The 71,643-nt window shown below is 39.7% G+C and overlaps 5 protein-coding genes and 1 pseudogene across 6 annotated transcripts in view; 5 read left to right on the forward strand and 1 right to left on the reverse strand.

Annotated features, from left to right (window-relative positions):
- The first annotated feature begins 9,731 nt into the window (after nt 1–9,731).
- On the forward strand, nt 9,732–17,895 carry LOC115733332 (epoxide hydrolase A-like). 2 transcript variants are annotated; one of them, XM_048281997.1, is made up of 4 exons: nt 15,455–15,647; nt 15,681–15,973; nt 16,135–16,388; nt 17,572–17,895. In XM_048281997.1, the coding sequence occupies exons 1-4, from the start codon at nt 15,455–15,457 to the stop codon at nt 17,825–17,827; spliced, it is 996 nt and encodes a 331-aa protein (XP_048137954.1). In that variant the 3' UTR covers nt 17,828–17,895. The 2 variants fall into 2 exon arrangements, with proteins under 2 accessions (XP_048137953.1, XP_048137954.1); XM_048281996.1 differs by lacking the exons at nt 15,455–15,647; nt 15,681–15,973 and adding an exon at nt 9,732–10,284.
- Nucleotides 13,847–14,207, reverse strand: LOC115742575 (proteinase inhibitor PSI-1.2-like). Its single transcript, XM_048281774.1, has 2 exons — nt 14,162–14,207; nt 13,847–14,055 (listed from the first exon to the last, which is right to left on the reverse strand). Exons 1-2 carry the CDS (start codon nt 14,205–14,207, stop codon nt 13,859–13,861), a joined length of 243 nt encoding a protein of 80 aa, XP_048137731.1. The 3' UTR covers nt 13,847–13,858.
- A 5,445-nt stretch (nt 17,896–23,340) lies between the features above and the next one.
- On the forward strand, nt 23,341–25,035 carry LOC115731018 (annotated as a pseudogene).
- Nucleotides 25,036–50,010: 24,975 nt separating this feature from the next.
- LOC115731016 (epoxide hydrolase A-like) lies at nt 50,011–70,146 on the forward strand. Its single transcript, XM_048281998.1, has 5 exons — nt 50,011–50,563; nt 51,386–51,639; nt 52,285–52,544; nt 65,585–65,589; nt 70,099–70,146. The coding sequence occupies exons 1-3, from the start codon at nt 50,096–50,098 to the stop codon at nt 52,538–52,540; spliced, it is 978 nt and encodes a 325-aa protein (XP_048137955.1). The 5' UTR covers nt 50,011–50,095; the 3' UTR covers nt 52,541–52,544; nt 65,585–65,589; nt 70,099–70,146.
- On the forward strand, nt 52,487–59,085 carry LOC115731017 (epoxide hydrolase A-like). The gene is made up of 4 exons (XM_048281999.1): nt 52,487–52,492; nt 56,637–57,124; nt 57,286–57,539; nt 58,705–59,085. The coding sequence occupies exons 2-4, from the start codon at nt 56,639–56,641 to the stop codon at nt 58,958–58,960; spliced, it is 996 nt and encodes a 331-aa protein (XP_048137956.1). The 5' UTR covers nt 52,487–52,492; nt 56,637–56,638; the 3' UTR covers nt 58,961–59,085.
- The window catches only part of LOC115742462, a 12,115-nt gene continuing 8,198 nt past the window's right edge, over nt 67,727–71,643 (forward strand). The window contains exons 1-3 of the mRNA XM_048282654.1: nt 67,727–68,251; nt 68,413–68,666; nt 69,834–70,032. Of these exons, the coding sequence (XP_048138611.1) occupies nt 67,766–68,251; nt 68,413–68,666; nt 69,834–70,032 (939 nt within the window). The 5' untranslated portion in view covers nt 67,727–67,765. The remainder of the gene's footprint in view (nt 68,252–68,412; nt 68,667–69,833; nt 70,033–71,643) is intronic.

Genomic DNA, 71,643 nt, shown 5'->3' on the forward strand with positions numbered 1-71,643 from the left:
GGTTTAGGTTTACATTCAGATATTTTTTTTAACCAAAAAATATATTATTTGGTCCGGTTTGGTTTTCTCTAGAATCGGGAACCGGACCAAAACCTTGGAAACCGGACCCAGCCGGTCTGTTTGGTCTCGTTCGGGCGATTTTCGGGTCAATGGATTTATTTTGCTAAGCCCTAACTCATGAGTTATCTTGAATGAATTGGGCAATTGTACCCAATTAAAAAAGTTTGATTTTCGGTAAGCTGAGTTTGTGGGAAAAATGATAAAATATAGTCACATCAAATTTTTGGAATTTCAAATCGGTGATGCACTTCTTTTCTTTTGTTTTTGTCAGAAAAGTGGTGATGTATATTTTTTTTTTTTTGCCGAAAATCGATGATGTACTTAAATGACCCTTTTTTTATTATTTCTATTTATCAAATTCTGCTCTAATCGATCTGTCAGAGGACACATAAGTGACGGGGATCAATTTCTTCCTTTTGGAGTACAGCAAGGGTCGTTACATGGGGCTTTGGGACGAGGGAGAAAAAGGTCACGGGGGTCAATTTTTTTTTTCTTTTTTTATTTTGGATCAAAGATGAGTTCAAGTATTTTTTTTTTTTTGTTCGACAAGATGAGGTCAAGTTGATGCAACATCTTCTTATCCAGACATCCATAGTCATAGATATGTAGTCTCGAGCGAATCGATACGTCCCATGTTGACACCTTCGGCTAGTTTAAATCGATGATGTACTTATCTAGACATTCAAATCGGTGATGTATGTTCATTTCTTACCCATGTAACGTATAAAGTCCTTTATATTTGAACTGTCTTTTCGAATATTGAAGTCTCGTATGGTCTTGATTTATTGTATCGCCGAGAATATCATAAGTATTCTAGATCCGATTTGAGGACCAGGTGGCGGGATCAATCAAAGAATCACAGATTCTGCATCAAAACACTTCGGGCCCATCAAGCTGGAAGGGAGAGATAGTGGATGATGAGAATGTTGGGAGACAAACTTAGAGAGCATATGGGACCAAGAAACTGTCTACCAAAAGGAGTGCTAGGACTAGTGCTGAATGCGTGTACATCCAAACCCAAAGGGGGCTCCCATATTCTCTCCAATTCAAAACATACATATTTTTTAGTATTTTATCTTTCTGTTTTGTTTTGTTTTGTTTTGGATCGGATTATTTTATCTTAATAAAATGGATAAAGGAAAGGGGAAAAAAAAAAAAAACAAAGGAGAGTGGCGCTACATATTTGTCCATGCTCCCCGAGGCCCACAGGACATGATGCTTCACAAAGCTTTCAATATTCTACATGATTTTCTTCATTCTTTTCCCTTTCTTCAGCTCGGGACAAACGACCATTTCTGGGGGGCTTGTGAAAGGGACATGAGGATCGAACGATGTCACTTCAGAAAGGGCCACAAGAAGAACCACAATTAGTACCTTGTTTTATGGTCCGAAGAAGTACCATCACCCCGTAAATTTTTTAAACAAGTATACTGAAAATCTTAAAATTTATCACTAAAATATGATCGAGTCCAAAAATTTTCATAGAGTACAATCATGTCCTAAAATTTTTTAAAAGTGCAATCGACAGAAGAGTTTGAACTTTGATTTCACAAATTTGATAAATTTTAGGATTTGAGACAGTTTTAAAACTTAATTACACTTTCTGACAAGTTTTAGGACTTAATTGAACTCTTTGAAAATTTTAGAACTCAATTGCACTTTCGTGATAAATTTTAAAACTTCCAACGCAGTTATCCCTAATTTTTTCAGTGGTACATTAGAATGGAATATGCAATAGCGGTTCAAAACAATTTTATTTTTCAATTGTGGTGAAAAATTAAGGAAGGATGGTGTTCGTCGGGGACCCTAGACTCGCCCCATATATGTGTTTGGCTCGGTTTTGAAAATGGGCTTTGAGCAAATCTTTAGCCTAAGTGGATTTAGAAAAATGCAAATGGTGTTTGATAAATGATACTTTGAAATGCAATTTTGGGCTAAGTAGTATTTGACAAAAAATAAAAATTCAAGGGGCCTATGCATATTTCTTTTTTCTATTATTTATTTATTGTTTTGAAAAATAAAAAATAGAACCCTTACCGATGAAGGCTCCGGTCGCCGACGAGCCAAATCTGGTGCGGACAGCTGTCGGCCGAGGTTACCTGGGTTGTGCGACCCAGGCTGCCCTCGCCGGGGGTCGCCATCCCTTTGCCGCCTCTAGTAATCCCCTTGTCGGCCCTTCGCCGACAACCCTAGCTCAATAAGATAGATGAACAGTGATCTACGGTTTCAATTTTTAAGAGAGTTAAAATTGAATTTTCAGTAAGGTTTTGAGATTAAAATAAGCAATCGAGTATTTTTAATTAATGGGGTCTTCAGCATTTCGAAAATGCTAAAGCACAATGCTAATAGGGCTTTTAGCCTTTTCAAAGTTGGCATTGGGCCTAATGCCCATTGAAAAAGCTTGCCAAACATTTCAATATTTTTTTAAAGAGCTTTGGAAGCCCAAAGTCCCTTGAAAAAGTTGAACCAAACACACCCTCTTTTCAGCATGATCAAAAGCAGGGGTTATAAATCATGGGGAAAGAATTTAAAAAAAACCATGGGTACCCCAGAATTCTTTGAATTATTTTATCTTGTTTTGGACCGAAACTATGGGCGAAGCAGTTTGAAATTAGGCGGTATATTCTCGATTAATAATTGTAGTTTGGCGGGCACTACGATCTTGGTGCACTACAGGACTTAACAACTTCCACCACGACATTCATGATTGCTCCTATATAATGTGTCCTAGGCTGGACATCACCCGAGCGCCGCCTTCATCCAAAGATAAAATCGGGAGCTTTACTTAATTCCATTTGGATGGACTCCAGGGGTCCGATTAGAAGTTTCCTAACTGAAACTAGCTCACGTCTGGGGCGATTCTTTTTCCCAAATCCATGAAAAATATTTCCAGTTTCTTATGTTTAATATAGATTCATCACGACGTCCGTCAAGACCCTCGATCGGACAATATATCTCATCCATCTTATGTGTGGTCATGCATCGAATAACAATTAGGACATAAGAAACAGAATAAGACGATTATCTTATCGGATCATATCTTACTTGATGAAAGGGCCCAAATGACCAAATCCTGAGTAAGCCGAGTACCATTGAAACTAAAATCTCACGCTTTGTGTACATACAATAAGTCTAGATAATATACTATATATTAAACCTACATTTTGGAGTTGTCTATTGTTGCTCATCTTATTTTATAAGGTAGATCTTTCTTTCTTTCTTTCTTTCTTTTTTTTTTGGTAAAGGAGAGCATGAGGCGTATGCAACTTGAACTCGATAAGTACATACATGTAGACCATCGAACAATAACTTGATAATCAAAAGTGGTCATGATAAAACAATTTATGTGCATATGTGTGGCTTCGTGCGCTGTTCAATTTGAATATCTCGCCGTTTCTCGACACTTGATTAGCTTGATAATTGACGTAAGTCCACCAAATTGTCGCATGAATTAGTAGGAAATGCTGATTAGGTTCCCTTTCTTAATATGAACTCTAGGAAATCAATCAAAATATTTAATATTAAAGTATGGAATGTCGAGATGTTGAGATAAATCATAAGGAAACTAGAAGAAACAAAGATTTGATGTGGAAAACATTTTATCATCTATTCCGCATTTAGTGTTGTTTAAAAGTATATAACCATTCAGAAATGGTTGCTCTTCTTTTCTTGGTCTTCAAAACCTAGAGGTTGCTCGACAAAAGCTTTTTCTCGAATATAACCATTCGTAAATGGATTTTTCACGTCCATTTGATATACTTTGAAATCATAATAATAAGCATAGGTTAGTAATAAATGTACAAGTTCTAACCTTGTTGCCGGTGCATATGTTTCATCATAATTTATACATTCTTCTTGTAAATAACCTTTTGGAACAGGTCGAGCCTTGTTCCTTACATCATGTCCTTTTGCATTGCTTCGATCCAATTTTCATTGGTAATGGCTTCTTCAGTTTATTTAGGTTGCACTTCAGAGATTAGAGCCAATGAGTTGGTGAGTTCTTTGAAGGACGATGTGGTCTTGATACCTTCACTGGCATCACCGATGATGGGTCCTCTAGTTGACTCGCCTTGTAATTCCAATATTTATGCATTTGAGCTTGATTCTAATTTGGCAATTCGAATTGATACTGCTGAGCGGTGTCAACTATTTGCATGGATGATGATGGCTTGTCATCCTCATGCGGACACCCGTCAAACTATCATCAAACATGATATCGATGGATTCTTCCATTTCCCGTGACACCTTGTTAAGAACACGACATGCTTTCCTAGTAGTAGAGTATCCAAGAAATTTATTTCGCTTGCTCTCGGCTCCAATTTAATAACGTTGTCATTTGCATTTTTAAGATATAGCATTTGTAGCCGAAGATGTGCTTGGGTTTCTACCTTTGAATAGCTCATAGGGAGTTTTCTCCAATAATGGACATAGAAGTACTCTGTTGATGATATAGCATGCGGTTTCGACTGCTTCAGCCCATAAATTGGCAGGTAGGCCATTTTCAATCATCATTGTTTTTGCCATTTCTTGAAGTGATCTGCTCCTCCTTTCAACAATGCCATTCTGTTGTGGAGTGCAAGGAGCTCCCTTTCCAAACTAGTTTATCTTATGTTGGATTCAAACTGAATAGAATAGTAAGGATTTCCTTGACTATAGGCTTTTCAAAAAGGTCATCCAGCTTTCGTTTAGTCCACTCTCTTGCTTCCTGATTAATCAGATCCGCCACTGTAAGGGAGTCACCTTCATTTTGTTGAGCCACCAATCAAACCCGCAGATAACCATATATCTTCCACAATATTGATTGTCTTTCCATCTCCCACAAGCTATTTACTTTAGGGTAAGTCGCATCTCTTCCCAATAACAAACTTTGCCATCCCCTAATGCCTTTCAGGACTTGACTCCATAGCGCTGAAGGGGACTAGCATGGCTTTGGTGAAGGTGATGAGGTTCCTAAAGCCAACCCCACCACAATTTTTTCTAGTTTTGGGAATTTCCCATTTGTTAAAGTGAACACCAGATTTAGACTCAGTTTGTCTCCAGCAAAATGAAGTAATCCTCTGCTCAATAGAAAAACCGAGATAGGGATATTGAATATTGACATAGCATACTGGAGCAAGGCTTGCACTACTGTCTTAATCAGAATTTCCTTGCCGGCCTTCGATATCAGTTTCTCCTTCCATTCCTCTAGTTTCATGTTAACTATTGCTGGTATCCACGCGAACAACTGCTTTTCGACTAACCCCATTTTGAGGATGTTAAATATGTCTTGAATGTTATGTACCCGGTCCGGTTTATCACCCGATCCGATATATTTTTGTGCGGCCCAAAAAGTGGAGGAAAAATTGAGATTTAGTTCGTGACGCAGAGAGTTGGGCTAGGGTTTCTTTTCGTTTGGTATTGAGGATTTTCCTTATGTGAGAGACGAGTGAGCCGTGTGCTTTTGTTCAGTCGAAAACCGACTTCTGTAATCTGCACTCTCTTTGATCATAGTGGAATTTCGTTTTGCTTCGCCCGTGGACGTAAATCACCTTGATCAAACCACGTAAATCCTTATGTTTTGTATTCGCTTTCGCATTTGTTTTCAACAGAGGATATGCCTAAATACTTCCATGCCTTCTCAATAATCGGTACTCTCAACTCTTGTGCATTGTTCCTTTTCAAATTTAGTGGGCAGCCACCACTGAAATAGATTCCCCTATTTATTCAAATTAACGACATGACCTGTTGCGAGGCAATATTGGTCCAGAATATTAGGCAAGTTCTAACATTAAAAGATAATATCGTCACCAAACAATAAGCGAGAAAGTGTAGGGAAGAACCTGTTCGGTTTAATTCCTTTAATGCTCCCATCCTCAATTGCTTTTTCTTGTGCGAAGAAAGAACATTTGTGTATAAGTGCGCTCAGAAAAATGCTGCTAAGCAGGTGGAAAAGTTGGGATCTAACTAGCTAGAGCTAAAATCATCTTTCAGCCAATCTGTACTCCTAACCATCAGGCAATACTCACAGCAAATGCCAAGATTTTAGCTTTCTTTTGGCCGTAGCAAAAGCCTAATTGACAGCGAGATGAGTGTGGTAATGAAGGTAAACACGAGTCAGCATGCAAAACTTAGCCTTGGTCGAAGTCTAATTCTCAACCTTCATTTTAAGGATCTCGATGCTACAATGTAACCAAATATCTCATTGCTTCTTCTCACAGAAAGTAAATAACAAGTGAGAAAGTATAGGGCAGAACATGTTCAATGTAATTCCTTTAATGCTTACATTCTTAGTTGCTTTGTTCATGAGCGCAGAAATAACATTGGGCATAGTAATGGATCTCCCTGCCTAATTCTGCGTGAGGGACGGAAGTACTGTACAGGTTCTCCATTAACTTTCAGACAAAAAGAAACATTGAAAATACATTGCATAACTAGAGAAAACCATCTATCACAAAATCCCATCTTTTTCATGCATGCTCTCGGGAAATCCCGTTACGCTCTATCATGAGCATTCTGCAATGTCCAGCTTTAGCACCACCTGAAACTTCTTTTTGCTCTTTCTTATCCGAAGTTGTGCAGTATGTCTTGAACAATCAAATGACAAAGGCTTTGGGCTCTGCGGCAATTAAATGCGAAAGCCTAAGTTTCAGACGATTGGCCATCCCCTTTGAGATAATTTTGTAACTGAAGTTGCTAAGGCCAATAAGTCTAAACTGATTCATGCTTACTGGATTTGGTACTTTAGGAATGGATTCTCTATCCTACCGTTTCATAGAGCGATTGGTAGAAGTCTACTATGTGCTTCTTCAGTAAATTAGACTCGCGGTACTAATTATGTGCGCCATTTCTCAACGTGGACCTATTCCGCTGTCTTCTTTGTACAGTGGTAGCTTGAAAATACTTCGTGTTCCTATCTCCCCACCCCAATTTTGGCCAACTAATAAGTGATATCGTACCCCAGTACATCTCTTCCTGCCTTAAAAGTTTTTTAATCCGCCCCACGATTTCCTGAGAAGTTTCTTTGCTGAAAGCTCCTCATGTACTATTAGTGATTTCAGTGAGCTTCTTCTTTAACACTTCAATCTGTCGAAAGGCATTTGACAAATGTTTTTTGCTCCAAGCTGCTAGTTCATCAGAAGCCTTTTTAGCTTTGCCTAAGAAATCTTCTTGAGACATTTGCGGCTTGCAATTAGCTTCAAATCTTAATTCTTTTTTTCCTTTTCTCAAGCATAAGACACAAGGAAAGAAGTAAAGGGCTATGATCAGACCCAATCGCAGGCAATGCAAAAACTTTCGCGTTAGGGAACAAAACTCTCCAATAAATGTTGCACATCCAGTCTCCTTTTCTCACTAGGTTTTGCTATTGCGATTGCGAAGAAAAGGATTGCAATATTGGACTCAGCGGAATTCTTTAATTGTCGCAATAACCAAATTCATACATCCCTCTTTTTTCCCTTAATTAGGGATAAATATTTTTTTAACTATAAGAGCATAGCGAAATATTAATTCATTGTTTGCATTCTAGAAAAGTAGCCGTCTAATGATTAACAAGTATTTTAAATATTCAAACAGATGAAGTTATAAGTTCTATTATTAATCTACCATGACGTTGAACTGAGAATGAAAAATAATCATTGTGCATGTGCCAGGTTGATTCTTTCGATCATGAACTTATACCGTGAATCACTCGAATCGTTAGGCTTTTGAAAGGTTTAGAACTGAATTTTTACCAATTTAGTCCTTCCGGCAAATTGCTCAAATAATATATTTAGGACTAAAATGGCAAACCTTCAAAAGATTTAGGATTAAATTGGCAAAAATTTAAAAGGTTTAGAACTAAATTGACATAATTGAAAGGTTTATGATTGAATTGACAAGTTGTCAAAAGATTTAGGACTGAATTAGCACAATCGAAAAGTTTAGAACTAAATTGGCACAAATACAATAGGTTTAGAATTTTTTTGGTAATTTTCCCCCCTTCACCGTATGCATTCTATAAAAGACTCGTATGCTTGATTAAAAAGATAAGTTTAATATTTTGTTTCTCCATATGATTAAAGTTGTTAATTTCATTGTTAAATTACTCTAACATTAGACGAAGAAAGAAAAATAATCAAGTGCACACACCAATTTAGCGTGCGTTTGTTTCGTGAAAAATAAATAATTTTGAAAATATTTTTCTAAAAATAATTGCTTATATCGCTTTAAATAATTAGCCAATAAAATTATTTTCATTTGCTATAACAATTTATGTCTAAAAAATTTCATGGATGATGAAGTTATTTTTTTGTTCATGCATTTTTGTAAGAGATACAAGCGATTATTTTTATGAAAATATTTTCCAAATCATACTTTTCTCGCGAAACAAACGGAGCCCTATTTTCATTACTTGATATCAGAAATCTTTTCATGCCACTAAAGTTCCATGTTTTCTTTTTTAAAATTGAGCGTCATATGTGTTGAACATTAATATCGGTTGTCATTTGTGCAATGAGTTTGACCTTATTCATATAATCATCAAGTTTTTTAAGAGATAAACTAGCATTTCGAAAATGCATGATGTAAAGTAACCAAAATTTGAAGACAAAGTTTGGATCACATGATTTTGTCTTCATGCCCTTTGGAATCAAAACTAATCACAGTTCGCATCCAACGTTGAACCAACCCCAATTAAATAATGAATAGTGCGTGGACTTCGGCCAAAAAGAAAAATAATGTACTTCCGATGAAACGAAAAAGGGTTTGTACTGCAGCATCTCTCGCATATTTTCCCCGGACCCACAAAATTATGATTTTGATCCGTTTACTCGACTTTTTGCGATGAAAAATTAGGGCAAAGATTCGTGGCCTCTCAGGTTAGTCTAACTAGGATAATGTGATGCCCCGATAGATTGAACACTTAAAAATAGAATGACTTGTTCGAGAAAATCAGGATATTTACTTGATTGTCTAACTATGATAACAAAATAAGAAATAAAGGGAAGAGAGAATTGTGTAACTTCTATATAATGTTATGCATCTAGTAGTGAAGAGTACACGAGTTGATTGCGATAGATCATCTATCTAACTATCATCGCTATTATTTTGATTTTACTTAACTTCCGTGGGTACAATGGATATTAACCTTAAAAGGGTACAATGAGCATTAACCTAACATGGACGCCATCCACTTTTACACGATGATCATCCAATTTTCCCTACCTAAATTATGTTTTATGCCATGCTAGAGAAGCTAGTATTTTTTGTTCGTATTAAATGGGTCATATTTTTCTTCATTTTTCGTTAAAAGAAATTTTATTCAATCATTTTCTTAATGTTGAGTTCCAAACATGGACATCATCCACTTTTACATGATGCTTGGGAGCAAAAATAGACGGTGGAGAAAATTTAGGTAAAGAAAATTGAAGTGAAGAAAAAGAGGTCAATAAAGTGATTTTCCTTTGGAAGAGTGGAAAATGCATGTGAAAAGAAAATGGAAGAATGATAGAATTATAAGTTTTGAAGATAAGTTCAAAAACATTATGCGAATCTGTCGTTTTGGACAAGTATCAAAATGAATTCTTTTATGTTTTTTTTTTTAAAATTTACTCTTCTGTTCTTTTGGCAGGGAAATATCCTTTTGTCTTCTTCCTCTCCAGATGCTTTGTTGTGGTTCCACGGAAAGGTCCGAACTCTCGATATACTAAATACTCTCATTTCATCTCTTCATCTTCTTCGCTGCACTCGCAAAGTTCGTTCAGCAGAGAACGGGAGAAAAACAGGAAAATATCGGTCAAAATGGAGAAGATCGAGCACGCGACGGTCCGCACCAACGGCATAAACATGCACGTGGCGTCCGTGGGCGACGGCCCTGACACGGTCCTCTTCCTCCACGGCTTCCCGGACCTGTGGTACTCGTGGCGCCACCAGATGGTGTCCCTCGCGGCCCTCGGCTACCGGACTGTCGCACCGGACCTCCGGGGCTTCGGCGGCACTGACGCACCGCCGTCCGCGGCGTCGTACACAGCGTTCCAAGTGGTGGGGGACCTGGTGGGGATGCTGGACGCGCTGGGGATCGGGCGCGTGTTCGTGGTGGGGCACGACTGGGGGGCGATGATGGCGTGGTACCTGTGCCTGCTCAGGCCCGACCGGGTGAAGGCGTTGGTGAACACGAGCGTCGAGTGGTTCCCGAGGGATCCGGAGAGGAAGCCCGTCGAGTCGATGAGGGCGAAGTTTGGAGATGATTACTACGTTTGCAGGTTTCAGGTGAGGACCGATGTTCAATAGTCGAGACCTGACTTGGCCTGGGCTCCAACTTTAAAAAATTTGCAACTTTGAGTCGTGGCTACAAACAAAACGTAGATGACACAGACCATGCCAGCTTGAGTTAAAGCTCAAAGTTGAATTTTACGAGCCCAATAGAAAAGTTGAAAATAATATCGTATAAATATATCTATAGATGCAGTTTAGAGGTAAAAAAATTCAATATTTATACTCGTAATGAGTAATGAGTAGGGATGATCGGTTCTCTATCCGGTTCGATTCCACCCTATAATCGAAAATCGGATCAGATGGTCCCGAGACCGGACCGCTCAATTGACGTGCTAAACAGAATTATCAACTTCACTTCTTACAAATTTTATTGACCAGAGCATGGCACATGCCTTCTTCCAAAACACAACCCATCCTGAACATAGTGTCAGTCATCTAAGTTATATCACCTTGGAAGAGGTACTGAATAAGCACATCGAAAGTTGTCTTACGACGTTGGATAATTCTGTTTAGCACGTCAATTGAGCGGTCCATCGCCTCGGTGACGAATCCCCTTTTGCACAATTCATTCACAATTTGTCAATGGTGTATCAATTTTTGGTCTTTCGCAGTTTTAACCCTTTAAAAAAAAAAATCTCTTTCCTAACCTTAAAATACAACTTTAATAAAAAGAAGGCTCGAATGGAGCAAATACTTTCACCGCCATTCGATCATTGCTGACTTGAGGGTGAAAGAGAGTTGCTGAAATCTAATCCAAAGCCACAGTCCAAGTTAACAAGTTCAACTTTGCTTTGCTTCTCGTTTCTTTTGGACCCACAGCCCGCACGTTCAAATGGTATAACAGTCGGATTATAGATAGAGCTTTTGGTTGGATTGACTGGAATTAATTATTTTGAGCTGCTTTTTGTTTGTATTTAATAATAAGAGCAAATGGTCAAAAAATCAACCTTACATTATGTGTCATGGAATACACATTTACTATCTTTTATTGCTTTTTCCTATGCTGGCATTATCAATATTTTACCTTTAAAGAGTTGATTTTGGCTATGTTTTCGGAAGACTTGTCAAACGGATAGGTCGGATCGAGTTTGAGTAGAATCATAAATTATCTGACATAAATAGACTCATTTAAAAATTTATGACTCATTTATTGCAATACAAATCTAACTACTCAAACTCGTTTTTATCCATACTCCATCCGACCCATATTGCTTAGAAAAATTTATTTCTTATAAATTCCTAAAATAATTATAGTTTGCGAGATTCCCTTATTGTCGTAACAATCAATTTCATCATTCTTTCCTTTTTCCCTAAATTTTTTGCATAAATATATGTTTTCAATTATGGATAGAATAGAGCAATATATTCGTTCACTATCTGCATTGCAGAAAAGAATCCCGGTAGTGATTGACAAATAATATTAACTATCTTAATTCTCCGTACAGTTGAAGTTAACTTATTAGACGATCTCCGAAATTCTAGAGTTCCACGTCTTCTACTTCAAAATCAAACGCTATGTGTATTGAACATTTATTATGGAGACACTAATACATGCATATCATATTGGTCTTGGTGAAAAGTACAAAAAAATTCCTAAACTTATTTTATTTGTATCAATTCAATCATAAACCCTTCAATCGTGCCAATTTAGTCCTAAATCTTTGCCCTTATGTCAATTGAGTCTATCGGGTCAATTTTTGGCAAAAATAGCTAACGGCCGTCCTATGTGATGTGACCAACGCTCACATGAATATTTTTAAGAATTTTTCTAAAAATTTAAAATTTTAGTTATTTTTTCTTTCATTTTAGCCGGTGAGGGCCGTGGCCCTCGCCAATCTGGACTAGGACCTTCCAGGAGTCGCACTCTGCCGGTGAGGCCGCAACGGACTCACTCCTAAGCTTTGGAAATGTTAGCGATTTTCGATCAAAATTGGCCAAATGAACTCAATTAGCACAAATGTAAAAATTTTAGGACTAAATTGGCACAATTGAAATATTTATAAATGAATTGGTACCAATACAATGTGTAAAACTTTTTGGTACTTTCCTCATTTTTTTCTTGAGCTTGACCGTATTTATATATCCTACCTCGATAGAATCGTCAACATTTTGATAACATATGATATGAAGTCCATAAAAAATTCGAAGACAAAGTTTGGATTTTCACGTCCCTTGGCATCAAGAATAATCACAGGTCGCATCCAAGGTCCTACTAACCCCTATTAAATAATGTATTGTTCCGAGGATATTAAAGAAGGATTGTATTGGACTATTTCTTTCTTATTTACCCCTGACCCCAAATAATGCGAGTTCAATTAGGTCTCACCGATTTCTTATAATGGAAGATAAGCACGGAGATTCGTGAAATGCGGTTTCATGGACTGGTTGAACACTTAAAAATAACATAACGGTTATTAGAGGAAATTGAAGATATTTTCCTTAATTGTCTAGTTTTGATATGTGGAAGAGGGAAGAGTGCATATAGGCTTTATTAGATGGCTTAACAAAAAAGAATTAATTAGGATCAATTGAGGATATTCATTCACCTAGTTGGAAAGTAGAAATCGATTTTCTTTCTTCACGGAGAGATCGTGACCAAAATAAAATATTTCGAAAGGGGGTGCGGTCAATAGGCATGTGGTTCTATTGGTAAAATGATTGGTGGTGGAAAGTGCAATGGTAAGACTGGACTACCTTCAGTCAATAGCGTGCTTTGACCGAACATCACTAAATCAGACTACGACCGTTCACTTGGATTTGGCCACTCATCTCCTGTTCAAACACTGATGCACCAGCTGTCACCTCGTTGAAGCTCGAAAAGTCTAAAATTCGACGCTTGAGTACGCAGACTTCGAGCATGTTACGGCCGATAATTATGCGACGGAGACATTAATGGATCGCCATCCGATGCAGAACCATGACTTTAGCAGAACCTCGGCTCAAACCAACAAATTGCCGGAGGTGTAGCAGAACCGATGAAATCGTATGGAGTAGCAACTAGCAAGCGCGATTCGTGAGTGTAAGAGAATTGAAGCTTTACTGAATATTAGCAGAAGAACCACGGCAGCAGATCTGCTACGACCCATGCTGGTTCTTTACACCAATTCACAACAACTGAGAGTTTTGGATTGTCCACGTACTTTTTACAAGCATTTGCTGCATATCATCAAGCCATTGAAGCCTTTATTTATATGTCGAAAAGTTTTCATGAGGAACTGAAACATGAAATCGTGAGCTAGTATTGAAAGTCCTTCGGGTGATAGTAGCAACTTCAGATTCATATGAGGTCTGGGGCTCTAAATCTGAGATGGACAAAGCCAAGATATGATCAGGGACATCGCCCCAGCCCTTGTACGATCGCCTCACAGGATCGGATGTAAGCATGCAATGAGTAGCATAACGAAGCACCGCAACAAAAATATCATCAGAACAGAACCCAGGCAAGCGAAGGACGACATTAAAAGACAACGCAGTATTCACTTATTTTTTTGGCTATCTTCGTTCGATCAAGTTAACAGAGATCGTTCAGAAAAGTTTCGTGTAAAGTTGCGAGAGACTTTCGATTCCTTCAACTGCAAGAAATTGATCCGCCTCCGGTCAGGTGAAGAGTGCAGCCTTTCGGGGCGAGGCAGCAGTTGCACCTGGGACTCAGGTGCTCATTGCCGGTGGACGGGCAAGTCATGTAGTCCACTTGCAAGCAGTACTGAGGACAAGCTACAGCGCTGATCGCCATCATCCCGGGATTCATGTCAAGCAGAAGTGCACCTATCAATAAACAAAGAGTGCGATCACCGATTCGAAGGCACGATAGTAGCGGAGCCAAGGGCGCGAGGAGGTCAGTGGCGGGCATATTAAGATTATTAAGACTCACCGCATACGAGGAGAAGCACCATACAACACGCGTTGCACCGAGCCATGAAGTTCCTGATGAGTTTTCCGATGGCACGTCACCGAGGTCGTGCTTTTTTGGGGAAAAATGAAAATCTAAAGTCACGATTCTGCAGCGGATGGCGATGCATTAATGTCTCCGTCGCATAATTGTCGGCCGTAACATGCTCGAAGTCTGCGTACTCAAGCGTCGAACTTTAGACTTTTCGAGCTTCAACGAGGTGACAGCTGGTGCATTAGTGTTTGAACAGGAGATGAGTGGCCAAATCCAAGTGAACGGTCGTAGTCTGATTTAATGACGTTCGGTCAAAGCACGCTGTTGACTGAAGGTAGTCCAGTCTTACCACTGCAATTATTTCTTACACCACCAATAGAGAGAGGAGAGTTAGACACGAAGAATAAAAAAAAATTTATTTACGCGCATGATCATTAATTAAATTTAGCCGATCAAGGGGACTTTTTTGTCCCGCCAAAGTTCCCCGTTTCCTTCTTAAATCACACGTGACGAACATTTATTATGGAGATGTAATGAGTTTTGACGTTATTCAGATTCTATCGTCCTACCACGATAGAATCATCAAGTTTTTAATAGACCGACAAGTATTTTCATATAATACGATATGAAGTAACTAAAAAATGAGATAAGGGCACCAGAAATTTCAAAACTTATCACAAAAATATAATTGAGTTCTTAAACTTGTAAAAAGCGCAATAAAATTTTAACATTTATTATGTTGGTGAAATTAACCATCCAATTTAGCTAATAAAAAATTCTGACTTGACTTTTTTTGTTCGTCTCTCTCTTATAAGTAACTTAATTAGGAGCTCCAAAAATGCAAAATAATGCAATTTTGAAACATTTTTTTTATCTGGTTCTATCCCATCATATTGTATTATACAAATCACATTATGTGCGCTATGTTACGTGTGCGGATTGCAAAACCCTACTCTCTCTTTACGCGTTCCTATTCCACTTCTCCCGAAAGAGGGGATTCAAACCCCATTTATCTTTAGAACATTTACTAATCCTAAGGGGTGTCATTTTTTCCCGGTCCCAAAAACTCAATTATTGGGTTCGTTTCTTAATGAATATGATGATTTCGATAAAAAAAAATGAATATGGTAATTAATTATCCTTCTTTTTATAACGGGGAAATATCATTTTGTCCTCTTACTCTCCAGCTGTATGCTCACATTTCATCTCGTCATCTCCGTCGCTACACTCATAAAACTCGTTCAACAGAGAACGGAAACAATACAAGAAAACGTCGAAGAAATGGAGAACATCCAGCACCGCACGGTTCGCACCAACGGCATAAACATGCACGTGGCGTGGGTGGGCGACGGCCCCGACACGGTCCTCTTCATCCACGGCTTCCCGGAGCTCTGGTATTCGTGGCGCCACCAGTTGGTGTCCCTCGCAGCCCTTGACTACCGCGCCGTCGCGCCCGACCTCCGGGGCTACGGAGGCACCGTCGTGCCCGACCTCCGGGGCTACGGAGGCACCGTCGCACCGCCGTCCGCGGCGTCGTACACGGCGTTCCACGTGGTGGGGGACCTGGTGGGGATGCTGGACGCGCTGGGGATCGGGCGGGCGTTCGTGGTGGGACACGACTGGGGGGCGGTGATAGCGTGGTACCTGTGCCTGCTGAGGCCTGACCGAGTGAAGGCGTTGGTCAACACGAGCGTCCCGTGGTACCCTGGCGGCACCTGGTTCCCGTGTGATCCGGAGAAGAAGCCCGTCGAGTCAATAAGGGCGATGCACGGAGATGATTACTACGTTTGCAGGTTTCAGGTGAGAGAACTAGTGTTGTATAGTTGATATCTGATTTGGATAGGACTTGATCTTTTCAAAGAATCGGAACTTTTGAGCCATCGCCACTAGCAAAACGTAGATTACAGACTAGGGCAGCTTAGGATCTTTTGACGATCCTGACAAACCTTTAAACTTGGTAGGAACCTGGAGAGATGGAAGAGGACTTTGCGAAAGCTGATACTGCGAAACTCATTCAGCTATTCCTCACAAGCCGCGATCCAGGCCCACCTATCGTGCCTAAAGATTTAGGATTCTCAGGAATGACTAAGCTATTCGAACAGCACCAGATCGAGTTGCCCTCTTGGCTGACCGAGGATGACGTCAGCTTCTACGCCACCGAATTCAGCCGCACCGGCTTCACCGGGGCTTTGAACTATTACCGTTGCTTGGACTTGTAAGTCTCTCTCTCTCTCTCTCTCTCTCTCTCTCTCTCTCTCTCTCTCTCTAAGCTTATGCTCTCTAACAGGTCAAATGTCACATTAGGATTGTACTAATGAATATTTTAACGGTTATTGCGGTTGTGTGGTCTAACTTGAGCTCTGGAGAAAGTTGATAATAGACCTATCAAACGGATGGGCCGGATCGAAAATGATCCGATCTAATTTGATACATTTAACCTGTTATATCCCTTTTTGTATAATATAAATCTAACGACGCATACCGGATCCAATTCATACTCGTGACTCGTATTATTGAAACACTTTCATATTTAACCAATCTAGGAAAACCAAACTAAGCCGAGAGAGCAAGATCGAGTGAGGGTGAGAGAAAGTAAAGAAAAAGTCATAGAAGTGCGTTGGGTCTAAATAAGTTGTAAACCCATTTAACACCTATATTATTTTGAGTTTTACCATCCTAAATTTAGTTGTGACTCATTTATTGAATATAACTAATTCATATAATAACTCAATCTCTCAATAGGGGTTAGGTAAGAAATTGGTCCATGACTCATTTTAACATGCCTAGTTGATAGGGTAGAGATCCTAGAGATATACGAAAATGGTTGTCACATATGGATGAATTTCACCAGTTCATGACATGCCAATTCATTCGTACTGAGTTGGTGCCATCCTAAAACGTTTTTCAAGGGGATTGCAAAAGGCATTTATTACTAGTGAAAACATTTCGAGTAATGTTGGTTTCAAGTTAATTGCACGAGTGTGATGGATTTTGATTTCTCTCGATAAATTCCCATCATGTTCGGGTCATGTTCCTCTGTCATGTCTGAAATTGCCCCCTCTAGATACGTTGACATTCTCCCATTGCTCAAGGAGAAGGAATTATGAGGTGGAAAACGCTAGAAGATTAGCCTAAAAATATAATGAGAAAGTCGCTATTTTATATAATCTCAATATCTATGATTGTTTAAGAAATGTGAGTTAAATTTAGTCAACTTAATTAAAAACGATTATTTTGTGTTCCAAATAGGATTATAAGATTTCTAATGAAAAGTAAAAGTTCTAAAGTAACCTCTTAGAATTATTACTTCCCTTTCAAAGTTTTTTTTTTGTTGGCATTGCAATGAAAATGATATCTTAAGTCAATTTCGATCAATAATAACTTCTTTATGAGCACAGAAACTGGGAGCTATTGGCGCCGTGGGCCGGAGCGCGAGTCGAAGTGCCGGTGAAGTTCATAGTGGGGGATCAGGACCTCGCCTATCACATACCTGGTGTGAAGGAGTACATCCACGGCGGTGGATTCAAGCAGGCTGTGCCCAACTTGGAAGAAGTGGTGGTGATGGAAGGAGCGGCTCATTTCATCCAGCAAGAGAAGGCTCAGGAAATCACTTCTCACATTCACGACTTCATCAAGAAATTCTCATCCCCATGATCCATCTAGTACTCCCTCCAAAAAATTAAGGATGAAGCTGTTGTTTTTCCCCCATTAATAAAGGACGAAACCGTTGGCCTATGACTGTTTTTTTTTTCCCCTTAGGTTTCTATCGTTGGGTATCACAATGGAAGCTATATGTGAAGTGATCCAACATAATAAAACTGAGGATTTGGATGACTAATTATATTCGTTTGGGTATTCTATTTCATTGTCTTAGCATTTCTCTCTAGGATATATCGTTGTCATTTCTCAAGGAGCAACAAAAAAAAAGTAATTTTTTTCTGTCGTAACGAGAATTACGTTTAAGACTTCTAAACTTGTTATCATATGCTTATTTTTTTCGCTCCATGCTTTTAAACCCTAAGACTTGTCACAATCATTCATGATTCCTTACAATATGAATATGAATGTGTCATTTTTTTAAAATAAAATTCCCTATACTTTCGCGCAAGTGACATTGCTATGGTTGCCATATGGGCATCACAGCAAAATAGATTGAATAATAAAAAAAAGGCCTTAATGAAAAATAGAGTAAAAGATGGAGATCTGATAGGTGAGAGAGATGATTAAATATGGTGCTGGTGCCCCTTTTGTAGTAGACTAGGGATCTGTTTGACAACGATTTCGATTCAAAAAATTAATTATGTTATAATTGATTTTTTTATTCTGTTCCTTGTAAGAGCTTTAGAAAATCAAAACGCGTTTGATAACTGTACAAAATTTCTGTTCTCGGAACAAAAATACATTTAGTAACTGCAACAAAATTTATGTTCTCGAAACAATTTCTCTTCCCAATTTTTTCATTGAGTCAAATAATTATGTCTTGTTAGTAAAAAATCAACATATATAGTATCACTAGTAAAATGAATACACATCATGGATAATCTACAATTAATCTATTTACTTCGTGGAGCATGAAGATATATGCAAAATCCTCAAAAAAGAACTCAATGATGATGCTCAACGAAGTCTGCACTTAAATTGTTTGCTACAACAAACATAAATGTTTCAAAGTATTTAAAAAAACAAGATTACAAAAGTCGAGAACAAAAAGTTATGGAGTTTAACGACGAGTAGAGGTGTCAAACAGGTGGATTGAGTCGGGTTTGGGTCGAATCAAATATGGTCCTAACCATATTGAAATTATTTTTTGAAAAAAATATTATTTTTTATTTTTTTAAAATTATTTTTTATTTTCTAATTTTTTTATTTTTTGAAGACATATTTTTTATTTTATTTTCCTTTTTCTCCGGAGGTGGTGACGGACGACAGCACATGACGGCTCAAGTCAAGACCGGCCGCCCAAAATTGGTCGGATGGACTGAATTTGCACAAATACAAAAAGTTCAGTATTAAATTAGCAAAAAAAAAAAAAAAACTTTCGGACTGAATTAACACAATTGCAATAAATCTACAACTTTTTTGGTAATTTTTTCAATTTTTCGCACTAGAGTAATTTTCATTAGTCTTCAAGGTCCTCTCCAGCTAAGAAGCATGGACACGCCGGAGGGGTCGCCGCATCGGTGTCGGACACTGACCCACATCCGACACGCGAGTCAGTGAGGTCTTGATAGCTGCTACGATGGAACGTGCAATATCTCGCCGAGGAAAGCGTGGATGAGGGGGAAGAGGGCGTCCGCGTCTCAAGGAGAGATGAGGGAGAGAGACCAAGAGATGTGGCAGGAAAGGAAGATGGGGAAGGGGAAAACAGAACCTAGACTTGAAGAATTGACAGATCCAGAATAAAAAAAGTTTCAATCGGGATTTATAAAAATGAAGAGTCCTCAATCAAATATTATCGGGAAAAAACGATATAATGAGCAGTCCTAACAAGAAGAAATAATAAACGAAGAGCCCTCCTTTTCTTCTTCATAAAGTACTATTTTACACAGTTCCGCAGCTCAAAATTCAAAGAAAAATAATTTCCCGATTGATAATCAGTAGCAATTTAACTCATTGTCACTCGGATTCTCCTCAATATACTATAGATATATAAATAGAAGGGTACAATCAATCGTCCATACGAGAAAAGGATGATTTAAAAATAGTAGAAAATTGCACCCTCATTTCATTTAGAAGCTTTTGATCTTTGCACGAGAAAGGTTCCACCCGTGGAGGTAAAAAATAAATAAATAAATACATTAGAGTCGTCAGTGTTGGTTGAAAACCCATACTTGACCCACTTTATTGAAAATAGGTCAAAGATGGGTTAGTTAAATTCTACAAACGGATTATTTTTGGGTTAGCCTAATTATATGTGGGTTATAAATTTGTTTGTCTTTGAACCCATTACAATCCATTTAGCTACACAAACAATAACCTAGGATGCACAGACACTATTCGACACGCGATCAATACATGATCAATAGTTGTCAAACATCCGACACGTGGTTACCACTCCGAACACACCAGCGACAAAAGAGTCAATTTTAAATATTTTCAATAAATTAGGGATCAAAATGTAAATCTATCAAAAATATATATACTCAAGTCATATACCTAGTCACCCAAAAATTAATATACCCAACCAGCCCCAAAAAAACTAATCGTGAATCCCTAACCGAAAAAGAAGAAGAAAAAGAAGAAACTCACCTCTGATATTTTCATATATACATGATAATTTATACGTTTAATATACAATGTATCCTAACGTATCAAATTTCTCTATTTTTTTTTTATAAATGACGTGTTGACGTGTCATGTCATGTGTTGGTATCGGTGCTACTTAGATTAATATTCACCGCCGTAGAGTTAATGGACAAATCCAAAATCGCACCTGGAGAATGGTATGAAAAAGTAATAATCAACAATTGGTAATAAAACTCCAAAGAAACTTAAATTATTACAAAAAAAATCGATTTACATGACTAAGAAATGCAAGAACCCTAAAAACATGGATATATATGACAAATACTATCGTGGCCTTTTTTTTTTTTTTTCTCTTTTCAACCTTAAAAGACCATTTAATAAAAATAAGGCTCGCGTGGAACATATACTTTCACCGCCACTTGATCATTGCCGACTTGGGTGTAAAAGACTAAAAGCCAGCTGCCGAAATCTCATCCAAAGCCAAATTCCAAGTTAACGGGTTCAACTTTGCTTTGCTACTTCTTTCTGTTTTAGCAACAGCTCCCACGTTCAAAAGGTACAAGAGTAAGATTATAGATTGGGCTTTTGGTTGGATTGGTTGGACTTAATTATCTTGAGCCTTTTTTTGTTCGTATTTAATAGTAAGAGCACATAAAATGCCCAAAAAGCCAACCTTACATTATCTGTTGTGGAATACGAATTTGTTATGCTTTTAATTACTTTTCCCTATGCTGGCATTATTGGTATTTTACCTTCTTCTTTTTTTGTCGATATATTGATATTTTACCTTTAAAGAGTTGATTTTGGCTATGCTTCGAGAAGACCTGTCAAACAGATTGGTCGAGTAGGGATTGAATCGGGTCATAAATGGCCCGACCTAAATAGGCCTATTTAACTTATTTATGATCCATTAATTGCAATGCAAGTCTAGTGACTCATATTCGATCTAACTCTTACCCGATCCAATCCATATTGCTTGAATACTCCGTTTTAAACTAAATTTAGGAAAGTTGTTTCCTATAAATTTCTAAAATAATTAAACTCAGCGAAATTCCTTTATTTTCGCAATAGTCAATTTCATCATACTTTCTTTCTTTCCCTTATTTTTGCATAAAGTTCTGCTTTCAATTATGGATAGAAGAGAGCAATATACTCATTCGCTGTTTGCATTGCAGAAAAGAATCTGGGTGGTAATTTAAAAATTAATATTGATATCTTAATTCTCCATACAATTGAAATTAATTTATTAGACTATCTCCGAATCCCAGATTTCCATGTCTTCTACTTCAAAATCACATGCCATGTGTATTGAACATTTATTATAGAGACACTACTACATGGGGAGGATTACCAAAAAGCTCATAAAACTATTGTAATTATACCAATTTAATCCTAAACCTTTTGCATTTGTGTCGGTTCAGTCTATGCAGTGCTAACATGACACTATCGACACTGACATGGACTTTTTCTCATAAAAATTTAATATTTTTTAAATTTTTATTTTTCTTTTATTTAGTGTTTTTCCCCAACTCTTAGGGCCGGCGAGGGCGGTGTGAGAACTTTTTTCAGAAAATTTATTTTTTCTTTTATTTAGTTTTTTCCCCAACTAGGCCTGTGCATCGCCCCCGCCGGCCCTATAGATTGGGGAAAAAACAAAAAAAAAGATTAAAATAGTGTTAAAAATTACCACATCAATCCTTACCAAAAAAAAAAAAAAAATACCACATCAATTGCAATAGGTTACAACTTTTTTGGTAATTTTTTCCTAATACATGCACATCACATTCATATTGAGCTTGACCTTATTTATATACTAAATATGTGCACAGTCATGAAAGTTCTGCAAAGTTAAAAAAGAAAATTCCAATTATCTTTGATAACGATTTTATTGTTATCGCTAAATATGGTAGGGAAGACCTAAAAATTATCTGGAAAGTGTAAGAGAAAGAAGACAAATTACCAAAACCCATTACGTCTTTTAATGTTCAATTATGACTTAATCAAGAGGGAGCATCCATCTTCCATCATCATCATCATCATCATCATCATCATCATCATTCCTGTTGTTAGCTCTACGATAAAAAGTTAAATTTGTGGGCGCCCACGCGCAAGACGGAAAAGAGGAAAAATAACAGAAAAGGAAAAAGAGAATAAATTTGAGCATCATTCCTGCATGTGTCGGCTTTCGTACACTTTTGACATAAATATTCTTTGAACTTTGACCTAATATGTAATGTGATCCCTAAACTTTTAATTTAACTAATATGATCCATGAACTTTAGCCCAATATGTAATGTGATCCCTCAATTTTTAATTTGACTAATATGGTCCCTAAATTTTTGGAACATGTTAAATTTAGTTTCTCAATTATAAGAAGATGTTCAATATAGTTCTTTCATATGTTAGATATTTTTCTATAGTTCATGCACTAAGTTAAACATATTCCAAAAGTTTATGAATCACATTGCACATTGAACTAAAGTTCATAGATTTTGTTAGTGAAATTAAAAGTTTCGGGACCACATTATACATTGAGCCAAAAATTTAAAAAAATTTAAGTCATCTTCCCTCTTATTTATAAAGTGATGAGTATCGAGTTCCAAACATACGTTGAAACACATAGGGCAAATCCGTCAATTTCCTACCAAGTATTATAGGCCCTTCTTGTTCAGGTGCTGGAGACAAAAAGGGGAAAAAATAAATTACTCTTTCTTAAGGAAAATATGAATAAATCTCCTTTCTTCTTTAATAGGAAATGTCGTCAATCTGTCTTCTTCCTCTCGCGCTGCTTGTCGTGGTTCCATGAAAGAGACCAAACTCTCCATCCATTATATACTCTCATTCGCCTCTTCGTCTCCTTTGCCACAATCGCAAAACTTGTCCAACAGAGAACGGGAACAAAACAGGAAAACGTCGAAGAAATGGAGAAGATCCAGCACTCCACGGTTCGCACCAACGGCATAAACATGCACGTGGCGTCGGTTGGCGAGGTCCTCTTCATCCACGGCTTCCCGGAGCTCTGGTACTCGTGGCTCTCCCAGATGGTGTCCCTCGCGGCCCTCGGCTACCATGCCGTCGCGCCCGACCTCTGGGGCTACGGAGGCACCGATGCGCTGCCCTCCGCCGCGTCGTCCACTGCGTTCCACGTGGTGGGGGACCTGGTGGGGATGCTGGAGGCGCTGGGGATAGGGCAGGAGTTCGTGGTGGGGCACGACTGCGGGGCGATGATCGCGTGGTACCTGTGCCTGCTGAGGCCCGACCGGGTGAAGGCGTTGGTCAACACGAGCGTCCCGTGGTACCCTGGCGGCACCTGGTTCCCGAGTGATCCGGAGAAGAAGCCCGTCGAGTCAATAAGGATGATGTACGGAGATGATTACTACGTTTGCAGGTTTCAGGTGAGAACTAATGTCGTGCGGTCGATATCTTACTCGGTTAAGGCTTTGATCTTTTAAACTTGGTAGGAGCCTGGGGAGATGGAAGAGGACTTTGCGAAAGCCGATACCGCCAAACTCATTCAGCTATTCCTCACTAGCCGGAATCCAGGCCCACCTTGCGTGCCTAAAGATTTAGGGTTCTCAGGAAGGATTAAACTGTTGGAGGAGCGCCAGGTCGACTTGCCGTCTTGGCTCACCGAGGATGACGTCAGCTACTACGCCACCCAATTCAGCCGGACCGGCTTCACTGGAGGATTCAACTATTATCGTTGTCTGGACTTGTACGTTTCTCTCTCCAAAGCTTATTCTATCTTTACAGGTCGAATGTTTCGCGGTTGTACGATACGGTAAAAATTGATTTCTCTCTCCAAAGCTTATTCTATCTTTTGAGTTGGTGCCATCCTCAAATGCTTTTAAGTGGGATTATCTAAAGCATATTTTAATAGTGAAAACGTTTCGAGTGAAGTTGGTTTTGAGCTAATTATGCAAGTCCGATGGATTTTGATTTCTCTCAATAAATTCATATCATGTTTGAATCGTATTTCCCCGTCGTGTCTAAAATTGTTCCCTACTAGATAAGTCGACATTCCCCCAAATCCTTTTTTTTTTTGTCATAAGAATTTCCCCCAAATCTTCATACCGTAACACAGTCGCTGCTTTATCTAATCTAATATCCAAGGCTGTGTAAGAAATGTGATTTAAATGTATCGAATTTACTTCAAAAAGATTATTACATGTTCATAATAGGATCATAAAATTTCTAATAAAAGGTAAAAGTTCTAGAGTAACCTCTTAAATTTTTTCCTTCTCCTTCATAGACATTTTTGGCATCGCAATCGAAATAATACTTCAAGTCAATTTTCGATTGCTAATAACTCCTTTACAAGCGCAGAAACTGGGAGCTATCGGCCCCGTGGGCCGGAGCGCGAATCGAAGTGCGGGTGAAGTTTATAGTGGGGGATCTGGACCTCACGTATCACATCATTGGCGTGAAGGAGTACATCCACGGCAGTGGTTCTAGGAGGCTGTGCCCAACTTGGAAGAAGTGGAGGTGATAGAAGGAGTGGGTCACTTCCGCCAGTAAGAGAAGCCTCAGGAGATCACTTCTCACACTCTTGACTTCATCAAGAAATTCTCATCCCCATGATCTATCTATGAGTCTATCCAACAAATTAAGGATGAAGATGTTGTTCCCCCTCCACCCCACCACCCCCCCTAAATAAAGGACGAAGCTGTTGCTTTTTTTTAACTGTTTTTTTTTCTTCTTATATTTCTGTCGTTGGAAATCACAAAGGAAGCGATATATGAAGTAATCTAATATAATATCACTGAGTATTTAAATAACTACTTTTATCGATTTGTGTACACTGGTTTTATTATCTTGGCATTTTTCTCTAGGATATATTGTTGTTACTCCTCAAATCGTAACAGAAAAATGTAACTGCTTTTTATTATTGAGAGAAATACGATAAGACTCCCGACACTCGTCACGATATGCTAAAATTTTTTAGTTCATGTCTTTAAAAATGTAACTTTTCATGATCCTGAAACTTCTTTTTTCTCTTTCTTATCCGAAGTTGTGCAGTATCACTTGAACAATCAAAATGACAAAGGCTTTTGCTCTGTGGCAATTAAATTCGAAAGCTTAAGTTTCGGATGATTGGCCATCCCCTTTGAGATAATTTTGTAACTGAAGTTGCAAAGGGCAATAAGTCTAAACTTATTCATACTTAGTGGTACTTTATGAAAGGATTCTGTATCCTACGGTTTCATAGAGTGATTAGTAGAAGTCTACTATGTGCTTCTTCAGTAAATTAGACTCGCGGTACTATTATGTGCGTCATTTCTCAACGTGGACCGATTCCGCTGTCTTCTTTGTACAGTGGTAGCTTGAAAATACTTCGTGTTCCTATCTCCCCACCCCAATTTTAGCCAACTAATATGTGATCTCGTAGAACAAGCTAATCTCCTCCTCAGTGAAACCCTAGTCTCTTCCCCTCCCCCTTTAGCTCTCGCCGCCGCTGCATATTCCGGGGGAGGGAGAGGAATCTCTCTCCCTCCCTCCCCCCACCCCCTCATTTCTGTCTCTACTCGGCTTCTCCAACCCCACCCCCATCGATCCCCTCTCTCTCTCTCTCTCTCTCTCTCTCTCTCTCTCTCTCTCTCTCCTTCGGCTCGGCTACAAGTACTTCCTCCCGCCCCAACACTTCTTTCAGTCCGTCCTCACCTTCGTCACCATCGCCTCTTCGTCGCGTCTCGGAAGCCGCGGGAGCCGAACGCGTTCGTGAGGATAGCCGCTGGGTGTCGGCTCTTCAACGTCCTTTGTTTCACTCATCTCGGTTGGTTTTGCCTTGGAAGCTAGTTCTAGTTTGTGCTTCTCTGGTGAGGAGATCGTTGCCGTTGGGAAGGAGATCGTCGGCGTTGGGAAGAAGATCGTCGTGCCGAAGCTTTCGTCTGTCATCAGTTTTCTCTGCTAGTTTGTCTCTTATTTTCTCTCCCACTGTGTTTTGGGAGTTTGTCAACATAAATAATTTTCTGCAGCTTTTTAAGCTGCTTCTCTATCTCAATTTAGATTTAGATCTAGATCTAAGGATTTTACTCTCCCGATCTATATTTAGATGTAGATCTAAGAGTTACCTACGGGTATATTACCTGTGCCCTTTCAACACACTATTGTTGTTGATGTTATTGCTTGGCATTGGTAATGGGGGCGTCGAATACGGACGCGCACCGCAAGCCGTGGCATTTGGTATGGCAGTTCTAGGTGTGTGCCCATCATGGACTTTGATGATTGGCCGCCGCAAGTTCATCGTATTGGATCTACTCATGAAGGATGAGAGTGTGCTTTTAGATGCGGAATTTGACTTTTTATTGTCTTTTGGAAGTTTGAAAGCATTTTATGTATCTCTCTCGACTATCAATGGATAGAATCTTTCTTTCGACCAAAAAAAAAATATGTGATCTCGTACCCCAGTACATCTCTTCCTGTCTCGAAAGTTTTTTTAATCCGCCCCACGATTTCCCTTGAAGTTTCTTTACCGAAAGCTCCTCATGTACTATTAGTGATTTCAGTGAGCTTCTTCTTTAAACACTGTTGACGCCTAAATTTTGACTAATCTATTTTTTGCATAAAAATTATAAAAATCATCTCACATATTTATTTTGAGCATACATTGCATTGGCATATAATTTGGCAAGTAGAACACTTAATTTAGCATGCGTCTAGACTAGGCACGTGATGGAAAAATGCACCGAGAAGATTTGAAACTTCAGGGACTGTATTGCAAATACTTAAAACTTCATGGACTGTATTGCAAATACTTGAAACTTCGGGGACTGTATTGCAAATACCAAAAGAAGATGGAGAAAGGAAGATGGTGAAGAGAAAATAATGAAAGGAAGATGGTGAAGAGAAGATGAATATGAAGAAGGGAAGATGAAAATGGAAGGTGGAGAAATGAAGATGAAGAAGAGAAGATGAAGATGAAGAAGGGAAGATGAAAATGGAAGGTGGAGAAATGAAGATGAAGAAGAGAAGATGAAGATGAAGAAGAGAAGATGAAAATGGAAGGTGGAGAAATTAAGATGAAAATGGAAGGTGGAGAAATGAAGATGAAGAAGAGAAGATGAAAATGGAAGGTGAAGAAATGAAGATGAAGAATGAAGGATGAAGAACTTTGCCTATAAAAGAGGAGAATTGAGAGAGTTGGGGAGTGGAAGAGAATTGAGAGAATTTGTGAGAGAAATTCTTTAGAGAGGAAAAAGAGAGTTCTTGAGAAAAATCGTAAGAGAAAATTTGAGAGTGAAGAAAAGAGTTTTAGTCGAGCATCATCTTCGACGAGTCCCGGCACGTACTTCGCCTCTCGCCATCCAACAACGCCACTGCTTGCCTTTTTTCGACGATAGCCACGTTCTTCCAACTCCGAGATCTTGAAGGAAGCCATAACGTGTACGTGAGTAAGATTTTGTGTATTAGAAGGTAACCCTTTCCATCTCGATCTACAAAAAATGTAATCGTTTGGTGTGAACATTTGTTTGTTTATTTTAGACATGTCACATGTCCCAAAATTTAGCATTATTACATGTTAATTTATTTTTGTAAATACTCGTGATTGGCTGCGTTTTCTTTCTTTCTAAATCACCCATGGTGTATATCGTACAAAGTTCAATATTTTACATCCCCATAAAAAAGAAGAAAAAATCAAAAAATTGCATCTTTGAATTTCAAGTAAAATCCATCAAAATTGCCAAATCAAATATTTTTCATGAAAATGGTACCGAAAGGGCGTTAGAGTAATCTAGCGTAACCAAATCCCCGAATTCAAAATCTCTGGTTCGCGGAAATAAGATAGTCTTCTCCCGCTATTTTATTTAGGTTTCTAATCAACCTACCGAAAATGATTAGTGGCGACTCCAAATTCAAAACACATTGCATGTTAATTATTTGAACTTTAAGTTGCGATTTGGTATGGACTTGGAAGAGTCCGAGTTAGGTTAGTTAATTAATTAACCTGATAATCCATTAGCCCGAAAATTAACTTGTTTATTTTTTAGGTCGTGATGACTTAGCGACTCCATTGGGGACTAAAGAGGACTTAGGCCAGAATAATTTCATGAAAAATAAAATCACTTGATCTGGCAATCTTTTTTGAATTTTAATCCTTAGGTGTTAAATGGTTTTGCGGGAAATGGAGTTATAAGGGGAGGAGTCTGTGGCTAACATCTGTTTTGCGAGCTTGGTGATGAGAATTTTAATTTTTGAACTATCGGAGTGCTGATTGCTTTTAAAATGTCGTGCATGCCTCTATATAATTGCACTACACCACCTTGACTTGTGACCGAACCCGGGTCACCCGATAGTTTCAGGATGGTATTTATGTGGTTCTTTAACCTTGGCGGTAAGGCTTCGCTAAAGGTTATCCCGCTTGGATCCCGAATTCTTCAAAAAATGGCTCAAGAGTTATTCTCATGCACGTAAGGCTATGATGCATGAGAGTTGCTCTTGTCGACCGACCCAAGCCGAGATGATTGGACCCGACTAGTCGTGACTATGTATGCAAGGCAGCAACTAGTCATGATGAACGTACGCGAGGCCGCGACATGTCGTTCTGTCTTTCATTTCATTTTGCTAAAAGAACTAAAATCTGAATCCACACTTCATGTGCATGTCTTTGTGATTGACATTTTCTTCCTACGAGCGGTAATTTCTTGTCTCTTATGCCCTGTTATCTCATTTTTATTTTGGGCTGGTCCATGGTTTAGGTTGATTTAATTGGCACGTAATCTATATACGAATGGGTCGCAACGATATCCGTTTCGTGCCTACTCCAAAGCTAGAGCTCAAGAAGCTATGGGGTAAGTTGAAGCCGGATGGCCAGCAGTACGTGCTCAAGCGTATCGGGTTCATGTTACCAATTCTTGAGATTGATGTTCAAAGCGGGATCATGCAAGCACTTGCTCATTTTTGGTGCCCCGAGACGACCACGTTTGTGTTCGGAGGTAAGTTTGAGCTCACACCCACTCTGGAAGAATACAATATTGCCATTGGAAAATCAATTGAGTTGGATGTGGTTGAACCACCTATTCGGGTAGATCCGGTGGTAGTGCTTGCTGAATTTTTGGGTTCGACAAAAAAAGAAATTGAAAAAGTGCTCAAGGGTAACTGCAGGGCATGCCCATTATCTTTCCTCATTGAATGTTTTGAAAATAACTCCGACCTCATGAGATCTAAGATTTTTATCTTAACCTTTTTCGGACTTATCATTTTTCCATTCCGTCAGAACGCTATAGATCCCGTGATAGCATGGACGGTAAAACAAGTTTGTGGTGGGGTCAATTTTGTAAACACCATCCTTGCTGAAACTTTCATTTCACTAACATGTTTCGCTCATTCCAAAAAAGAAAACAAGAAAGAAAAAGATAAGACTTTTCGAGCCCCAATTGAGCTTTTACAAATCTGGTTTTTCTCACACCTTTCTCAATTCGGGGAAAACATGACTGTATTTGAAATGGGTATGACTAACAACCCTATTTTAAGATTTAAACAAATACAGGGATCGAACTAAAAACTTGCACTATACGCGGTGGGTCCATTTATTCGAGAATCCAAATCCTAAGATTTTCCTTTGGCAAGCTGTATGGTTCCGAGTGGTAGAAGCTTGATTGTGCCATGGCGACCAGAAACCCGTGCCTTTGATGGGCATTTATGGAGCAACCAGCTATCGGCCTCTTCGGGTTACACGACAATTTCGGGTTCCGCGGGATATCCCGCCTTCACTTGGGCCCAACGAATTCCAAGTTCAATTTGAGAAGGACGAGAACTACGGAGCGTAACCGAGACGTCATTCTGAGGCTTGGCAGGAGTGTTCTAATCAGAAGCCGATTTGGCCCATAGAGGAGCTCACCGGAAAAATGAGGATTCACTTTGCCACAACTCAGTAAATTCAGTTTCATAACATCCCCTTTGAGATACTCCCGAAGATCCCGATCGTGACAATGCAGCATACCCGTCAAGCTCAACTCAAAGCCAGCGAAGAGAAGGCGATGAAGGCCCAAGAAAAGGCAGATGCTTTGGCAAAGGAGAATGCATGATTGCGGCGCGCCTTGAAGGCCCATTCGTCTATAGATCACGTGGCCTCTAAAAAAAGAAAAACCGTTTGATTCCTTGGTTTGCTTAAATTGAGTCATGTATTTACTTTCATAGGTTGGGTGTTTAGGAATCTCATCGTCTTATTTCCAATTTCACACTTTGCTTATGTAGTTTTTTACAATTTCATCGGTTGTCCTCAATTCTGATTTGGCTTGTTCCTATTGTACGATTTTTACTAAATTCTATGATCGAGTTTTGAGTAAGTGCCAAACACGAAAGTTGTAGACCTATGTTTCAACTAATGTCTTACAAAATTTCAGAATTAAATTCATAATTTAAGATGGCCCTTCGTTTTTTCAACAACATGCGGTTATAACAGTTTTCTGAACGTGATTTTTTGGAAAGACACATTAAACTGCTTTGATCCGTGCATTTCTAGTCCGATTGGCCAACATAAAAGTTGTTCATCATCTTCTCAACTATGAGCTCGTAAAATTTGGACATGTTTTGATCAACGTGCAAATTGATACGGATTTTTTCGTAAAAGCGGACAAACTGAAAATTACATGTTTCAATCCTTTGGTTATAATCACTTTGTTCGTTTGAGTCTAGAGGGATGCCATGGACCGGCTCGATATTCTTGCTCTCTGTACTCATTTTGCGTTTGTTACTACGTACAGGTAATTTATCACGGATCCTCCACATATTACTCGATCGGTCGCGAGGAAGATGGCCGACATCAACGCCACCGTCGGTGCTGCCCTAGACGAGAAACTTGGCTCCTTGACCGAGCGCTTCGAAAGAATGATGTCCCGAAAGATGGAAGAAATGATGGTTGCCTTCGCCGCCAAACTTCAATCATCCACCACCAGCCCACCGCTAACCATTCCTGCTCCAATTCCTCCTATGGACAACTCCGGTAAAGCCCCGGAAACCGCTCCCTATCGGACAATGCCGCTAGAAGACGTGATCTTCACGGGCGTGAGCTCGAGCACGCCGCCCGTAGTCCCAATCCCCCAAGCCAGCCCCGTGGCCCCCGGGTTGAATGGTGATACGGCCAAGCGGTTGGCCCAAATGGAACAGAGGATCCGAGAGGTCGAGGGGACTCACAACATACCCCAGATTGACTTGTCTGTCTTTTCAAAGGTCACGGTGCCGGAGAAGTTCAAAATGCCCGACTTCGAGAAGTATGATGGGACTTCTAACCCGGTTCAGCACGTCCGGATGTACCAGGCAAGAATGAATAAGCACGCGACCAACGGCCCCCTAATGGTCCAAACTTTCCAGGCTAGTTTAAAAGAAGCTGCCATGAGGTGGTATACGGACTACGAGATCTATCGGATGGATGATTGGGAGAAGGCAGCTAATGCCTTCATCAAACATTTCAGCTTTAACTTGGACGTGCTCACCACCAGAGAAGATCCTGAACAGCTTGAGATGAAGAAAGGAGAAACAATCAAGCAGTATGCCACCCGGTGGAGGAATGTGGCATCTCGGTGAAACCGGTCCCTCCGGAAAGGGAGCTCATGAAGTTGTTTGTTTCCACTCGCCGCGAATTATGAAAACCCGAGTTCGGGATCCCATTGCTACGTCATTCAGCCATCTCATCGCAATGGCTGAAGAAATCGAGAACGGTATGAAGAAAGGTTGGTACGATGATGTCACCACAACAACTAAGAGGTTTGCGGTAAGGAAAGACAAGGAGCCGGCCCCACGAGTCAACATGACCTACGCCCAAAAACCCACGACCCGGCACGCCGGTCGTACAGATTCCAAATCAGCAGCAGGCCAATTTCGGCGTGCAACGACAAAGAGGGAATCAACGGCCCCCTCGGCGGTTTACCCCTCTACCGGGAACCCCGTCGCAAGTACTCGCGGTTCTACGTAAGAGAGGTTTATTGACTTCCGAGCCTCTACGACTCTCAAGAACACGAGCTCGCCAAGATATGATCCATCAAAGAAATGTGATTACCACTGCGGGGAGCTTGGACATGACACCGACACTGTTTCGTGTTAAAGCATCGGATCCAAGATCTTCTTGATTCTAAGGCATTCTCGTTCCAAGGCAACAAACCGCCGAATGTCCGGAATAATCCTTTGCCGGATCATTCAAGTAAAGTTAATGCTGTATTCGGGTGGGAATTAGACAAGTTGGTGCTATTAAGGTGGAAGTAGCTGATATTCTCAATGCTCCGATCAGGGCAGGATATTATGAGGTCGGTGAACCGATATCACTCGATCGATTGAAGGAAAAGGTCTCCACTCTCACGAAGAATGGATTCATAGTCTCGGGCAAGTCAAACCGGGGGACAGTGGCCACTATATCCCCGGATTGTCATTGATCGGGATCGGGAGCTTGCAGCTTTGACCCAACCCGGGACTTTTCAAGAGTCTCGGGTGGAAGATGCTAAAGTGACTAACTTGATTAAGAATGACCCGAGTTAGCAGACATGCCCGCCTTGGAAGATGTAGTGGATGATGAATTTGGAATAGTCATTGCCTCGCCTCGGCCTTTTCCGTACGCTAATGACAAGGCGGTTCCTTGGTCCTACGATCTTGCCACGATAACAAGATCGGGACGCGCTTATAGTGATGACCAACCGACTAAACAAGTCACCGAGAAAGATGCTAAGGAATTCTTGGCTGTAATCAAGGCAAGTGAGTACAGCGTTGTCGACCCGTTGCGGAAGTCACCGGCTCAGGTATCCCTACTCGAACTTCTACGGTCATCCGAGAAGCATCGGGAGTCCTTGATGAAGGTACTCGGCGAAATTCACGTACCCGAAAATGTTGAACAGGACAAACTAGAGAACTTTGTGGGGACGATCCTTCTAAAAGATCAGGTTGCATTCGTTGACGATGTGATTCCTCTTGAAGGGCGAGGTCATAACAAAGCTTTGCACATAACGATCAAACATAAGCAAACTCACGTAGCTCGGGTACTTATTGACAACGGGTCGGCACTAAATATTTGCCCATTAGCCACATTGAATCGTCTTGGAATCGACACGGCCGGGTTGCGGACGGCCAAGACTTCCATCCGCTCATTCGATGGCGTAAAGAAGGATGTCTTTGGGGCGAGATCAACTTGGAGATTCGAGATCGGGCCTTCTTTGTTCGACATTCTCTTCCGGGTATTAGACATTCCTTCGGCCTTTAACCTTCTCTTAGGCCGACCTTGGATTCATAATGCCGGAGCTGTCCCATCAAGCCTTCATCGAGAAAATTAAGTTCGTGGTCGAACGAAGTTGGTATTTGTCCATGGGGAGGAAGATCACCGGATTTTCAATGAGACGGCCATCCCTTACATCGAGCCGACTCATGTTGAAGAAGATTCCTACTACGCTTTTGAGATAGTACACACCATCCATGCATCACCGGAAAGTCCTTTGCCGGTTCCCGAAATATCAGCCACTTCTCTTATGGTGGCTAAGATAATGGTTGGCAATGACTTCAAACCCGGTATGGGTTTAGGTCGACATGGCCAAGGGATTCGCACCCCAATTGAACCCAAAGGCCAATCTCATACAACCGGTCCGGGATGTCGAGGACGTGGACATAAAAGAGGCGTAATGGGTCGCGGTAAGCAGGCATGCGATCCTTTACCCCCACCTCTATATACCACTTTCCGATCGGTTGGAGTGGTTGGAGGTTACGATAATTTGACCCAATTCGAAGAAGACTTGGGGATTGTGTTCCCCGACACACCGAAGGATCGAGATATTCCGGTTGAGCCAATAGGGTCCGAAGAGGATGAAGGGGTCTTCGATATCGCTGGTTGTTTTGACGATGTAACCATTGCTGCTATATCCGAAGACGGAGCGCATGAAGAGGAACCTTACCCAGCACCTAAACCTTCCAAATCATTCGTCAATGCCATATGTGATGATCCACTTTGGAGGGTTTAGATTCGGAGTAACATCTTTATGTTTATGCAATCCCTCGCGTGGGACCTTTTCTGTTTCCTTTAGGTTTTGGGTCACATTGGGATTTCTATTACGTGTTGCACTCTTGAATTTTTTCCTAGAAGATGTAATTTCATATCAATAAAATTGCACTATTTTTCGAATCTTGTTGAAGTATCCCAAACCAACCCGATGACGATAACCAACGACCAACAAGTTTGTCATCATGGTAAGAACCGAGGGTTGGGCTTCTTTAAGAATTCATGTCCCACGGTTTTGAAAAAAAAATAATAACAAAAAATAAATAAATAAAGTTCTTCAAAAAAAAAAAAAACATCGCAATTAAACCTTGTTTGTTTTTCTGATTTTGTTACTTTATGTTTCAGGGGGATACATGAGGAGGGAAATCTAGTGGATTCAGAAGTATACGACCTAGATGAGTGCAGTCCAGTTATGAGGAAATTCGTCGGGATTTCGAACGACATGAGGAGATCAAGCCCTTGACCAGGTGAACAAACTGTCTCGGTCAACCTAGGCGATGCAGAAAACCCTAAAGAAGTTAAGATCGGGGCAAACCTTTCCAAAGAGATGATCGAGCGCTTGACTAAGCTCCCGAAGGATTACCAGGATATTTTCGCCTGGTCCTATGCAGATATGCCCGGTCTTGACCGTTCCATTGTCGAACATTGTTTGCCGATAGATCCTTCGGCTAAGCCGGTGGTGCAAAAGTCAAGGAGGGCCGGACAGAATTGGTCTAGAAGATCAAAGAGGAGGTCATGAAGGCGCTTGACGTCGGATTCCTTGAGACTACGAGAATATTCGATTGGGTTGCCAATATAGTCCCAGTCATGAAGAAGGATGGGCGTATTCGGGTCCGTGTCGATTATCGAGATTTGAATAAGGCCGGTCCTAAAGATGATTTTCCCCTCCCGCATATCGACGTACTTGTTAACATGATCTTGCAGGATTTGAATTGTTTTCATTCATGGATGGTTTCTCCGGGTACAATCGGATTCGATGAATGTCAATGACAAGTTGAAAACCACTTTCACCACACCATGGGGAATGTTTCATTACCGGGTGATGCCGTTCGGTCTCGAAATGCTTGGAGCTACTTACCAACGAGCCATGGTTGCCCTTTTCCACGACATGATGCATAATGAGATTGAGGTTTACGTTGATGACATGATAGCAAAAACAAGGCATGGAGAAGATCATGTCGAAACGCTCAAGAAATTGTTCGATAGACTCCGAAAGTACAAGTTACGCCTCAACCCCGCCAAGTGTGTCTTTGGGACCAGCTCGGGCAAGCCGCTCGGATTCGTGGTAAACAATAAGGGTATTGAAGTCGACCCTTCTAAAGTCAAGGCTATTCGTGAGCTTAAGCCGCCGACGACGGTTAAAGAAGTTCGAAGTCCGATGGGCAGGCTAAACTATATTGCTCGATTCATCTCTCGGTTATCAGAAACCGCTAAGCCATTCCTCAAGCTGTTAAAGAAGAATGCGCTAATCCAATGGGATAGCGAATGTGAAGAAGCTTTTGGGAAACTGAAGCAGCATCTCATGAGTCCACCCGTGCTTATTCCTCCAACACCGGGGCAACCTTTAATCCTCTACCTCACAATCCTTATTGAGTCTTTGGGTGCTATGTTAGCACAAGAGAGGTAGGAGGATGGAAAAGAACGAGCCATTTATTATCTGAGCAAGAAATTCACCGCTTCAAAAATGAAGTACACCGAAGCGTAGAAAACATGTGCGGCGTTAGTCCGGGTACTGCACGGGCTTCGGCAATATACCTTGCATTACCAGGTACTTCCGGTGACAGAGTGCGATCCTATCAAATACTTGCTTAATCAACCCGCCTTGATTGGTAGACTTGCCAAATGGCAGATCCTCATCTCCGAATTTGATGTTCAATATTTGTCCCAAAAGTCAATCAAGGGACGGGCTATAGCGGATGTCCTAGCTGAAAATCCGGGACGAGATGATGATGCCTATTATTCCGAGGATCGGATCATGTCGGTGGAAGATTACATCCGGACTATGTATTTTGACGGAGCTGTCAATTTATCGGGATCGTGCACGGGCGCGGTTCCGATATCTCCAAGTGGTCGGCATTATCCTGTGGCCGCAAAATTGGTATTCCCTTGCACAAATAATATAGCGGAATATGAGGCATGCATCCTCGGTCTGCAGGCTGCGATTGAAATGGGGATAGCCCGACTCAAGGTGTTCGGAGATTCCGCTCCGATTATCCTTCGATCGTTGGAAAGTGGAAGACGAGAGATGCTAAATTGCTACCCTACCATGAGTATCCTGGATAAACTAGTGGAGGAATTTGAGGATATCTCATTTGAGTATCTGTCCGGGACTCATAATCGATTCGTTGATGCATTGGCTACCTTGTCTTCAATGTTACAAATCGCCAATGGACTTGAGGTTGACCCACTGAAAATCGAGGTATTAAAAAAGCCGGCATATTGTATGGCCGTGATCGATGAACCCGATAGTAAGCCGTGGTACCATGACATCAAAACTTATATTCAGAAGCAGCATTTCCCCGAAGAAAGTACCGTATCTGACCAAAAGTACATAAGGAAGATGGCTTCAAGTTCTTCTTAAATGGAGAAAATTTATACAAGCGATCATTCGATTACGTCCCGCTAAGATGCGTTGATTCAACCAAGGCGGTTTGTCTCGATGATGGAAGTGCATGAAGGGATCTGTGGTCCACACATGAATGGCCACATGTTAGCTAAGAAGGTTATGAGGTTGGGTTATTATTGGCTCACGCTCGAAAGAGATTGTATTCAGCATGTCCGGAGTTGTCACAAATGTCGGATTCATGGTGACAAGATTAATGTCCCTCCGAATGAGTTGCATCGGTTATCCGAACCATGGCCATTTTCTATGTGGGGCATTGATGTTATTGGCCCTATCAATCCTAAAGCATCCAATGGGCATCGATTCATCTTGGTAGCAATTGACTATTTCTCTAAATGGATCGAAGCCGCATCCTATTTAGCGGTCACAGCACGAAATATCGTGAAATTTATCCGTCGAGATATCATCGCTCGATATGGTTCACCCGAAGCCATAATCACCGACAATGGCTCAAACTTGAACAACAAGCTAATGGACGAATTGTTCAAGGAATTCAAGATCAAGCATCCGAACTCTTCCCCATATCGTCCTCGGATGAATGGAGAGCGTAGAAGCCGCCAATAAGAATATTAAGAAAATCTTAGCGAAGACGGCTGAAAATTATCGCGATTGGCATGAGAGGTTGCCATTTGCACTTATGGCGTATCGGACCTCGATCCGGACATCTACGGGGGCAACCCCGTATTCTCTTGTATATGGAATGGAGGCTGTTCTACCGGTTGAAGTGGAAATTCCTTCCTTACGTATATTGTCTCAAGCTATGCTTGACGGAAGCCGAATGGATCCAAGCAGAGGGCAAGCCAATTGAATCCGATCGATGAAAAGAGAATTAAGGCTATATGTCATGGCCGGTGTTATCAGCAGAGGGTTGCTAATTCATTCAACAAAAAAGTTCGGCCTCGATATTTTCGGATCAATGACCTGGTCTTGCGAAAATTGTTGCCAATAGTCCCACTCCCAGAAGGGAAGTTTGCTCCAAACTATGGTGGTCCATATATAGTAAAGAAGGTGCTCCCTGGTGGTGCTTTGATTCGGCCGAGATGGATGGTCGTGTATTTACCAACCCGAGTGAATTCGACTCGTAAAGAAATATTATACTTGATTTACTCCGATGTTTTCATAATCGAGTTATAATATTAATACTGATTCACAAGTTGTTCACATTTGGGCATTCGTTTGTTTCATCGCTACCAATTTTTGCCGAGAGATCGTTTCAAATGGGGGGTCTCTCCGGCCCAATTGAATCAGCCATCGGTAGCGTGAGATTTACATATTCACAGAGTAAAAGGGGTTATCTTGCGAAAAAATATGATGACCAAGATGAAATCGGTAAAAACTTGCATTCGTTTCATCCATCAGAAAGCCTTACAAATAGATCATCGGGGTGGGAACGTAAAGCCAAACCGAGCCCTAATGAGCATCACAAAGGAGCTTAACCGGTCCTCCATACAATTGATGCTCCGCCTACACTGATCGCTTCGAGAATCAAGATCCGCCAGCTTAAAGAGGAGGAGCTCACATTTCTCTTTAAGCTCGGCTACCTTGTCCTCGTGATACTCGACAGCAGATTCCAAGTCATGGATCAGCATTCTCCCGCGGGCTATATCCAGGGTCAGATCGTCCATCCTTTCTTCCAGCCATGTGCATTGGAATTTCAAAACAATATTGAGCGGATCACGCTCAAAGATGGTCCGAGACATGGCCAAACGTTCCACCAAGTTTCCCCTCTCACGAACCAGCAAGGAGACTTGATCATTACCGTAGTCAAGGGCCTTCTTATAATTGTCGGCTACAAGATCGGCCAACACCAAGTTATCTGTCCGATCCCGATAGCGTGCCCTCACAAGATAGGCCAAAGTAACATTTTGATGAGCGTGATTGTAAGCCTCCAGGAAGTTAGTGAAGAGGGTAGGGAAGATCCTATATTCCTCTTCTAACTTGGTACCTTGAATAGAAGTAGTGTCCATATCCCTAAACATAAGACGAATTTCAGTTTCGACCTCCGGATGATTGGCTATATAAGAGTAGCCCTGGCCTAGGAGATTATAAAGTTTCTCCCATTTGGCCAAAACCTCAGCCGAGAAGACGTGTGCGGGGAGGGAGGCCATTGTTGTTGAAGCAACCGAAAAAGAATGGATGCGAAAGAGTGCTTAGAAGGTTGGAGATGAAGATATGAAAGCGATGATCATCTCGGCGTTAAATCCTAATTTAAAGGGCAGGAAAAGTCATAGCAATAATTATTGTGGGGGCCGAGTTAATTATCCGGGTGAAACTACAGACGTTTCGTCCGTGAATCACGGATCTACCATCTCGAGGCTCACGAATTCGAAAAAGTTGCGAAATGACTTAAAGGTTCCGCCATATTAAAAGAGGGACAAGCATATGCGAGAAAAGATTTGAGGGTCCCACCGTGTCGAAGGAAATGAAGAAGACAGAGCGGGAAACACAAAATCTTGGGAGAAGCAACGGCTTAGTGGTTTTCATCCACGTTAAAAGGGAGGCTCTGGAACATGCATGTTTACTCAAAAGAATTTGGAGAGAGTAAGCATACAGCGGAGAGTAGAGTGAACAAAAAGCAGTAAGAAGTATTTCAATCCAACATGTTTGGAGGCTACCAGCACTTACCGGAGGCAACCAACCTAGACATCCCCGAGAATGAACTGCTGAATTTCGAGGCCAGATCCAGCGCAGAAGCCGTAAAACCCAACTCCCTTGGCGGTGAAGTTCAAGATCTCGATAACAAGAACAACAATAGCAGAAGAGCAGCCGTAGTCAACCCCGTAAAAGAAAACATCAAATCAAAGAGCTCGAAGCTGCCTTCAAGGAGTGCCCTTACGTGAACGGGAAACGAAAAAATGAGTTGAGCCGGAAGCTAGGAATGGAGCCCTTGAAGGTCAGGTTTTGGTTTCAAAATAAGCGGGCCCGAGTGAAGGTTCAAAGTGAAAGTCATGAACTTGCGTCTCTAAAGGAAGAAAATGAAGAGCTTCGCGCGGAGATCAAGAGGTATAGGGATGCTCTTAACATCGCTATTTGCCATGTCTGCAGCAACCCCATCACCTTTGGTGGCATGTTCCTTGATGAGCCACATCCGAGCATTGAAAATGCTCATTTATCGATTCATCCCCCCGAGCAAGTTCTCGCACAATCGGATTTCGTTGGGGATACATCCCGGAAAGTCGGCCTTGCGGAGGCGTAACCGATGCCCTTCGAGGGAAGTGACATGCATCACTACAATTGGAGTTTCCACGATGTCACAATCGGCCAATTCAACACCGATGAAACTCCGAATCCGTAGCCTACATGAAGCTTGAGTTTTTATTATGGGCTTTCAAAATATCACCCTTTTGAGCATTACTAGCTAGCCCTTATGAATTCTCAAGAGAAATAGAGACATGCGTGAATGAATGTACTGTTTGTTACAAAGTCTCCATGTGAGACATTCTTCCTTTTACGCCTAGAGTTAATCAAGGGGCAAAGAACAGTACTATCCGCAAATATCATCATGCTTAAATACGTGAATTCTTTGTCAGATTTGATTGAACGCCGAAAGGAAAAGCATTAAAAGCCTTCACATAGGTAGATGCAAAAAGATTTGAGAAAAAAATAGCTGCCTCGTTATTAGAGAAAGCAAAAAGATTCGAGGAAATAAGCGCCTCGGGAGGAAGTGAAAAGATTTGAGGAGGGAAATAAGCGCCTCGTTCGTAGGAGGAACCGAAAAGATCCGAGGAGGGAAATAACCGCCTCGTTCATAGAGAAAGCGAAAAGATTTGAAGGCTCCTACATATCGGAAAAGGAAAAAGATGACAGATTGAGTGAGAGGCAAGAGTTATTACGAAATGGATCCAAGGCACTAAGACCGGAAAGGAGAGAAAAAGTTGTCCTCTTTCGTAGAAAAAGTAAGAACCTATATGCGAGACTAACAAATCAGAAAAAGTTTATAAATGACCACCAGAACTCGTCACGAAAGACCACCGTCACTTTTGTGATTTTCGGGCAGATTGTTTTGCAAGTCCGAGAACATCTAAAGCTTAGTCTCTGGTCGAAACAACCATTTTCGATCTACGTATGGAAGGTTTTAAAAGAAAAACACGTTCATTCCAGGCGGAAGTATGGGAACCTTCCTATCCCGAAGATCTGCGAGTCATGGTCATTGATGGCAACCCCGTTTCCCTCTCAATCCTCGTTGCTATGCTGAGAAGTTGCATGTACAGGATTTTTGCTTATGCGAAAGCAACGGATGCCTTACAAGTGCGAGGCGGTACAAATATGATTTTGACATCGTCGTCACGGCCGTGGTAGGGATCGACATGGACGGTTTCGATCTCTTAAAGATCATTGATTCCGAGTTGGACATACAGGTCATCGTAGTATCGGCAAGTAATGATCAGCCAGTTCATAACGAGGGCCATATCGCATGGTGCTCGAGACGTCCTACGAAGCCGGTCTGCGTTCGAGTGCTCCAAAACATTTGGCAGCATGCTGTAAGGAAGCAATTACTCGTACAAAAAAACCACGACCAAGGCGACGACGACGATTTTGTCCAAAAGAAAAGGCCCATTTGGTCCGCGAAGCTTCATTCTATATTCATTGAGGCGGTTCGACAGCTAGGAATCAATTCAAGACGACCAATCGGCTGTACACAAAATGATGAATATAGACGGACTCACCATGCAAAGTGTCACAAATCCTCTTCAAAGGGTTAGAGATAAGGCGAGGAAGCACGATGCAGCTTGGGACCAAGGCGACCGGACCAGAGTTGATTGGAAGATCAATTCCGGGAAAACCTACCGAGCAAAAGGTACCCGGCCACTTCCCAATCAAGAATACAAAGTTATACCAACATTCCGCTGGTGGTTCTAGTAGCAGACAGTTGATCATCCCTACAAGTTCCCGAGCAACGACGGAGGCTCAAGCTTAAGGAGTCGATCGCTCACAAGCAATCTCGTCACCGGTGTTAGCAAGTAACAATGCCCAATTCGAGTATCAATTGCTCGAAAAATCAGAAGATTACTTTGATGATGAGCTTGCTACCTTGATGAGCCTGTTTGGAAATGAAGGACCTCCAGGAGCCGTGATCCGAAGCAAGTTATTATGGGTCTTCAAACAACGATTGTTGGCGTTTAGTCCAAGACAGAATCGGTTGATCGTTGAAGTGGCCAGCAAGAGAGGTGGAACCAATCTCGCATGAATACTCCTTTAATTCCATGTATAGTTCCCCTACGTGGGATATTTTTTACTTTCTAACTGTCTAGAATTTGCCTAGAGTTAAAGGACGAATTTTCTCCTCTCTTGTCAAATGCGTAAGTTCCTTACTAAGCTAGGCCCCGTAGCAAATCAATTTGTGGACGACGCCCGAACATCCGTAAAGAGAGATTCCGAATAGCCTTACTTGGGAGAATACGAGTAAAAGACCAAGCGGGCTCAAAGATGGGTAACTCCGTATCGTCCCAATTGGCTCTTAGTCGTTTCAAACTCTAATTTAATCTTATTTCATTCTCAACAGGGGATTGCCAACTGTTTTGAGGACGATATAGCAAAAAGCGAACCAACCATGGACGCCAACATCACCATAGCCTAGTGGTTGGGGGAATGACAGTGGTCCGAGGCGTCCCGGGTTCAATCCTGGGATTTGGCATCAATGTACAAAGATTAATAAAAACCTTTTTGCTTAGCGATTCAATGCCGATTGAAGCTCAGCCCAATGGTTACAAAACCGGAGATATAACATCCCGGACATACAATCCGATCCAGATGAGTTAATCTTTTCAATTCAAAGTTCACAAGAAATTCGTACAAGGGTAAAGCGGTATCGTTTCAACTCGTTTAGAACATGAGAACGTACATTGACGCTTTCCCTTTTGATTTTTACGAGGGTCACTTGCCTTTCCAGATAGGGAAGTATCCCTTCTCTTTAAAATTAATGAATTGAGAAATTTTTTGAAGCCTTTGACAATCTCATGTCTCGAAGTAGACAATAAAGTTTTGCAACTCATTTGCATGAGCGGGGGCAACTCACGATCCACGCCCCTAAAAATTTTCTTACGTGCTTGCACCAAGATAAATAGTTGCTACATTTTATATGCTCAAAAACACTCATACATTGCATAGTTTGTGCATGACTGTTCCTCATATTTAATTTACCAACTCTGAATAAGGAACATGAACTACATAAAATACATCGGATGTATGGAATGGGGCATGACAGGATGATGAAAGGCAATCATTTCCCAAACACGTCCAATTTTTTTCGGGCGAGATGAACGGTGGCAAAATTCCGCATTCCCCGAGGTAAAGAGTTTTCTCGCGAAAGGTACGATAGCTGAAGTGATGGAGGCGTTCATTTCTCTATCCTAAACACTACAGGTTATCCATTGATTACCCCTTTTGAGCGGTGGTTTCATTTCTTCACCCCTGTCAAGAACCACCCCACATCGGGGTCCAGACGGGTTAATTCTAGCAGCAACACGAGGTAAATGGTTAGAAATTTTCTTGCTCGGACTAACATTAATCTTCGGGTGTTTCTTTGCATTTATACTCGAATTTTAATTCAAGTGCCTTAGGATGATGAAGAGCATTCACTTCTCTATCCTATACACTTCATTCTTTGCATAGCCCACTTGAGCCCGCAAATTCATTTCTTAAACCCATGTTGGTGATCATTTGCTCATTCCAAAGATGAAGATAGCATTTTCCCAATGATTAGAATTGGAGATGGTCGGGTCAATAGAGAGTTCCCGAATTGACTCATTTCTTGTATGCTAGATTTTTTATGTTTACATAATTTTTCTTTGTAAATGTTTATGTTTGTTGTAATTCTTGGTTCAAAATCATGGGATTGTAAAAAAAAAAAAAAAAAAAAAGGGAGAGGCAAACTCAGCTAAAAGGAGAAGGGCCCGCTCTCGAAAAAAAAAGAAAAAAGAAAAAAAAAAGGGAAAAGAAATCTCTCCTCAAAAAAAAAAAAAAAAAAGAAGAAAAAAGAAAAATGAGAGTCGGGAGTAAGAAAAGCAAAGACCGATCTCATATGAAAATTTCAAGTATAGGAAAAGCAAAGTGCCTACCAAAAGTAAGGCCAATGCATATTCATTTGTAAAGTACTTCTGAATTTTGAATGTACATTTTTGCATGTTAAAAATTCCATATACATGTTTGCATTGTGTCTCTTGCAAATCCTTGACAGACACTTGTTGTGAAGAAGACTCCCCAAGAAATCGGTTTGCAAAGTGCAATTTTCAGTAGAAGACTACCATCCCTCATTCAATGATGGTATTCTTTTCGAAGACATTTCCGGAAGACCAAGATCGGTGACTAGTCGGCGATGATCACCAACGTCAAGCCCCTTCTCATTTAATTTCTGAGCCAAAACGAGCCTTTTCGTTCCTCGGTCCCCAATCCTAGCCTACGTTATAACCCTCCAAAGTCTCTTCCGATTAGGACACTTGAGTTAACGTAGAGTTAAATGATTTTAAGCATCACTCGAAGAAGTTCGAGCAAGATTATTTCTCTCTCATTTTTGCGGGATTCTTGACTTGTAAATCGGGAGCGAGATGATGAAGAAATTCATTTCAGCAGCCTTGACTCAATTAGAGTCCCCTTTGTAAACCTTTGACCTAGCCCTCATTACAGCCCTAATCAAGACCTCCAAATCGGCTCGGTCGTATCAATTGCGAGATTACTTGGATCCTTATCGAATGCGATGATGGAAAGATTGAGTGATTTTTCTTGAATCCCGCAGACGGGATAAATAGCTTTTCTCGAGAGTGAGAGAAAGCCCTTTTGGACTGAAATTCCCCCATTCGGATCACATTCGAGGTATTCGTAATGTGAGAACCTCCCTGGACAAAATTGGTAATGCAAGCTTGACTGAATGGTTATGCATGAACCATAGTATGAGTGATTGCATTATACTCATTGTTGAATATGTTTGTGTGTGTTACCTCCGACATTCTATGATAGGTAATACATTCCCGATGTTCGAGTTCCCTCCCAAGGTCTCGAAATTCATCCAAGGATTATTGAATGAGCAAGTTTTGCTGGCAAATGCCTACCAAGTACGATACGAGCAATCTGTTTCGTTCTTTGATTAATCGTTTGGAGAACCCAAGTAAGTTTTCTGAACCCCTTTTCAAATTAACAACTCTTCTGATGATAGTTGTTATGATTCAATTCAGGCAATATGCCCCTTTTGTACTTATCGATTCCATTCGATGGTGCTCCTATCAAATATTGTTCAATTCGGGCAATATGCCTCTTACGTCAGGTTGTAAAGACATATGCACCGGCGATCTTGACATCTTATCAAATCATAACGACGTAGCTCTTATGATTTCGATCTCGAATCACGAAGACGTATGCACCGGTGATCTTGACCTTTAGTCGGCTCATAATGACATAGCTCTTATGATTTTCGGCTCCTTTATCAAATCATGAAGACATAAGCACCCATGGTTTTGATCCAAACCAAATCATAATGACGTAGCTCTTACGATTTTGATTCCCCCTTTGTCGAATCGTGAAGACATATGCACTGGCGATTTTGACATTTAATCAACTCACAACGACGTAGCTCTTGTGAACTCGATCCCACTTCTTTCGACTCACAACGACGTAGCTCTTGTGATCTCGAAGGGCACACATACCCTGCGTTGTCTCGCATTAGGGAGAAGTCTCTGATAACAGATAGGCCAAATACCTTAAGGTCCTCGTGTTTGCAAGAAACCGAGAAATTAATAGAACCATTAGCTTACGAGAAATTTGGTAAAACATGTATTCTTGTATGCGATCCATGTGCGAGTTTCTCTAACATGAAAAAGGGAAATTATGACACATGTTATTTACAGTCTTACATATCATGCATCACTTCATAAAAATGGGATTAAAACTCCCGCCAAAAAGTTCATCCATAATTTGCACTGTCAAAATTTAGGATTCAATTTTGTCTTTGAGTGGAACCTCTACGAGCCTCCACTCAAAGAGGGGCAGCTGTTGACGCCTAAATTTTGACTAATCTATTTTTTGCATAAAAATTATAAAAATCATCTCACATATTTATTTTGAGCATACGTTGCATTGGCATATAATTTGGCAAGTAGAACACTTAATTTAGCATGCGTCTAGACTAGGCACGTGATGGAAAAATGCACCGAGAAGATTTGAAACTTCAGGGACTGTATTGCAAATACTTAAAACTTCGGGGACCGTATTGCAAATACTTGAAACTTCGGGGACTGTATTGCAAATACCAAAAGAAGATGGAGAAAGGAAGATGGTGAAGAGAAGATGAATATGAAGAAGGGAAGATGAAAATGGAAGGTGGAGAAATGAAGATGAAGAAGAGAAGATGAAGATGAAGAAGGGAAGATGAAAATGGAAGGTGGAGAAATGAAGATGAAGAAGAGAAGATGAAGATGAAGAAGAGAAGATGAAAATGGAAGGTGGAGAAATGAAGATGAAGAAGAGAAGATGTAGATGAAGAAGAGAAGATGAAAATGGAAAGTGAAGAAATGAAGATGAAGAATGAAGGATGAAGAACTTTGCCTATAAAAGAGAAGAGAATTGAGAGAGTTGGGGAGTGGAAGAGAATTGAGAGAATTTGTGAGAGAAATTCTTTAGAGAGGAAAAAGAGAGTTCTTGAGAAAAATCGTAAGAGAAAATTTGAGAGTGAAGAAAAGAGTTTTAGTCGAGCATCATCTTCGACGAGTCCCGGCACGTACTTCGCCTCTCGCCATCCAACAACGCTACCGCTTGCCTTTTTTCGACGATAGCCACGTTCTTCCAACTCCGAGATCTTGAAGGAAACCATAACGTGTACGTAAGTAAGATTTTGTGTAATAGAAGGTAACCCTTTCCATCTCGATCTACAAAAAATGTAATCGTTTGGTGTGAACATTTGTTTGTTTATTTTAGACATGTCATGTGTCCCAAAATTTAGCATTATTACATGTTAATTTATTTTTGTAAATACTCGTGATTGGCTGCGTTTTCTTTCTTTCTAAATCACCCATGGTGTATATCGTACAAAGTTCAATATTTTACATCCCCATAAAAAAGAAGAAAAAATCAAAAAATTGCATCTTTGAATTTCAAGTAAAATCCATCAAAATTGCCAAATCAAATATTTTTCATGAAAATGGTACCGAAAGGGCGTTAGAGTAATCTAGCGTAACCAAATCCCCGAATTCAAAATCTCCGGTTCGCGGAAATAAGATAGTCTTCTCCCGCTATTTTATTTAGGTTTCTAATCAACCTACCGAAAATGATTAGTGGCGACTCCAAATTCAAAACACATTGCATGTTAATTATTTGAACTTTAAGTTGCGATTTGGTATGGACTTGGGAGAGTCCGAGTTAGGTTAGTTAATTAATTAACCTGATAATCCATTAGCCCGAAAATTAACTTGTTTATTTTTTAGGTCGTGACAAACACTTCAATCTGTCGAAAGGCATTTGGCAAATTTCTTTTTGCTCCAAGTTGCTAGTTCATCAGAAGCCTTTTTTGCTTTGCCTGAGAAATATTCTTGAGACATTTGCGGCTTCCAATTAGCTTCAAATCTGAAATCTTTTTTTCCTTTTCTCAAGCATAAGATACAAGGAAAGAAGTAAAGGGCTATAATTAGACCCAATCGCAGGCAATGCAAAAACTTTCGCATTAGGGAACAAAACTCTCCAATAAATGTTGCACATCCAGTCTCCTTTTCTCACTAGGTTTTGCTATTGCGATTGCGAAGAAAAGGATTGCAATATTGGACTTAGGGGAATTCTTTAATTGCCGCAATAACCAAATTCATCCATCCCTCTTTTTCCCCTTAATTAGGGATAAATATTTTTTAACTATAAGAGCATAGCGAAATATTAATTCATTGTTTGCATTCTAGAAAAGTAGCCGTATAATGATTAACAAGTATTTTAAATATTCAAACAGATGAAGTTATAAGTTCTATTATTAATCTACCATGTGCCGGGTTGATTCTTTCGATCATGAACTTAGACCATGAATCACTCGAATCGTTAGGCTTTTGAAAGGTTTAGAACTGAATTTTTACCAATTTAGTCCTTCCGGCAAATTGCTCAAATAATATATTTAGGACTAAAATGGCAAACCTTCAAAAGATTTAGGACTAAATTGGCAAAAAGTTAAAAGGTTTAGAACTAAATTGACATAATTGAAAGGTTTATGATTGAATTGACAAGTTGTCAAAAGATTTAGGATTGAATTAGCACAATCAAAAAGTTTAGGACTAAATTGGCACAAATACAATAGGTTTAGGATTTTTTTGGTAATTTTCCCCCCTTCACCGTATGCATTCTATAAAAGACTCTGTATGCTGATTAAAAAGATAAGTTAAATATTTTGTTTCTCCATACGATTAAAGTTGTTAATTTCATTGTTAAATTACTCTAACATTAGACGAAGAAAGAAAAATAATCAAGTGCACACACCAATTTAGCGTGCGTTTGTTTCGTGAAAAATAAATAATTTTGAAAATATTTTTCTAAAAATAATTGCTTATATCGCTTTAAATAATTAGCCAATAAAATTATTTTCATTTTCTATAACAATTTATGTCTAAAAAATTTCATGGATGATGAAGTTATTTTTTTGTTCATGCATTTTTGTAAGAGATACAAGCGATTATTTTTATGAAATAATTTTCCAAATCATACTTTTCTGGCGAAACAAACGGAGCCCTATTTTCATTACTTGATATCAGAAATCTTTTCATGCCACTAAAGTTCCACGTTTTCTTTTTTAAAATCGAGCGTCATATGTGTTGAACATTAATATCGGTTGTCATTTGTGCAGTGAGTTTGACCGTATTCATATAATCATCAAGTTTTTTAAGAGATAAACTAGCATTTCGAAAATGCATGATGTAAAGTAACCAAAATTTTAAGACAAAGTTTGGATCACATGATTTTGTCTTCATGCCCTTTGGAATCAAAACTAATCACAGATCGCATCCAACGTTGAACCAACCCCAATTAAATAATGAATAGTGCGTGGACTTCGGCCAAAAAGAAAAATAATGTACTTCCGATGAAACGAAAAAGGGTTTGTACTGCAGCATCTCTCGCATATTTTCCCCGGACCCACAAAATTATGATTTTGATCCGTTTACTCGACTTTTTGCGATGAAAAATTAGGGCAAAGATTCGTGGCCTCTCAGGTTAGTCTAACTAGGATAATGTGATGCCCCGATGGATTGAACACTTAAAAATAGAATGACTTGTTCGAGAAAATCAGGATATTTACTTGATTGTCTAACTATGATAACAAAATAAGAAATAAAGGGAAGAGAGAATTGTGTAACTTCTATATAATGTTATGCATCTAGTAGTGAAGAGTACACGAGTTTATTGCGATAGATCATCTATCTAACTATCATCGCTATTATTTTAATTTTACTTAACTTCTGTGGGTACAATGGATATTAACCTTAAAAGGGTACAATGAGCATTAACCTAACATGGACGCCATCCACTTTTACACGATGATCATCCAATTTTCCCTACCTAAATTATGTTTTATGCAATGCTAGAAAAGCTAGTATTTTTTGTTCGTATTAAATGGGTCATATTTTTCTTCATTTTTCGTTAAAAGAAATTTTATTCAATCATTTTCTTAATGTTGAGTTCCAAACATGGACATCATCCACTTTTACATGATGCTTGGGAGCAAAAATAGACGGTGGAGAAAATTTGGGTAAAGAAAATTGAAGTGAAGAAAAAGAGGTCAATAAATTGATTTTCCCTTGGAAGAGTGGAAAATGCATGTGAAAAGAAAATGGAAGAATGATAGAATTATAAGTTTTGAAGATAAGTTCAAAAACATTATGCGAATCTGTCTTTTTGGACAAGTATCAAAATGAATTCTTTTATGTTTTTTTTTTAAATTTACTCTTCTGTTTTTTTGGCAGGGAAATATCCTTTTGTCTTCTTCCTCTCCAGATGCTTTGTTGTGGTTCCACGGAAAGGTCCGAACTCTCGATCTACTAAATACTCTCATTTCATCTCTTCATCTTCTTCGCTGCACTCGCAAAGTTCGTTCAGCAGAGAACGGGAGAAAAACAGGAAAATATCGGTCAAAATGGAGAAGATCGAGCACGCGACGGTCCGCACCAACGGCATAAACATGCACGTGGCGTCCGTGGGCGACGGCCCTGACACGGTCCTCTTCCTCCACGGCTTCCCGGACCTGTGGTACTCGTGGCGCCACCAGATGGTGTCCCTCGCGACCCTCGGCTACCGGACGGTCGCACCGGACCTCCGGGGCTTCGGCAGCACTGACGCACCGCCGTCCGCGGCGTCGTACACAGCGTTCCAAGTGGTGGGGGACCTGGTGGGGATGCTGGACGCGCTGGGGATCGGGCGCGTGTTTGTGGTGGGGCACGACTGGGGGGCCATGATGGCGTGGTACCTGTGCCTGCTCAGGCCCGACCGGGTGAAGGCGTTGGTGAACACGAGCGTCGAGTGGTTCCCGAGGGATCCGGAGAGGAAGCCCGTCGAGTCGATGAGGGCGAAGCTTGGAGATGATTACTACGTTTGCAGGTTTCAGGTGAGGACCGATGTTCAATAGTCGAGACCTGACTTGGCTTGGGCTCGAACTTTTAAAAATTTGCAACTTTGAGTCGTGACTACAAACAAAACGTAGATGACACAGACCATGCCAGCTTGAGTTAAAGCTCAAAGTTGAATTTTACGAGCCCAATAGAAAAGTTGAAAATAATATCGTATAAATAATCTATAGATGTAGTTTAGAGGTAAAAAAATTCAATATTTATACTCGTAATGAGTAGGGATGATCGATTTTCTATTCGGTTCGATTCCACCCTAGAATCGAAAATCGGATCGGATGGTCCCGAGACCGAACCGCTGGTCAAGTCAAGTTCCCAAGCAAGGTCGCATGTTTTTAGGCATTTTGTTGTTCAATTTTTCTCGTTAATAACATATTCATCGGTTCACCTCTCGTTAATTACATCTCATTATCAATAAATTTGAAAGTCAAACTAAGTATCTTAGGTTTAGGTGTAGGCTTACATTCATCGGTGAGTGGTTACTTTCTTTTTTTTCCTAGGTGGGTAACCCTTGGATTTAGAGTTAAAACGAAAAATATTATTCGGTCAAGTGCAGGTGATCCTATTGTTCCTGAAACCGAGAACCGGACCGACCGTAGCTGAACCTAACTAGGTAGTTTCTAATTCGATCGATTCATCGTGCTCAGCCCTAATAATGAGTAGAATCAAAGAAATTTCTCAAGTAGCTCATCGGTAAAAAAACTCGACTAAGTCCCCACTTTTTGTGATCACCTTTTATTGTGAGTAGTGTATAAGCCAATCTTAATTAGTTTCCTGACTATGGTAATCTTTATACTTGGTAGGAACCTGGAGCGGCTGAGGAGGACTTTTCCAAAGCCGATATTGCCATGCTCTTTAAGCTATTCCTCACGGGCCGTGACCCGAGCCCACCAGTGGTGCCTAAAGTTCTAGGGTTCTCCGGGTTGACCAAATTAGTCGAGGACCAACAGGTTGACTTGCCCTCTTGGTTGACCGAGGATGACATCAACTACTACGCTGCCCAGTTCAGCCGGACCGGCTTCACTGGGGGACTCAACTATTACCGTTGCTGGGACTTGTAAGTTTCTCTCTAAGCTCATGCTCTCTTACAGTTTGAACGTTGAAGATGGTGCTGACGAAAATTCGAATGATGCTATCCCGGTTGTGCGATCTGGCTTGAGTTAATGCGAAAGTTCAAAAGGTAGAAACCCAAACCGTAAATTCTTATCGTGCTCGAGTCGTGTTCCTCCATAACCATCGGCAACTGCCGACTTTGAATACGTTCACTTCACATTTCCTTTGTGTTTCATCATCTAATCCATAATAAACATACTGCAGATGATGTTTTATTCAATTATGTGAATCCCGTAGTTATCGTTACTACTGTAGCATTTAAAATATTGAGTTCGCATATGAGTTGAATCTGAAAAAATAGAGAAAGTTTTAGCAAACATGTAAATTTTCAACGAATTTTGTAAGATAAAATCCATTCGAAGCATGGGCAAGTGTACTAGCTAACTTGTATTTCGTGACTCAGTTGTTGCCATCACACACTTTTCAACAGTTTAAGTAGACGTGTCCTCAAATTGATACGGATCAATGGTGTTTCGCATAAATGGTCATGGACACGCTGCTACTTCAATATTTTCCTTTACTTAGGCATTGTAATAGAAGTGATTATCTTGAATCCCTTTTGATCGCTAAGATCTCCTCATGTACGTAGAAACTGGGAGCTGTCGGCGCCGTGGACAGGAACGCGAATCGAAGTGCCAGTGAAGTTCATAGTGGGGGACCTGGACCTCACCTATCACCTCCCTGGCGTGAAGGAATACATCCATGGCGGCGGGTTCAGGCGGGCAGTGCCCAACTTGGAAGAAGTGGTGGTGATGGAAGGAGTGGCCCACTTCCTCCAGCAAGAGAAGCATCAGGAGGTCACTGCTCACATTCACGACTTCCTCAAGAAATTCTCATCCCCATGATCCAGTAGTTGTCTTAAGTTGTCCTGCACGATGGCCTACTTGGATACCAATCGTGGAAAGTAAGTGAGCACGAGAATAATTAAGTAAATGAAAAGTTTAATCCATTCATTATCCTTTTGAGAGTTTTCTTTCTGGAAGGAGTTATCTTTTTGCATTAGAGTAACTTTCATTAGTCTTCAAGGTCCTCTCCTGCCCACACAGACGCGGCAACAAAATGCGTCAATGGGGATTTGCAAGAATGAAGAGTCCTCAATCAAATATTTATTGGGTAAAATGGATACAGTGAACAATCCAAGTAAGAAGAAATGGGCGGAGCCCCTACCTTTTCTTCTTCATAAACTACTATTTTACACAGCTCAAAATTCAAAGAACAATAAATTTTTGATTGATAATCAGTAGTAATTTAACTCATTGTCACTCGGAATCCGACTTAATATACCATAGATATACAAACAGAAGGGTACAGTCGATCGTCCACACGAGAAAATGGTGATCTAAAATGCACATAGTTCATTTTCTTTAGAAGCTTTTGATGTTCGCACGAGAAAAAGATTCCACACGTGGAGTAAAAAAAATTATACCTTTAGTAATTATTTATCCAAACCCGTAGAGTTAATTGACCAATCCAAAATCGTATGAAAAACGACTAATCCATAATTGATAACAAAAATTCAAAACAAATTAATTTTGACAAAACAAATTAATTGACATGACTAAGAAACGCAAGAAACCTCGGAACATGGATATATGCCAAATAACATTGTGGCCATTTTCAAATTAGGTTAATATTGTGAAAAACCATAAACTGGTACATATGTAATAAATTTACTCAAATTTAACTTTTTGACCCCAAAAAACCCCAAACTAGTACACCCGTAAAAAAATTTATCTTCCGTTAGTTTTTGTTAAATTTTACGATCAATTACTGAGTTGAATGACACATGACAATTTACGGATGTATCGGTTTGAGATTTTTACCCTATGTTTGTTACGGGTGTACTGATTTATGATTTTTGTAGTATTAATTTAATTTAATTTAATGGACACTAAGAGAAAGTAAATTTGTCAATGGTGTATCAATTTTTGGTCTTTCGTAGTTTTAACCCTTTTATAAAAAAATTCTCTTTCCTAACCTTAAAATACAACTTTAATAAAAAGAAGGCTCGAATGGAGCAAATACTTTCACCGCCACTCGATCATTGCTGACTTGAGGGTGAAAGAGAGTTGCTGAAATCTTATCCAAAGCCACAGTCCAAGTTAACAAGTTCAACTTTGCTTTGCTTCTCCTTTCTTTTGGACCCACAGCCTGCACGTTCAAATGGTATAACAGTAGGATTATAGATAGAGCTTTTGGTTGGATTGACTGGAATTAATTATTTTGAGCTGCTTTTTGTTTGTATTTAATAATAAGAGCAAATGCTCAAAAAATCAACCTTACATTATGTGTCATGGAATACACATTTACTCTCTTTTATTACTTTTTCCTATGCTGGCATCATCGATATTTTACCTTTAAAGAGTTGATTTTGGCTATGTTTTTTGAAGACTTGTCAAACGGATAGCTCGGATCAAGTTTGAGTAGGATCATAAATTATCCGACATAAATAGACTCATTTAACAATTTATGACTCATTTATTGCAATACAAATCTAGCTACTCAAACTCGTTTTTATCCATACTCCATCCGACCCATATTGCTTAGAAAAATTTGTTTCTTATAAATTCCTAAAATAATTATAGTTTGCGAGATTCCCTTATTGTCGCAACAATCAATTTCATCATTCTTTCCTTTTTCCCTAAATTTTTGCATAAATATATGTTTTCAATTATGGATAGAATAGAGCAATATATTCGTTCACTGTCTGCATACCGGAAAAGAATCCCGGTAGTGATTGACAAATAATATTAACTATCTTAATTCTCCAGACAGTTGAAGTTAACTTATTAGACGATCTCCGAAAATCTAGAGTTCCACGTCTTCTACTTCAAAATCAAACGCCTTGTGTATTGAACATTTATTATGGAGACACTAATACATGCATATCATATTGGTCTTGGTGAAAAGTACCAAAAAATTCCTAAACTTATTTTATTTGTATCAATTCAATCATAAACCCTTCAATCGTGCCAATTTAGTCATAAACCTTTGCCCTTATGCCAATTGAGTCCATCAGGTCAATTTTTGGCGAAAATAGCTAACAGCCGTCCTATGTGATGTGACCAACGCTCACATGAATATTTCTAAGAATTTTTCTAAAAATTTAAAATTTTAGTTATTTTTTCTTTCATTTTAGCCGGTGAGGGCCGTGGCCCTCACCAAATTTGGACTAGGGCCTTCTAGGAGTCGCTCTCTGCCGGTGAGGCCGCAATGGACTCACTCCTAAGCTTTGGAAATGTTAGCGATTTTCGATCAAAATTGGTCAAATGAACTCAATTAGCACAAATGTAAAAATTTTAGGACTAAATTGGCACAATTGAAATATTTATAAATGAATTGGCACCAATACAATGTGTAAAACTTTTTGATACTTTCCTCATTTTTTTCTTGAGCTTGACCGTATTTATATATCCTACCTCGATAGAATCGTCAACATTTTGATAACATATGATATGAAGTCCATCAAAAATTCGAAGACAAAGTTTGGATTTTCACGTCCCTTGGCATCAAGAATAATCACAGGTCGCATCCAAGGTCCTACTAACCCCTATTAAATAATGTATTGTTCCGAGGATATTAAAGAGGGATTGTTTTGGACTATTTCTTTCTTATTTACCCCTGACCCCAAATAATGCGAGTTCAATTAGGTCTCACCGATTTCTTATAATGGAAGATAAGCACGGAGATTCATGAAATGCGGTTTCATGGACTGGTTGAACACTTAAAAATAACATAACGGTTGTTAGAGGAAATTGAAGATATTTTCCTTAATTGTCTAGTTTTGATATGTGGAAGAGGGAAGAGTGCATATAGGCTTTATTAGACGGCTTAACAAAAAAGAATTAATTAGGATCAATTGAGGATATTCATTCACCTAGTTGGAAAGTAGAAATCGATTTTCTTTCTTCATGGAGAGATCGTGACCAAAATAAAATCTTTCGAAAGGAGGTGCAGCCAATAGACATGTGGCCCTGTTGGTAAAAGGATTGGTGGTGGAAAGCGCTGGTTCGACTCGCTCTTTAAAGAGACAGAGCAAAAAACAGAAAGAGGAGAGTCAGACACGAAGAATAAAAAAGAAAAATTATTTACGCGCATGATCATTAATTAAATTTAACCGATCAAGGGGACTTTTTTGTCCCACCAAAGTTCCCCGTTTCCTTCTTAAATCACACATGACGAACATTTATTATGGAGATGTAATGAGTTTTGACCTTATTCAGATCTTACCTCGATAGGATCATCAAGTTTTTAATAGACCAACTAGTATTTTCATATCACACGATATGAAGTAACTAAAAAATGGGATAAGGGCACCAGAAATTTCGAAACTTATCACAAAAATATAATTGAGTTCTTAAACTTGCAAAAAGTGCAATAAAATTTTAACACTTATTATGTTGATGCAATTAACCATCCAATTTAGCTAATAAAAAATTCTGACTTGACTTTTTTTGTTCGTCTCTCTCTTATAAGTAACTTAATTAGGAGCTCAAAAAATGCAAAATAACGCAATTTTGGAGCATTTTTTTTTATTTGGTTCTATAATATCATATTGTACTATACAAGCCACATTGTGTGCACTATGTTCCGTGTGCAGGTTGCAAAACCCTACTATCTCCTTACGCATTCCTATCCCACTTCTCCCCAAAGAGGGGATTCAAACCCCATTTCTCCTTAGAGCATTTACTAATCCTCAAGGGTGTCATTTTTTCCCGGTCCCAAAAACTCAATTATCGTGTTCATTTCTTAATGAATATGATAATTTCGATAAAAAAAAACGAATATGGTAATTAATTCTCCTTCTTTTTATAACGGGGAAATATCATTTTGTCCTCTTACTCTCCAGCTGTATACTCTCATTTCATCTCGTCATCTCCGTCGCTACACTCATAAAACTCGTTCAACAGAGAACGGAAACAACACAGGAAAACGTCGAAGAAATGGAGAAGATCCAGCACCGCACGGTTCGCACCAACGGCATAAACATGCACGTGGCGTCGGTCGGCGACGGCCCCGACGCGGTCCTCTTCATCCACGGCTTCCCGGAGCTCTGGTATTCGTGGCGCCACCAGATGGTGTCCCTCGCGGCCCTTGGCTACCGCGCCGTCGCGCCTGACCTCCGGGGCTACGGAGGCACCGACGCACCGCCGTCCGTGGCGTCGTACACGGCGTTCCACGTGGTGGGGGACCTGGTGGGCATGCTGGACGCGCTGGGGATCGGGCGGGCGTTCGTGGTGGGACACGACTGGGGGGCGGTGATATCGTGGTACCTGTGCCTGCTGAGGCCCGACCGGGTGAAGGCGTTGGTCAACACGAGCGTCCTGTGGTGCCCTGGCGGCACCTGGTTCCCGTGTGATCCGGAGAAGAAGCCCGTCGAGTCAATAAGGGCGATGCACGGAGATGATTACTACGTTTGCAGGTTTCAGGTGAGAGAACTAGTGTTGTATAGTTGATATTTGATTTGGATAGGACTTGATCTTTTCAAAGAATCGGAACTTTTGAGCCATCGCCACTAGCAAAACGTAGATCACAGACCAGGGCAGCTTAGGATCTTTTGACGATCCTGACAAATCTTTAAACTTGGTAGGAACCTGGAGAGATGGAAGAGGACTTTGCGAAAGCTGATACAGCGAAACTCATTCAGCTATTCCTCACAAGCCGCGATCCAGGCCCACCTATCGTGCCTAAAGATTTAGGATTCTCAGGAATGACTAAGCTATTTGAACAGCACCAGATCGAGTTGCCCTCTTGGCTGACCGAGGATGACGTCAGCTACTACGCCACCGAATTCAGCCGCACCGGCTTCACCGGGGGTTTGAACTATTACCGTTGCTTGGACTTGTAAGTCTCTCTCTCTCTCTCTCTCTCTCTCTCTCTAAGCTTATGCTCTCCAACAGGTCAAGTGTCACAATAGGATTGTACTAATGAATATTTTAACGGTTATTGCGGTTGTGTGGTCTAGCTTGGGCTCTAGGGAAAGTTGATAATAGACCTATCAAACGAATGGGTCGGATCGAAAATGATCTGATCTAATTTGACACATTTAACATGTTATACCCATTTTCGTACAATATAAATCTAACGACACATACCCAATTTAATTCATACTCGCGACTCGTATTATTGAAACACTTTCATATTTAACCAATCTAGGAAAACCAAACTGAGCCGAGAGAGCAAGATCGAGTGAGGGTGAGAGAAAGTAAAGAAAAAGTCATAGAAGTGTGTTGAGTCTAAAGAAATTGTGAACCCATTTAACACCCATATTATTTTGAGTTTTACCATCCTAAACTTAGTTGTGACTCATTTATTGAATATAACTAATTCATATAATAACTCAATCTCTCAATATGGGTTACGAAAGAAATTGGTCCATGACTCATTTTAACATGCCTAGTTGATAGGGTAGAGATCCTAGAGATATAGGAAAATGGTTGTCACATATGGATGAACTTCGCCAGTTCATGACATGCCAATTCATTCGTACTGAGTTGGTGCCATCCTAAAATGTTTTTCAATGGGATTGCAAAAGGCATTTATTACTAGTGAAAACATTTCGAGTAATGTTGGTTTCAAGTTAATTGCACTAGTGTGACGGATTTTGATTTCTCTCGATAAATTTCCATCATGTTTGGGTCATGTTCCTCTGTCATGTCTGAAATTGCCCCCTCTAGATACGTTGAATTCTCCCATTGCTCAAGGAGAAGGAATTATGAGGCGGAAAACGCTAGAAGATTAGCCTAAAAATATCATGAGAAAGTCGCTATTTTATATAATCTCAATGTCTATGATTGTATAAGAAATGTGAGTTAAATTTAGTCAACTTAATTAAAAACGATTATTTTACGTTCCAAATAGGATTATAAGATTTCTAATGAAAAGTAAAAGTTCTAAAGTAACCTCTTAGATTTATTACTTCTCTTTCAAAGTTTCTTTTTGTTGGCATTGCAATCAAAATGATATCTTAAGTCAATTTCGATCAATAATAACTTCCTTGTGAGCACAGAAACTGGGAGCTATTGGCGCCGTGGGCCGGAGCGCGAGTCAAAGTGCCGGTGAAGTTCATAGTGGGGGATCAGGACCTCACCTATAACATACCTGGTGTGAAGGAGTACATCCACGACGGTGGATTCAAGCAGGCTGTGCCCAAGTTGGAAGAAGTGGTGGTGATGGAAGGAGCGGCTCATTTCATCCAGCAAGAGAAGGGTCAGGAAATCACTTCTCACATTCACGACTTCATCAAGAAATTCTCATCCCCATGATCCATCTAGTACTCCCTCCAAAAAATTAAGGATGAAGCTGTTGTTTTTCCCCCATTAATAAAGGACGAAACTGTTGCCCTATGACTGTTTTTTTTTTCCCCTTAGGTTTCTGTCGTTGGGTATCACAATGGAAGCTATATGTGAAGTGATCCAACATAATAAAACTGAGGATTTGGATGGCTAATTATATTCATTCGGGCATTCTATTTCATTGTCTTAGCATTTCTCTCTAGGATATATCGTTGTCATTTCTCAAGGAGCAACAATAAAAAGTAATATCTTTCTGTCGTAACGAGAATTACGTTTAAGACTCCTAAACTCGTCATGATATGCTAATTTTTTTGGCTCCATGCCTTTAAACCCTAAGACTTGTCACAATCGTTCATGATTCCTTACAATATGAATATGAACATGTCATTTTTTTAAAACAAAATTCCCTATACCTTCGCGCAATTGACATTGCTGTGGTGCCAGATGGGCATCACAGCAGAATAGATTGAATAATAAAATAAAGGCCTTAATGAAAAATAGAGTAAAAGATGGAGATCGGATAGGTGAGGGAGAAGATGAAAGGTGGTGCTGGTGCCCCTTTTGTAGTAGACTAGGAGTCTGTTTGACAACGATTCTGATTCAAAAAATTAATTCTGTTATAATTGATTTTTTTATTCTGTTCTTTGTACGAGCTTTAGAAAATCAGAACACGTTTGATAACTGTACAAAATTTCTGTTCTCGGAACAAAATTACATTTAGTAACTGCAACAAAATTTATGTTCCCGAAACAATTTCTCTTTCCAATTTTTTCATTGAGTCAAATAATTATGTCTTCTCAGTATAAAATCAACATATATAGTATCACTAGTAAAATGAATACACATCATGGATAATCTACAATTAATCTATTTACTTCGTGGAGCATGAAGATATATGCAAAATCCTCAAAAAAGAACTCAATGATGATGCTCAACGAAGTTTGCACTTAAATTGCTTGCTACAACAAACATAAATGTTTCAAAGTATTTAAAAAAACAAGATTACAAAAGTCGAGAACACAAAGTTACAGAGTTTAACGACGAGTAGAGGTGTCAAACAGGTGGATTGAGTCTGGTTTGGATCGAATCAAATATGGTCCTACCCATATTGAAATTATTTTTTGAAAAAAATATTATTTTTATTTTTTTTAAAATTATTTTTTATTTTCTTATTTTTTTATTTTTTAAAGACCTATTTTTTATTTTGTTTTCCTTTTTCTCAGGAGGTGGCGACGAACGACAACACATGACAGGCCAGGTCAGCACCGGTTGTCCAAAATTGGTCCGATGGACTGAATTTACACAAATACAAAAAGTTCAGTATTAAATTAGCAACAAAAAAAAAACTTTCGAACTGAATTAACACAATTGCAATAGATGTAGAACTTTTTTGGTAATTTTTTCAATTTTTCACACTAGAGTAATTTTCATTAGTCTTCGGGGTCCTTTCTAGCTAAGAAGCACGGACACGCCGGAGGGGTCGCCGCATCGGTGTCGGACATCGACCCGCATCCGACACACGGGTCGGTGAGGTCCTGATAGCTGCTATGATGGAACGTGCAATATCTCGCTGAGGAAAGCGTGGATGAGGGGGAAGAGGCCGTCCGTGTCTCAAGGAGAGATGAAGGAGAGAGACCAAGAGATGTGGCAGAAAAGGAAGATGGGGAAGGGCAAAACAGAACCTAGACTTGAAGAATTGACAGATCCAGAATAATCGGCAGAGACGAGGTGCATTCAAGGGCAGCGACGGGGACTTACTGCTCCTCGACGGTGCCTCGTTCCTTGACAGCTTCTACTTGTCGTCAAAATAAGCCGTCAACGCGTGATCGAGCCACATGAAGATCTTGTTTTCTTCAAGAGGGAAAACTAAAGTTTGCTTTTTTATGGGTTGGTTTGGTTGAATGAAGTTCTCTTTCCTGCTGTCGTGGTGACAAGTGGGGGAAGAAGATGATGTGCGAGCGAGAGAGAGTACTAGGGAGGAGGAAGAAGACGAAATAGAGGGGAGGAGGGCTGTACCGGGAGCCGCCATGACAGAAAGTTTCAAAATTCTCTATTTATTTCTCATGTAGATAAAATATATATTTGATATACAACGTGTCATAACGTATCGGAATTTTCTATTTTTGATAAATGACGTGTCGACGTGTCATGTCGTGTAGTGTCGAGAGTTGGTATAGGGGCTACTTAGCTCTTCAATCCCTCCATCCCCTCTCTCTCTCTCTCTCTCTCTCCTGCTCACACAGACGCGCGTACTAAAAAAAGTTTCAATCGGGATTTATAAAAATGAAGAGTCCTCAATCAAATATTATCGGGAAAAAACTATATAATGAGCAGTCCTAACAAGAAGAAATAATAAACAAAGAGCCCTCCTTTTCTTCTTCATAAAGCCCTATTTTACACAGTTCGCCAGCTCAAAATTCAAAGAAAAATAATTTCCCGATTGATAATCAGTAGTAATTTAACTCATTGTCTCTCGGATTCTCCTCAATATACTATAGATATATAAATAGAAGGGTACAATCAATCGTCCATACGAGAAAAGGATGATTTAAAAATAGTAGAAAAATGCACCCTCATTTCCTTTAGAAGCTTTTGATCTTTGCACGAGAAAAAGGTTCCACCCGTGGAGGTAAAAATAAATAAATAAATACGTTAGAGTCGTGTTGGTTGAAAACCCATACTTGACCCACTTTATTGAAAATAGGTCAAATATGGGTTAGTTAAATTCTACAAACAGATTATTTATGGGTTAGCCTAATTATATGTGGGTTATAAATTGGTTTGTCTTTGAATCCATTACAATCCATTTGGCTACACAAACAATAACCTAGAATGCACGGACACTATTCCACACGCAATCGATACGTGATCAACAATTGTCAAACATCGGACATGTTGTTAGCACTTCAAACACGCCAGCGACAAAAGAGTCAATTTTGAATATTTTCAATAAATTAGGGATCAAAATGTAAATCTATCAAAAATATATATACTCAAGTCATATACCCAATCACCCAAAAATTAATATACCCAGCTAGCCCCAAAAAAGCTAATCGTGAATCCCTAACATAAAAAGAAGAAGAAAAAGAAGAAACTCACCTTTGATATTTTCATATATACATGATAATTTATACGTTTAATAAATAATGTATCCTAACTATCGAAATTCTCTATTTTTTTATAAATGATGTGATGACGTATCATGTCACGTGTTGGTGTCGGTGCTACTTAGATTAATATCCACCGCCATAGAGTTAATTGACCAATCCAAAATCGCACCTCGAGAATGGTATGAAAAAGTAATAATCAACAATTGGTAATAAAACTCCAAAAAAAATTAAATTATTACAAAACAAATCAATTTACATGACTAAGAAATGCAAGAACCCTAAAAACATGCATATATATGACAAATAATATTGTGACCATTCTTTTTTTTTTTTCTCTCTCTCTCTCTTTTCAACCTTAAAAGACCATTTAATAAAAACAAGGCTAGCGTGGAACATATACTTTCACCGCCACTTGATCATTGCCGACTTGGGTGTAAAAGACTAAAAGTGAGCTGCCGAAATCTCATCCAAAGCCAAATTCCAAGTTAACGAGTTCAACTTTGCTTTGCTTCTTCTTTCTGTTTTAGCAACAGCTCCCACGTTCAAAAGGTACAAGAGTAAGATTATAGATTGGGCTTTTGGTTGGATTGGTTGGACTTAATTATCTTAAGCTTTTTTTGTGTTTGTATTTAATAGTAAGAGCACATAAAATGCCCAAAAAACCAACCTTGTTATGAAATACATGAATGAATATTCATTATATTCATGTATCTATTATGGTACATTTGTATCTTACATTCTATGTACATCTCCATATCCAATGAATGTTCATTTCCATATCCAACGCATGTATTAATGATAAGTACATTCTTATTCTCCTATAAATAGGAGCTTAGTTTTTGTTATTGGTGGTGAGTCAAAATAAGAAATCTCTTTATTGGCTTTCTTTACTCTTTTTGTTTTCTCTCAATTGCATACTTGCAATATAATATTTTACAACACGTTATCAGTACGAAGATCTACCGACTGAGTGAATAACTTTTGCAAGTTGTCAATATAAGTGCAAATGGAAAATACCGAGAAAAAGGAAGATGTTTGTTTGCTTGATAGTGCATCAACACATACTATATTTCATAGTAGACATTTTTTCTCGAGTATGGCATTGCGTAAGACATATGTCCATACAATATCAGGTCCTGTTCGGATTATTGATGGTTTCAGGAATGCCACAATTGTTTTGCCAAATGGTACTGTCTTGCATATTGAGGATGCGTTTCTAAGCGATAGATCAAAAAGAAATATACTCAGTTTCAAAGATGTATGCCGTAATGGGTACCATATTGAGACTATTTATGAGCAAAATAAGAAATATATTGGCATTATCTCTTATAAGATGGGCCTAAAGCCTATCCACAAGAAGCTAGAAGCTTCTCCTATGGGTTTGTATTGTGTCATGATTAAGGCCGTTGAAACCTATGCTACCATGTTCTGAAAATTGATAAACCCCGATCAATTTGGACTGTGGCATGATCGCCTTGGTCATCCCGAAGCTTCAATGATGCGTAGAATAATTCAGAATACAAAAGGACACCCTTAAAGGATACAAAAGTATTGTTGTCCAAAGATTATAATTGTGAAGCTTGTTCACAAGGAAAACTCATTACCAAAACTTCTATAACAAAGGTTAATCCTGAATCCCCTTTATTCCCGCAAAGAATTCAGGGTGATATATGTGGACCAATACAACCACCAAGTGGACTGTTTCGATATTTTATGGTACTAGCGGACGGATCCCGTAGATGGTCACATGTTTGCCTATTATCCACACGCAATGTCGCTTTTGCAGGTTTACTTGCGCAGATTATAAAACTCTGGGCACAATTCCCCGATTATCTAATTAAAAGCATAAGGATGGATAATATTGGTGAATTTACATCAAAGAGTTTTGATGTGTATTGTGTTTCACTCGGAATTAAGGTCGAGCACCCAGTCGCATATGTTCGTACTCAAAATAAATTGGAAGAATACTTGATTGAACGTATCCAAATCATTGCCCTCACTCAATTATTGAGAACGAATCTCAAAGATACAGCATGGGGTCATGTAGTTTGGTAGCGTTAATCAGATTGCGCCCCACTACTAGTCTCTTACAATCTCCCCTTCAAATGGTTCTTGATTATGAACCCGATATTTCACATTTACGCACTTTTGGTTGTACAGTACAAGTGCCCGTAGCACCACCAAAGAGAACGAAAAAGGGTCCCCAACGCCATTTAGGCATTTATGTTGGGTTTAATTCACCGTCCATCATTAGGTTCTTGGAACCAACTACCGGTGATCTTTTTACTCGCGTATTCGCAAATTGTCATTGTAATGAGACAGTGTTCCCATTAATTGGGATACCTACAACTTCCATGGCTGCAAAGCAGAAATCAGTTAAGGTTATCTCCTGGAATAAAAAGAATTTATCTCAATTAGACCTAAGAACTCCTAAGTGTGAAAACGAGGTGCAGCGCACAATCCATTTACAAGCTACGGCCAATCGACTTCCCGACGCCTTTAATAATGCTACTAAGGTAACAAAACCCTATATTCCAGCTGCAAATGCTCCAGCTAGAATAGCTGTTCCCAAAGGACAGGCTAAAATGGATCAAAATCCACCACACTTGAAGCGTGGTTGACTGATAGGATCAAAAGATACCATTCCTTGAAAACGAAAGGGCAAGAATCGAGAATCCACTCCATAAGAGCCTAGTGTTGTGCTTACTTCCAAGGAGCTTATTGCCCCTGAAGAGGCACAAACCTATGAAAAGATCACCAACCCTCGGAATACCGAGAATTCCATTACATATTATAATGAGATTTGGGATCAGAATGAAATCATCAATGATGATATTTTCGCATTTTCAGTTGCTCATAAAATTATGGATGATGATTGTGAGGCGCAATCTATTATTGAATGCCATCAAAGGCAAGATTGGCCTAAATGGGAGGAAGCAATTAAGGTTGAATTAGCTTCTCTAACTAAACGAGAGGTTTTTGGACCCGCAACTCGAACTCCCGATAATGTAAAACTCATAGGATATAAATGGGTATTTGTCTGGAAACGAAATGAGAAAAACGATGTTGTCAAGTATAAAGCCCAATTCGTTGCCCAAGGATTCTCCCAGAGACCCTGGGATTGATTATGATGAGACATATTCACTTGTAATGGATATAATTACATTTTGTTTTCTAATTAGCCTAGTGGTCTCCGAAAATTTGGAAATGCATCTTATAGACATTATGATGGCATATCTATATGGCTCATTAGACTATGATATTTATATGAAAATTTCCGAGGGATTCAAAATGCCCGATGCATGCACTCCCCGCAACTTATTCTCAACAAAGTTGCAAAGATCTTTGTACGGGTTAAAACAATCCGATCGCATGTGGTATCAACGCCTAAGTGAGTACCTACTCAAAGAAGGGTACAAAAATGATCATATCTACCCATGCGTGTTTATTAAAAAATCAGAAACCGGATTTGCTATTGTTACAGTTTATGTTGACGATATGAATTTAATTGGAACTCTAGAAGAGTTATCTAAAACTGCTGAATATTTGAAAAGAGAGTTTGAAGTCAAAGATTTGAGTAAAACCAAACTTTGTATTGGTTTAGAGCTTGAGTATAAAGCAAATGGAATAATTGTCCATCAATCGTCATACATTGAAAGATTACTTAAACGATTTAACATGGACAAGGTCCACCCGTTGAGCACCCCTATGGTTGTAAGGTCTTTAGATCCCCAAAATGATCAGTTTTGAAGAGGTACTTGGTCTTGAAGCACCATATCTCAATGCTATCGGGGTTTTGATGAACTTGGCACAATGTATGAGATTGGATATTGCTTTTACGGTGAATTTATTGGCACGTTTGAGTTCTGAGCCAACTCGAAGACACTAGAATAGAGTTAAACATATTTTTCGTTATCTCCGAGGAACCATGGATTTGGGATTATTTTATTTTAATGATTCCACTACCTCTGATTTAGTTGGATATACTAACGTTGTATATAGATCTAATCCACATAAGGCTCGCTCTTAAACTGGTAATTTATATTGTTATAATGGCACCGCCATTTCTTGGTGTTCTACAAAGCAATCGCTAGTAGCTACATCTTCTAACCACTCCGAGATTATTGCTTTATATGAAGCTGGAAGAGAGTGTTTGGTTAAAATCCGTTATAACGCACATTGACAATTCTTGTTATTTAACACCGGTTATAAATTCTCCCACTATAATTTATGAAGATAATGTTGCTTGTATTGCACAAGTTAAAGGATGATACATCAAAGGAGATAGGACAAGCATATCTCATCAAAATTTTTCTATACTCATGAACTCCAAGAAAATCCACAAATCAATGTTAAACAGATTCAATTCATAAATAATCTTGCAGATCTTTTTACCAAATCATTGCCAACGTCAACTTTTGAGAAATTAGTATATGGCATTGGTATGCAATGAGTTCACAAGATGTAAGATTGAATAGCCTCAGCAGTGGCTATTATGGCTCAATTGAGGGGGAGACATTATGAACTATGCATTGCACTCTTTTTTTCTTCTGAATGGTTTTTTCCACAGGGTTTTTCTGCCTTAAGGTTTTTAACAAGGCAATTAATGCATCCATAAAAGAGAGAAATCATAAAATTTGTGCTATGTACTCTTTTTCCCTTTTGTTCGGTTTTTGTCCTACTGGATTTTTCCGGCTTAAGGTTTTTAATGAGGCAGTATCATTCAATGCACATAATACAATGAATATTCAAGGGGGAGTGTTATGAAATACATGAATGAATATTCATTATATTCATGTATCTATTATGGTACATTTGTATCTCACATTCTATGAACATCTTCATATCCAATGAATATTCATTTCCCTATCCAACGTATGTATTAATGATAAGTACATCCTTATTCTCCTATAAATAGAACCATAATTTTTGTTATTAGTAGTGAGTCAGAATAAAAAATCTCTCTATTGGCTTTCTCTACTCTCTCTGTTTTCTCTCAATTGCATACTTGCAATATAATATTTTACAACAAACCTTACATTATCTGTTGCGGAATACGAATTTGTTATGCTTTTAATTACTTTTCCCTATGCTGTCATTATTGGTATTTTACCTTCTTTTTTTGTCGATATATTGATATTTTACCTTTAAAGAGTTGATTATGGCTATGCTTCGAGAAGACCTTTCAAACGGATAGGTCGAGTGGGGATTGAATTGGGTCATAAATGGCTTGACCTAAATAGGCCTATTTAACCCATTTAGAGAATATTTATGTCATTTTCCCTCTTATTTATAAAGCAATGAGTATCGAGTCCTAAACATACGTTGAAACACATAAGGCAAGTCCGTCAATTTCATACCAAGTTTTATAGGCCCTTCTTGTTCAGGGCCTGGAGACAAAAAGGGCAAAAAAAAAAATTACACTTTCTTAAGGAAAATATGAATAAATCTCCTTTCTTCTTTAATAGGAAATGAATCTCCTTTCTTCTTTAATAGGAAATGTCGTCAATCTGTCTTCTTCCTCTCGCGCTGCTTGTCGTGGTTCCACGAAAGAGACCAAACTCTCCATCCATTATATACTCCCATTCGTCTCTTCGCCTCCTTCGCCACACTCGCAAAACTTGTCCAACGGAGAACGGGAACAAAACAGGAAAACGTCGAAGAAATGGAGAAGATCCAGCACTCCACGGTTCGCACCAACGGCATAAACATGCACGTGGCGTCAGTCGGCAACGGCCCCGACACGGTCCTCTTCATCCACGGCTTCCCGGAGCTCTGGTACTCGTGGCGCCACCAGATGGTGTCCCTCGCGGCCCTTGGCTACCACGCCGTCGCGCCCGACCTCCGGGGCTACGGAGGCACCGACGCACCGCCGTCCGCGGCGTCGTACACTGCGTTCCACGTGGTGGGGGACCTGGTGGGCATGCTGGACGCGCTGGGGATCGGGCGGGCGTTCGTGGTGGGACACGACTGGGGGGCGGTGATAGCGTGGTACCTGTGCCTGCTGAGGCCCGACCGGGTGAAGGCGTTGGTCAACACGAGCGTCCCGTGGTGCCCCGGCGGCACCTGGTTCCCATGTGATCCGGAGAAGAAGCCCGTCGAGTCGATAAGGGCGATGCACGGAGATGATTACTACGTTTGCAGGTTTCAGGTGAGAGAACTAGTGTTGTATAGTTGATATCTGATTAGGATAGGACTCGATCTTTTCAAAGAATCGGAACTTTTGAGCCATCGCCACTAGCAAAACGTAGATCACAGACCAGGGCAGCTTAGGATCTTTTGACGATCCTGACAAATCTTTAAACTTGGCAGGAACCTGGAGAGATGGAAGAGGACTTTGCGAAAGCTGATACTGCGAAACTCATTCAGCTAACCCTCACAAGCCGGGATTTAGGCCCACCTATCGTGCCTAAAGATTTAGGATTCTCAGGAATGACTAAGCTATTTGAACAGCACCAGATCGAGTTGCCCTCTTGGCTGACCGAGGATGACGTCAGCTACTACGCCACCGAATTCAGCCGCACCGGCTTCACCGGGGGTTTGAACTATTACCGTTGCTTGGACTTGTAAGTCTCTCTCTCTCTCTCTCTCTCTCTCTCTCTCTCTCTCTAAGCTTATGCTCTCTAACAGGTCAAATGTCACAATAGGATTGTACTAATGAATATTTTAACTGTTATTGCGGTTGTGTGGTCTAGCTTGAGCTCTGGGAAAAGTTGATAATAGACCTATCAAACGGACTGGTTGGATCGAAAATGATCCGATCTAAATTGACACATTTAATCTGTTATACCCTGTTTCGTACAATATAAATCTAACGACACATACCCGATTCAATTCATACTGGCGACTCATATTATTGATATTTAACCAACCTAGGAAAACCAAACTGAGTCAAGAGAACAAAATTGAGTGAGGGTGAGAGAAAGTAAAGAAAAAGTCATAGAAGTGTGTTGGGTCTAAATAAGTTGTAAACCCATTTAACACCCATATTATTTTGAGTTTTACCATCCTAAACTTAGTTGTGACTTATTTATTGAATATAACTAATTCATATAATAACTCAATCTCTCAATATGGGTTAGAAAAGAAATTGGTCCTTGACTCATTTTAACATGCCTAGTTGATAGGGTAGAGATCCTAGAGATATACGAAAATGGCTGTCACATATGGATGAACTTCGCCAGTTCATGACATGCCAATTCATTCGTACTGAGTTGGTGCCATCCTAAAATGTTTTTCAACGAGATTGCAAAAGGCATTTATTACTAGTGAAAACATTTCGAGTAATGTTGGTTTCAAGTTAATTGCACGAGTGTGTCGGATTTTGATTTCTCTTGATAAATTCCCATCATGTTTGGGTCATGTTGCTCTGTCATGTCTGAAATTGCCCCATCCAGATACGTTGACATTCTCCTATTGCTCAAGGAGAAGGAATTATGAGGCGGAAAACACTAGAAGGTTAGCCTAAAAAGTTCTCATATCGTAAGAAAGTCGCTATTTTATATAATCTCAATGTCTATGATTATATAAGAAATGTGAGTTAAATTTAGTCAACTTAATTAAAAACGATTATTTTACTTTCCGAATAGGATTATAATATTTCTAATGAAAAGTAAAAGTTCTAAAGTAACCTCTTAGATTTATTACTTCTCTTTCAATTTTTTTTTTGGCATTGCAATGAAAATGATATCTTAAGTCAATTTCGATCAATAATAACTTCTTTATGAGCACAGAAACTGGGAGCTATTGGCGCCGTGGGCCGGAGCGCAAGTCGAAGTGCCAGTGAAGTTCATAGTGGGGGATCAGGACCTCGCCTATCACATACCTGGTGTGAAGGAGTACATCCACGGCGGTGGATTCAAGCAGGCTGTGCCCAAGTTGGAAGAAGTGGTGGTGATGGAAGGAGCGGCTCATTTCATCCAGCAAGAGAAGGCTCAGGAAATCACTTCTCACATTCACGACTTCATCAAGAAATTCTCATCCCCATGATCCATCTAGTACTCCCTCCAAAAAATTAAGGATGAAGCTGTTGTTTTTCCCCCATTAATAAAAGACGAAACTGTTGCCCTATGACTGTTTTTTTTTCCCCTTAGGTTTCTGTTGTTGGGTATGACAATGGAAGCTACATATGAAGTGATCCAACATAATAAAACTGAGGATTTGGATGACTAATTATATTCGTTTGGGTATTCTATTTCATTGTCTTAGCATTTCTCTCTAGGATATATCGTTGTCATTTCTCAAGGAGCAACAAAAAAAAGTAATTTCTTTCTGTCGTAACGAGAATTACGTTTAAGACTCCTAAACTCGTCATGATATGCTAATTTTTTTGGCTCCATGCTTTTAAACCCTAAGACTTGTCACAATCATTCGTGATTCCTTACAATATGAATATGAATGTGTCATTTTTTTAAAATAAAATTCCCTATACTTTCGCGTAAGTGACATTGCTGTGGTGCCATATGGGCATCACAGCAAAATAGATTGAATAATAAAAAAAAAGGCCTTAATGGAAAATAGAGTAAAAGATGGAGATCGGATAGGTGAGAGAGAAGATGAAAGATGGTGCTGGTGCTGGTACCCCTTTTGTAGTAGACTAGGGGTCTGTTTGACAACGATTCCGATTTAAAAAATTAATTCTGTTATAATTGATTTTTTTATTTTGTTCCTTGTACGAGCTTTAGAAAATCAAAACGCGTTTGATAACTGTACAAAATTTCTGTTCTCGAAACAAAATTACATTTAGTAACTGCAACAAAATTTATGTTCCCGAAACAATTTCTCTTCCCAATTTTTTCATTGAGTCAAATAATTATGTCTTCTCAGTATAAAATCAACATATATAGTATCACTAGTAAAATGAATACACATCATGGATAATCTACAATTAATCTATTTACTTCGTGGAGCATGAAGATATATGCAAAATCCTCAAAAAAGAACTCAATGATGATGCTCAACGAAGTTTGCACTTAAATTGCTTGCTACCACAAACATAAATGTTTCAAAGTATTTAAAAAAACAAGATTACAAAAGTCGAGAGCACAAAGTTATGGAGTTTAACGACGAGTAGAGGTGTCAAACGAGTGGATTGAGTCGGGTTTGAGTCGAATCAAATGTGGTCCTACCCATATTGAAATTATTTTTTGAAAAAAATATTATTTTTATTTTTTTTAAAATTAATTTTTATTTTTTAAAGACATATTTTTTATCTTATTTTCCTTTTTCTCCGGAGGTGGTGATGGATGACAGCACATGACAGGCTAGGTCAGCACCCGCTACCCAAAATTGGTTTGATGGACTGAATTCGCACAAATACAAAAAGTTCAGTATTAAATTAGCAAAGAAAAAAAAAACTTTCGAACCGAATTAACACAATTGCAATAAATCTAGAACTTTTTTGGTAATTTTTTTCAATTTTTCGCACTATAGTAATTTTCATTAGTCTTCAAGGTCCTCTCCAGCTAAGAAGCACGGACGCGCCGGAGGGGTCGCCGCATCGGTGTCGGACACCGACCCCCATCCGACACGCGAGTCGGTGAG

The sequence above is a fragment of the Rhodamnia argentea genome, chromosome 7 (genome assembly GCF_020921035.1).
Source record: "Rhodamnia argentea isolate NSW1041297 chromosome 7, ASM2092103v1, whole genome shotgun sequence".
NCBI lineage: Eukaryota > Viridiplantae > Streptophyta > Magnoliopsida > Myrtales > Myrtaceae > Rhodamnia > Rhodamnia argentea.

Excerpts from the sequence above, each read along its gene's own strand:
- LOC115733332 (XM_048281997.1), top strand. The coding sequence starts at position 15,455 with ATGGAGAACATCCAGCACCGCACGGTTCGCACCAACGGCATAAACATG. Across the intron at positions 15,974-16,134 it reads ACTACGTTTGCAGGTTTCAG|GAACCTGGAGAGATGGAAGA; the intron begins GTGAGAGAACTA and ends TAAACTTGGTAG. Across the intron at positions 16,389-17,571 it reads TATTACCGTTGCTTGGACTT|AAACTGGGAGCTATTGGCGC; the intron begins GTAAGTCTCTCT and ends TTATGAGCACAG.
- LOC115731017 (XM_048281999.1), top strand. The coding sequence starts at position 56,639 with ATGGAGAAGATCCAGCACCGCACGGTTCGCACCAACGGCATAAACATG. Across the intron at positions 57,125-57,285 it reads ACTACGTTTGCAGGTTTCAG|GAACCTGGAGAGATGGAAGA; the intron begins GTGAGAGAACTA and ends TAAACTTGGTAG. Across the intron at positions 57,540-58,704 it reads TATTACCGTTGCTTGGACTT|AAACTGGGAGCTATTGGCGC; the intron begins GTAAGTCTCTCT and ends TTGTGAGCACAG.
- LOC115742575 (XM_048281774.1), bottom strand. The coding sequence starts at position 14,207 with ATGGCTCGGTGCAACGCGTGTTGTATGGTGCTTCTCCTCGTATGCG. Across the intron at positions 14,056-14,161 it reads GGTGCTTCTCCTCGTATGCG|GTGCACTTCTGCTTGACATG; the intron begins GTGAGTCTTAAT and ends GTTTATTGATAG.
- LOC115731016 (XM_048281998.1), top strand. The coding sequence starts at position 50,096 with ATGGAGAAGATCGAGCACGCGACGGTCCGCACCAACGGCATAAACATG. Across the intron at positions 50,564-51,385 it reads ACTACGTTTGCAGGTTTCAG|GAACCTGGAGCGGCTGAGGA; the intron begins GTGAGGACCGAT and ends TATACTTGGTAG. Across the intron at positions 51,640-52,284 it reads TATTACCGTTGCTGGGACTT|AAACTGGGAGCTGTCGGCGC; the intron begins GTAAGTTTCTCT and ends TCATGTACGTAG.